The sequence below is a fragment of the Taudactylus pleione genome, unplaced genomic scaffold (assembly GCF_031769625.1).
Source record: "Taudactylus pleione unplaced genomic scaffold, aTauple2 ptg000247l, whole genome shotgun sequence".
Lineage (NCBI taxonomy): Eukaryota > Metazoa > Chordata > Amphibia > Anura > Myobatrachidae > Taudactylus > Taudactylus pleione.
In genome coordinates, this window is record NW_028284649.1 from 643724 (window position 1) to 715642 (window position 71919).

The following is a 71919-nucleotide window of genomic DNA, read 5'->3' on the forward strand; positions in this document are numbered from 1 at the left end:
ATGCCGACGGGGATACCGACACAGTTCTAATGCTACATAAAGAATTTTAACCATACTTGTCTTTTAACTTTAAACATGCTGGTGTCATGTCTAAAGTTAAAATACCCACATGGTTAAATGCTTTAAGTGCTGTGATATAGGGACAGAGCAATATACACATCTGTATGCACGAGCAGGAAACCTCTGCAAGTCACAAATGACATAACCAGCCGCTAGTAAAGCAATAATCACACTAAGAAACAACGGGCACATTTCTCATCCAACTTTAATAACTTTGTTATGTAACCCTTTGCCTGTATATTTGTGACTGTTACCGTATTGTCCTTTGTACAGAGAATAATATGTATAAATATGTTCCGGGTACACTGCTCACATAGGCGTAGTATGTGTATAAAAATAAAAATGTATGACCTACAGCCTAAGATAATTGGGATATACAAATTAAGACATGTAGGCATTTATATTAAAATGACGGTAACTCATACAGACAGATTTGACTATTTCAAGAGCATGAACACTAAAAAATGTGCATAGATTTTATTTATAAGTTGTAATAAATATAAGACAGGATTGTGTCTGAGCACAGCGTGTTTGTGCCTATGGAAAGCTCTGCCGGCCACATTTACCATTCACACAGGGAGACAAAGCCGGGGGAGGACCTGAGAGGCAGCTGTGACATGTACAGTGATTGCAGCTAATTTATTATCTTTCATCTCCGAAAAAAAGTTACTAATGAAAATTATCTGTGAAATTCCGCAACCAGACAGCGGGTAACTAGGGGGCAGTAGACTAACGTTTCTGGCATTGCTGGTATTACATGTGAGGGAGGGGACATTGCTGGTATTACATGTGAGGGAGGGGACACTGCTGGTATAATGTGTGGGAGGGGACATTGCTGGTATTACATGTGAGGGAGGGGACATTGCTGGTATTATGTGTGTCAGGGCTATGCTGGTATTACATGTGAGGGAGGAGTCATTGCTGGTATTACATGTGAGGGAGGAGTCATTGCTGGTATTACATGTGAGGGAGGGGACCGTGCTGGTATAATGTGTGTCAGGGCTATGCTGGTATTACAAGTGAGGGAGGGGACATTGCTGGTATTACATGTGAGGGAGAGGACAGTGCTGGTATTACATGTGAGGGAGGGGACATTGCTGGTATAATGGGTGTCAGGGCTATGCTGGTATTACATGTGAGGGAGGGGACAGTGCTGGTATTACATGTGAGGGAGGGGAAAGTGCTGGTATAATGTGTGTCAGGGCTATGCTGGTATTACATGTGAGGGAGGGGACATTGCTGGTATAATGTGTGTCAGGGCTATGCTGGTATTACATATGAGGGAGGGGACATTGCTGGTATTACATGTGAGGGAGGGGACATTCCTGGTATTACATGTGAGAGAGGGGACAGTGCTGGTATTACATGTGAGGGAGGGGACATTGCTGGTAATGTCAATAGACTGACAGCGCAATTCCAATGCCTTCAACGGTAAGTACTGTTCCCCTGCCCTATTCACCTCCTAACCGTCCTTTCCTGCACCCTAATACTAACCCTCCCAACCCCGCACCCTAAACCTCCCGGTAAGTGCCTAAACCTAACCCTCCTCCCTTAGTGCATTTCCCAAACCCCTCCTTCTCTGGAGGCTAACCCTAACCTTCCCCCTCCCGCTGTCTAACTCTAAGTCCCCCCGGGGTGCCTAAACCTAACCCTCCTCCCCCGTCGCTAAGACCTACCCGGACCTGGCATACTTAGGATCGCGATGCCGGCTGTCGACATCTACAGCCATGTTGGGATTCAGGCGCCGGTCTTCTCGCGCTGAACTAGATTCCGGCGCCGGGATTTTGGCAGCTGGTATCCTGTCTGACAGTAAATTAACCGCATCCCTAAGGCACAATGATCCCTATGGCTAAAGGCATTTTCTGAAAAGTATCAGTGTGTTTTTATCAACAAATAGATCTTACTAACTGCTTTGGGGCTTGTTTACATTGGATGTAAATCATGTTCATGACACGCCTCTCAGATGTAGCAGTACACGCCCATCACATGTATGACACGCCTCTCAGATGTAGCAGTACACGCCCATCACATGTATGACACGCCTCTCAGATGTAGCAGTACATGCCCATCACATGTATGACACGCCTCTCAGATGTAGCAGTACACACCCATCACATGTATGACACGCCTCTCAGATGTAGCAGTGCATGCCCATCACATGTATGACACGCCTCTCAGATGTAGCAGTACACGCCCATCACATGTATGACACGCCTCTCAGATGTAGCAGTACACGCCCATCACATGTATGACACGCCTCTCAGATGTAGCAGTACACGCCCATCACATGTATGACACGCCTCTCAGATGTAGCAGTACACGCCCATCACATGTATGACACGCCTCTCAGATGTAGCAGTACACGCCCATCACATGTATGACACACCTCTCAGATGTAGCAGGAGACGCCTCTCAGATGTAGCAGTACACACCCATCACATGTATGACACGCCTCAGATGTAGCAGGACACGCCCATCACATGTATGACACATCTCTCAGATGTAGCAGGACACGCCCATCACATGTATGACACATCTCTCAGATGTAGCAGGACACGCCCACTGAGATGTAGCAGGACACGCCCACTGAGATGTAGCAGTATACGCCCACATGCTGCTTTCACAATCTCCCTGAAGTGCTTTTTCAAAAGTAGGCAATTATGATACATAATGATTTGAACATGTCTGATTGGTGTTATTGGTCGTTAGCTCTATGTCTCCTTGTATTTAGGTACTTCTTGTCTGCATAATGCGGAGTAAATGTATCACTAACGCTAAGTTCTTGGGAAAAGTCTTCGTCACTAAGAGTTCAGTATCCTCGTTTTCATCTCGACTTTCTTGAATGAGTATTTCTGGTTTGTCCTCTTGTCCGTTAGAATGTACCAAGTGCCCCAGTAAATGCCGCTAGTCACCCCGCTGTATCGTCCTCTGTAATACTTTCCGTTTAAATTGGCTGCCAGACAGGTGTCGAACCACCAGCCGGAACCATAGTACGAGCCGCAGTTTCCGGACGAATAATTGTCATTATCGCCGTCGTGAGTTGTGAAATATTTGTGATCGTGATTGTAATTGCGACTGTAGCTAAGGGCATTCCCGGCATTGCCATGGTACTCCCGGGCAGTCAGTCTGTACTTGTTTTGTTCGCTGGCGACCTTGAACTTCCGGTAGTTGGCATGTCGCTTGACGCTGTACCAGTCCTCTAGTTCGATGCGTAAGGTGTGTTGCCCCAGCCTGGTCAGGCTGTGCAGGTTTTCGTTGCCCAACCAGTGTTCCCCTTGAAAGCTGCCAAACCCCTGTTTATATTCTTGCCACGTACGGTTGAAGTCTACAGCTCCGTCCTGCCTCCTCTGGAATACCGTCCACCCGCCTCCGTCAGTCACCATGTCACAGTAAGCCTAAAACCAACCAGAAATATCTTTCACCAGAATATTCCGACCTTTGCTTCCCAACAATGTACGTACGGCACTGGGTTTACCGGAATCGTATGACAATAAAGTACAATAAAAATGTAACAAAGATAAGTGAGGTCATTGTATGAGACACTTAAAGGGCGCCTGGCACGTACACAGTGGAGGCAGCCATCTTGTGAGCAGGTGCAATATACAAGGAAATGCAGGATATCAATTCAGTAAGTGACCGAAGTGATTTCATTGGTTCCTTGTAAATGTTGTGATTTTCAATAATATGTAAATAACATGGTCTCAGTGATGTCGTAATTATTACTGACTCCCCAAATTACTGTCCTACCAAATCAGCACAGTTGTTAGATATGTATTTATATTGGCATATTATTATTTCAGTGACATCACTGGCACCATGTATGCTGATTGGCTGTATTCTCTTTGATATTTCCATATTATTATTTTAGTGACATCACTGGTTTCATGTTAGCTGATTGGCTTTGTTCTCATTGATATTTGCATATTATTTCAGTGACATCACTGGTTTCATGTTAGCTGATTGGCTTTGTTCTCATTGATATTTGCATATTATTTTAGTGACATCATTGGTTTCATGTTAGCTGATTGGCTTTGTTCTCATTGATATTTGCATATTATTTCAGTGACATCACTGGTTTCATGTTAACTGATTGGCTTTGTTCTCATTGATATTTGCATATTATTTTAGTGACATCATTGGTTTCATGTTAGCTGATTGGCTTTGTTCTCATTGATATTTGCATATTATTTCAGTGACATCACTGGTTTCATGTTAGCTGATTAACTTTGTTCTCATTGATATTTGCATATTATTATTTTTAGTAACATCACGGTTCCATCTTTCAGTTACATCACTGGTTTCATAATGTCAGTGACATCAGTGGTTCCATGTAAGATATTTTCATATGGTTTCTGTGACATCATTAGTTTCATATTATCTGATTGACTGTATTCTTATTGATATTTGCATATTATGATTTCATTGACATCACAGGTTCCATGTTATCTAATTTGCTGTATTCTCATTGATATTTGCATATTATTATTTCAGTAACATCACTGGTCCATCTGTCAGTGACATCACTGGTTTCATTAAAGTGACTTTACAGGTTGCATATTAGCTGTATTCTAATTGATATTTGCATATTATGATTTGAGTAACATCAATGGATCCATGTTATCTGATTGGCTGTATTCTCATTGATATTTGCATATTATGATTTCAGTGATATCACTTGGTTCCATGTTAGCTTATTGGCTCTCAATTATATTTGAATATTATGATTTCAATGACCTCCTTGGTTTATTGTAAGCTAATTGGCTCTGTTTTTATTGATATTTGCATATTATTATTTCAGTAACATCACTGGTTCCATTTGATCTGATTGGCTGTATTCTCATGATATTTGCATATTATGATTTCAGTAACATAATTGGTTCCATGTTATCTGATTGACAGACAGGGGTGACACAGATGAGATAGACAAAGCATGAGACAGACTGTTAGGATGAGAGATGGTTGGAGATTTACACCACTGACGTTCTACTTTACGTGAGAGTTTTGTAGGTATTTTGTTACTGTGGAAGCCCCGGCTGTCATTTCAGTTTACGTGGAGTTTGATGGGTAGCTGGAGCCACTTCATCAAGGGCTATTTAAAGAGTTTGGTGTGATACAGCAGCTCAGGAGCAGTGAATGTAGAAATTGGTGACAGCAGTTGTTGTGGAGAGGTGGACAGTTATTGAAAAAATTGATAGACGTTGTGACATTGAGTGTGGATTCCATAAGGCACATTTAGTGATTTGGAGGGTGATGGGAGACACGTGATGTGTATGAGGTTTGCAGGATTTTTTATTCCATAGTAAATCAGCTATATGTGTGTGTGGGGCCTGGATTTGGTGATATGTCACCAGCTAGTAATAGCAGAAGGAGAGAGAAGTAAATATAGTTATAGGAGGTGTGTAAAAGTTATTTATGGTGACACGATGAGGCTGTAATAGTCAATGTATGATGAAAAGAAAGCTCATGAGTTTTTAGAGGAGGGGAGTGAATCAATATGGCTGCAATGAGCACAGAGAGGTGAGATGCAGGGAGAGGTGAGATGCAGGGACAGGTGAGATGCAGGGAGAGGTGAGATGAAGGGAGAGGGGAGATGCAGGGACAGGTGAGATGCAGGGAGAGGTGAGATGCAGGGAGAGGAGAGATGCAGGGAGAGGCGAGATGCAGGGAGAGGCGAGATGCAGGGAGAGGCGAGATGCAGGGAGAGGCGAGATGCAGGGACAGGTGAGATGCAGGGACAGGTGAGATGCAGGGAGAGGTGAGATGAAGGGAGAGGGGAGATGCAGGGACAGGTGAGATGCAGGGAGAGCTGAGATGCAGGGAGAGCTGAGATGCAGGGAGAGGAGAGATGCAGGGAGAGGAGAGATGCAGGGAGAAGTGAGATGCAGGGAGAAGTGAGATGCAGGGACAGGGGAGATGCAGGGAGAGGAGAGATGCAGGGAGAGGTGAGATGCAGGGAGAGGTGAGAGGCAGGGACAGGTGAGAGGCAGGGACAGGTGAGAGGCAGGGAGAGGTGAGAGGCAGGGAGAGGAGAGAGGCAGGGAGAGGTGAGAGGCAGGGACAGGTGAGATGCAGGGAGAGGTGAGATGCAGGGAGAGGTTAGATGTAGGGAGAGGTGAGATGCAGGGACAGGTGAGATGCAGGGAGAGGTGAGATGCAGGGAGAGGAGATGCAGGGACAGGTGAGATGCAGGGAGAGGTTAGATGCAGGGACAGGAGAGATGCAGGGAGAGGTGAGATGCAGGGAGAGGTGAGATGCAGGGACAGGTGAGATGCGGGGACAGGGGAGATGCGGGGAGAGGTGAGATGCGGGGACAGGGGAGATGCAGGGAGAGGTGAAATGCAGGGAGAGGTGAGATGCAGGGACAGGTGAGATGCAGGGAGAGGTGAGATGCAGGGAGAGGTGAAATGCAGGGAGAGGTGAGATGCAGGGAGAGGTGAAATGCAGGGAGAGGTTAGATGCAGGGAGAGGAGAGATGCAGGGAGAGGTGAGATGCAGGGAGAGGGGAGATGCGGGGACAGGTGAGATGCGGGGAGAGGTGAGATGCAAGGAGAGCTGAGATGCAGGGACAGGGGAGATGCAGGGAGAGGTGAGATGCAGGGACAGGGGAGATGCAGGGAGAGGTGAGATGCAGGGAGAGGAGAGATGCAGGGAGAGGTGAGATGCAGGGAGAGGTGAGATGCAGGGAGAGGTGAGATGCAGGGAGAGGAGAGATGCAGGGAGAGGTGAGATGCAGGGAGAGGTGAGATGCAGGGAGAGGTGAGATGCAGGGGCAGGGGAGATGCAGGGACAGGTTAGATGTAGGGAGAGGAGAGATGCAGGGAGAGGTGAGATGCAGGAGAGGAGAGATGCAGGGAGAGGTGAGATGCAGGGACAGGTGAGATGCAGGGAGAGGTGAGATGCAGGGAGAGGTGAGATGCAGGGAGAGGAGAGATGCAGGGACAAGTGAGAAGCAGGGAGAGGTGAGATGCAGGGAGAGGTTAGATGTAGGGAGAGGTGAGATGCAGGGACAGGTGAGATGCAGGGAGAGGTGAGATGCAGGGAGAGGTGAGAGGTGAGATGCAGGGAGAGGGGAGATGGTGGGAGAGGTTAGATGCAGGGAGAGGAGAGATGCAGGGAGAGGTTAGATGCAGGGAGAGGAGAGATGCAGGGACAGGTGAGATGCAGGGAGAGGTTAGATGCAGGGCCAGGAGAGATGCAGGGAGAGGTGAGATGCAGGGAGAGGTGAGATGCAGGGACAGGTGAGATGCGGGGACAGGGGAGATGCGGGGACAGGGGAGATGCGGGGAGAGGTCAGATGCGGGGAGAGGTGAAATGCAGGGACAGGTGAGATGCAGGGAGAGGTGAGATGCAGGGACAGGTGAGATGCAGGGAGAGGTTAGATGCAGGGCCAGGAGAGATGCAGGGAGAGGTGAGATGCAGGGAGAGGGGAGATGCAGGGACAGGTGAGATGCGGGGACAGGGGAGATGCGGGGACAGGGGAGATGCGGGGAGAGGTCAGATGCGGGGAGAGGTGAAATGCAGGGACAGGTGAGATGCAGGGACAGGTGAGATGCAGGGAGAGGTGAGATGCAGGGAGAGGTGAGATGCAGGGAGAGGTGAGATGCAGGGGCAGGTGAGATGCAAGGAGAGGTGAGATGCAGGGAGAGGGGAGATGCAGGGACAGGTGAGATGCAGGGAGAGGTGAGATGCAGGGGCAGGTGAGATGCAGGGAGAGGTGAGATGCAGGGAGAGGAGAGATGTAGGGACAGGTGAGATGCAGGGAGAGGTGAGATGCAGGGACAGGTGAGATGAAGGGAGAGGTGAGATGCAGGGAGAGGTGAGATGCAGGGAGAGGAGAGATGCAGGGACAGGTGAGATGCAGGGACAGGAGAGATGCAGGGAGAGGTGAGATGCAGGGGCAGGTGAGATGCAGGGACAGGTGAGATGTAGGGAGAGGTGAGATGCAGGGAGAGGAGAGATGCAGGGAGAGGTGAGATGCAGGGAGAGGAGAGATGCAGGGACAGGTGAGATGCAGGGACAGGTGAGATGCAGGGAGAGGTGAGATGCAGGGGCAGGTGAGATGCAGGGACAGGTGAGATGCAGGGAGAGGAGAGATGCAGGGAGAGGTGAGATGCAGGGAGAGGAGAGATGCAGGGACAGGTGAGATGCAGGGAGAGGTTAGATGCAGGGCCAGGAGAGATGCAGGGAGAGGTGAGATGCAGGGAGAGGTGAGATGCAGGGACAGGTGAGATGCGGGGACAGGGGAGATGCGGGGACAGGGGAGATGCGGGGAGAGGTCAGATGCGGGGAGAGGTGAAATGCAGGGACAGGTGAGATGCAGGGAGAGGTGAGATGCAGGGACAGGTGAGATGCAGGGAGAGGTTAGATGCAGGGCCAGGAGAGATGCAGGGAGAGGTGAGATGCAGGGAGAGGGGAGATGCAGGGACAGGTGAGATGCGGGGACAGGGGAGATGCGGGGACAGGGGAGATGCGGGGAGAGGTCAGATGCGGGGAGAGGTGAAATGCAGGGACAGGTGAGATGCAGGGACAGGTGAGATGCAGGGAGAGGTGAGATGCAGGGAGAGGTGAGATGCAGGGGCAGGTGAGATGCAAGGAGAGGTGAGATGCAGGGAGAGGGGAGATGCAGGGACAGGTGAGATGCAGGGAGAGGTGAGATGCAGGGGCAGGTGAGATGCAGGGAGAGGTGAGATGCAGGGAGAGGAGAGATGTAGGGACAGGTGAGATGCAGGGAGAGGTGAGATGCAGGGAGAGGAGAGATGCAGGGAGAGGAGAGATGCAGGGACAGGAGAGATGCAGGGAGAGGTGAGATGCAGGGAGAGGTGAGATGCAGGGAGTGGTGAGATGCAGGGAGAGGTGAGATGCAGGGAGAGGTGAGATGCAGGGAGTGGTGAGATGCAGGGACAGGTGAGATGCAGGGAGAGGTGAGATGCAGAGAGAGGTGAGATGCAGGGAGAGGAGAGATGCAGGGACAGGTGAGATGCAGGGAGAGGGGAGATGCAGGGAGAGGGGAGATGCAGGGGCAGGGGAGATGCAGGGAGAGGGGAGATGCAGGGAGAGGAGAGATGCAGGGAGAGGAGAGATGCAGGGACAGGTGAGATGCAGGGAGAGGTGAGATGCAGGGAGAGGAGAGATGCAGGGAGAGGTGAGATGCAGGGAGAGGTGAGATGCAGGGAGAGGGGAGATGCAGGGAGAGGTGAGATGCAGGGACAGGTGAGATGGAGGGAGAGGTGAGATGCAAGGAGAGGTGAGATGCAGGGAGAGGTGAGATGCAGGGAGAGGTGAGATGCAGGGACAGGAGAGATGCAGGGACAGGTGAGATGCAGGGAGAGGTGAGATGCAGGGAGAGGTGAGATGCAGGGACAGGAGAGATGCAGGGAGAGGTGAGATGCAGGGAGAGGTGAGATGCAGGGAGTGGTGAGATGCAGGGAGAGGTGAAATGCAGGGAGAGGTGAGATGCAGGGAGTGGTGAGATGCAGGGAGAGGTGAGATGCAGGGACAGGTGAGATGCAGGGAGAGGTGAGATGCAGGGACAGGTGAGATGAAGGGAGAGGTGAGATGCAGGGAGAGGTGAGATGCAGGGAGAGGAGAGATGCAGGGACAGGTGAGATGCAGGGACAGGAGAGATGCAGGGAGAGGTGAGATGCAGGGGCAGGTGAGATGCAGGGACAGGTGAGATGTAGGGAGAGGTGAGATGCAGGGAGAGGAGAGATGCAGGGAGAGGTCAGATGCAGGGAGAGGAGAGATGCAGGGACAGGTGAGATGCAGGGACAGGTGAGATGCAGGGAGAGGTGAGATGCAGGGGCAGGTGAGATGCATGGACAGGTGAGATGTAGGGACAGGTGAGATGCAGGGAGAGGAGAGATGCAGGGAGAGGTGAGATGCAGGGAGAGGAGAGATGCAGGGAGAGGTGAGATGCAGGGGCAGGTGAGATGCAGGGAGAGGTGAGATGCAGGGAGAGGAGAGATGTAGGGACAGGTGAGATGCAGGGAGAGGTGAGATGCAGGGAGAGGAGAGATGCAGGGAGAGGAGAGATGCAGGGACAGGTGAGATGCAGGGACAGGTGAGATGCAGGGAGAGGTGAGATGCAGGGGCAGGTGAGATGCATGGACAGGTGAGATGTAGGGACAGGTGAGATGTAGGGAGAGGAGAGATGCAGGGAGAGGTGAGATGCAGGAGAGGAGAGATGCAGGGAGAGGTGAGATGCAGGGACAGGTGAGATGCAGGGAGAGGTGAGATGCAGGGAGAGGAGAGATGCAGGGAGAGGTGAGATGCAGGGACAAGTGAGAAGCAGGGAGAGGTGAGATGCAGGGAGAGGTTAGATGTAGGGAGAGGTGAGATGCAGGGACAGGTGAGATGCAGGGAGAGGTGAGATGCAGGGAGAGGTGAGAGGTGAGATGCAGGGAGAGGGGAGATGGTGGGAGAGGTTAGATGCAGGGAGAGGAGAGATGCAGGGAGAGGTTAGATGCAGGGAGAGGAGAGATGCAGGGACAGGTGAGATGCAGGGAGAGGTTAGATGCAGGGCCAGGAGAGATGCAGGGAGAGGTGAGATGCAGGGAGAGGTGAGATGCAGGGACAGGTGAGATGCGGGGACAGGGGAGATGCGGGGACAGGGGAGATGCGGGGAGAGGTCAGATGCGGGGAGAGGTGAAATGCAGGGACAGGTGAGATGCAGGGAGAGGTGAGATGCAGGGACAGGTGAGATGCAGGGAGAGGTTAGATGCAGGGCCAGGAGAGATGCAGGGAGAGGTGAGATGCAGGGAGAGGGGAGATGCAGGGACAGGTGAGATGCGGGGACAGGGGAGATGCGGGGACAGGGGAGATGCGGGGAGAGGTCAGATGCGGGGAGAGGTGAAATGCAGGGACAGGTGAGATGCAGGGACAGGTGAGATGCAGGGAGAGGTGAGATGCAGGGAGAGGTGAGATGCAGGGAGAGGTGAGATGCAGGGGCAGGTGAGATGCAAGGAGAGGTGAGATGCAGGGAGAGGGGAGATGCAGGGACAGGTGAGATGCAGGGAGAGGTGAGATGCAGGGGCAGGTGAGATGCAGGGAGAGGTGAGATGCAGGGAGAGGAGAGATGTAGGGACAGGTGAGATGCAGGGAGAGGTGAGATGCAGGGACAGGTGAGATGAAGGGAGAGGTGAGATGCAGGGAGAGGTGAGATGCAGGGAGAGGAGAGATGCAGGGACAGGTGAGATGCAGGGACAGGAGAGATGCAGGGAGAGGTGAGATGCAGGGGCAGGTGAGATGCAGGGACAGGTGAGATGTAGGGAGAGGTGAGATGCAGGGAGAGGAGAGATGCAGGGAGAGGTGAGATGCAGGGAGAGGAGAGATGCAGGGACAGGTGAGATGCAGGGACAGGTGAGATGCAGGGAGAGGTGAGATGCAGGGGCAGGTGAGATGCAGGGACAGGTGAGATGCAGGGAGAGGAGAGATGCAGGGAGAGGTGAGATGCAGGGAGAGGAGAGATGCAGGGACAGGTGAGATGCAGGGAGAGGTTAGATGCAGGGCCAGGAGAGATGCAGGGAGAGGTGAGATGCAGGGAGAGGTGAGATGCAGGGACAGGTGAGATGCGGGGACAGGGGAGATGCGGGGACAGGGGAGATGCGGGGAGAGGTCAGATGCGGGGAGAGGTGAAATGCAGGGACAGGTGAGATGCAGGGAGAGGTGAGATGCAGGGACAGGTGAGATGCAGGGAGAGGTTAGATGCAGGGCCAGGAGAGATGCAGGGAGAGGTGAGATGCAGGGAGAGGGGAGATGCAGGGACAGGTGAGATGCGGGGACAGGGGAGATGCGGGGACAGGGGAGATGCGGGGAGAGGTCAGATGCGGGGAGAGGTGAAATGCAGGGACAGGTGAGATGCAGGGACAGGTGAGATGCAGGGAGAGGTGAGATGCAGGGAGAGGTGAGATGCAGGGGCAGGTGAGATGCAAGGAGAGGTGAGATGCAGGGAGAGGGGAGATGCAGGGACAGGTGAGATGCAGGGAGAGGTGAGATGCAGGGGCAGGTGAGATGCAGGGAGAGGTGAGATGCAGGGAGAGGAGAGATGTAGGGACAGGTGAGATGCAGGGAGAGGTGAGATGCAGGGAGAGGAGAGATGCAGGGAGAGGAGAGATGCAGGGACAGGAGAGATGCAGGGAGAGGTGAGATGCAGGGAGAGGTGAGATGCAGGGAGTGGTGAGATGCAGGGAGAGGTGAGATGCAGGGAGAGGTGAGATGCAGGGAGTGGTGAGATGCAGGGACAGGTGAGATGCAGGGAGAGGTGAGATGCAGAGAGAGGTGAGATGCAGGGAGAGGAGAGATGCAGGGACAGGTGAGATGCAGGGAGAGGGGAGATGCAGGGAGAGGGGAGATGCAGGGGCAGGGGAGATGCAGGGAGAGGGGAGATGCAGGGAGAGGAGAGATGCAGGGAGAGGAGAGATGCAGGGACAGGTGAGATGCAGGGAGAGGTGAGATGCAGGGAGAGGAGAGATGCAGGGAGAGGTGAGATGCAGGGAGAGGTGAGATGCAGGGAGAGGGGAGATGCAGGGAGAGGTGAGATGCAGGGACAGGTGAGATGGAGGGAGAGGTGAGATGCAAGGAGAGGTGAGATGCAGGGAGAGGTGAGATGCAGGGAGAGGTGAGATGCAGGGACAGGAGAGATGCAGGGACAGGTGAGATGCAGGGAGAGGTGAGATGCAGGGAGAGGTGAGATGCAGGGACAGGAGAGATGCAGGGAGAGGTGAGATGCAGGGAGAGGTGAGATGCAGGGAGTGGTGAGATGCAGGGAGAGGTGAAATGCAGGGAGAGGTGAGATGCAGGGAGTGGTGAGATGCAGGGAGAGGTGAGATGCAGGGACAGGTGAGATGCAGGGAGAGGTGAGATGCAGGGACAGGTGAGATGAAGGGAGAGGTGAGATGCAGGGAGAGGTGAGATGCAGGGAGAGGAGAGATGCAGGGACAGGTGAGATGCAGGGACAGGAGAGATGCAGGGAGAGGTGAGATGCAGGGGCAGGTGAGATGCAGGGACAGGTGAGATGTAGGGAGAGGTGAGATGCAGGGAGAGGAGAGATGCAGGGAGAGGTCAGATGCAGGGAGAGGAGAGATGCAGGGACAGGTGAGATGCAGGGACAGGTGAGATGCAGGGAGAGGTGAGATGCAGGGGCAGGTGAGATGCATGGACAGGTGAGATGTAGGGACAGGTGAGATGCAGGGAGAGGAGAGATGCAGGGAGAGGTGAGATGCAGGGAGAGGAGAGATGCAGGGAGAGGTGAGATGCAGGGGCAGGTGAGATGCAGGGAGAGGTGAGATGCAGGGAGAGGAGAGATGTAGGGACAGGTGAGATGCAGGGAGAGGTGAGATGCAGGGAGAGGAGAGATGCAGGGAGAGGAGAGATGCAGGGACAGGTGAGATGCAGGGACAGGTGAGATGCAGGGAGAGGTGAGATGCAGGGGCAGGTGAGATGCATGGACAGGTGAGATGTAGGGACAGGTGAGATGCAGGGAGAGGAGAGATGCAGGGAGAGGTGAGATGCAGGGAGAGGAGAGATGCAGGGAGAGGTGAGATGCAGGGGCAGGTGAGATGCAGGGAGAGGTGAGATGCAGGGAGAGGAGAGATGTAGGGACAGGTGAGATGCAGGGAGAGGTGAGATGCAGGGAGAGGAGAGATGCAGGGAGAGGAGAGATGCAGGGACAGGTGAGATGGAGGGACAGGTGAGATGGAGGGACAGGTGAGATGCAGGGAGAGGTGAGATGTAGGGAGAGGCGAGATGCAGGGAGAGGAGAGATGCAGGGAGAGGTGAGATGCAGGGAGAGGTGAGATGCAGGGGCAGGTGAGATGCAGGGAGAGGAGAGATGCAGGGACAGGTGAGATGGAGTGAGAGGTGAGATGCAGGGACAGGTGAGATGTAGGGAGAGGTGAGATGCAGGGAGAGGGGAGATGCAGGGAGAGGGGAGATGCAGGGAGGGGGGAGATGCAGGGAGAGGTGAGATGGAGGGACAGGTGAGATGCAGGGAGAAGTTAGATGTAGGGAGAGGTGAGATGCAGGGAGAGGAGAGATGCAGGGACAGGTGAGATGCAGGGAGAGGTTAGATGTAGGGAGAGGTGAGATGCAGGGACAGGTGAGATGCAGGGAGAAGTTAGATGTAGGGAGAGGTGAGATGCAGGGAGAGGAGAGATGCAGGGACAGGTGAGATGCAGGGAGAGGTTAGATGTAGGGAGAGGTGAGATGCAGGGACAGGTGAGATGCAGGGAGAGGTGAGATGGAGGGAGAGGTGAGATGCAGGGAGAGGTGAGATTCAGGGACAGGTGAGATGCAGGGAGAGGTGAGATGCAGGGACAGGTGAGATGCAGGGACAGGTGAGATGCAGGGAGAGGGGAGATGCAGGGAGAGGTGAGATGCAGGGACAGGTGAGATGCAGGGAGAGGTGAGATGCAGGGAGAGGTGAGATGCAGGGACAGGAGAGATGCAGGGAGAGGTGAGATGCAGGGAGAGGTGAGATACAGGGGCAGGTGAGATGTAGGGAGAGGCGAGATGCAGGGAGAGGAGAGATGCAGGGAGAGGTGAGATGCAGGGAGAGGTGAGATGCAGGGGCAGGTGAGATGCAGGGAGAGGAGAGATGCAGGGACAGGTGAGATGGAGTGAGAGGTGAGATGCAGGGACAGGTGAGATGTAGGGAGAGGTGAGATGCAGGGAGAGGGGAGATGCAGGGAGAGGGGAGATGCAGGGAGGGGGGAGATGCAGGGAGAGGTGAGATGGAGGGACAGGTGAGATGCAGGGAGAAGTTAGATGTAGGGAGAGGTGAGATGCAGGGAGAGGAGAGATGCAGGGACAGGTGAGATGCAGGGAGAGGTTAGATGTAGGGAGAGGTGAGATGCAGGGACAGGTGAGATGCAGGGAGAAGTTAGATGTAGGGAGAGGTGAGATGCAGGGAGAGGAGAGATGCAGGGACAGGTGAGATGCAGGGAGAGGTTAGATGTAGGGAGAGGTGAGATGCAGGGACAGGTGAGATGCAGGGAGAGGTGAGATGGAGGGAGAGGTGAGATGCAGGGAGAGGTGAGATTCAGGGACAGGTGAGATGCAGGGAGAGGTGAGATGCAGGGACAGGTGAGATGCAGGGACAGGTGAGATGCAGGGAGAGGGGAGATGCAGGGAGAGGGGAGATGCAGGGAGAGGTGAGATGCAGGGACAGGTGAGATGCAGGGAGAGGGGAGATGCAGGGAGAGGTGAGATGTAGGGAGAGGTGAGATGCAGGGAGAGGTGAGATGCAGGGACAGGTGAGATGCAGGGAGAGGTGAGATGCAGGGAGAGGTGAGGATGTTGTATCCTTAGAGAAAATACAATGGAGTGTTTTGATGAAAAGAATTGTGTAGTACATGTACATGGTGAGTTATTTGTGGAAAGAATTTAAATAAATCATTTTTTTAATCTGGAATTACCTTAGATGTTGGTCACTGGGCCTGATTCAGAGCCGTTCGCTATTTGTGGTCGCTCGTTTAAAAACAAGGGGTGGCTATTCAAATGATCCGTACGCACATTGCAGTCTGTTCACACCTCTAAGTCTGAACGAGCGAGCAAAACATACGCTCGTTTATTTGTTAAAAACGCCCCCTGGCCGCTCGCATCCTACGTCATGTCCGCTATTTATTAGATTAATCGAGTACATCGACCAGCGTATGAACTGCTCGCTATTCTTGTGGTTGGTGTTTGCTACCACAAATTTGCGAGCAGTTCTGGCTATAAAATAACCCAGTGACGTGGTCAATGACGCTGCTGTTTTAAATATGCACACCCATAAAACGCCCGTTTTGACCTTTAAGCACGCCTGCGTTCGGATCTCCACTCCCCATTTTCAAGCACCTTCCCCTGTTACCACCCACATACGCCTCATTCTGTCACTCAAAATAGCAGGCCCTCGCTATATTGCGTACCAACGATTTTCGGCCGCACTGACCGTACGCATGCGCAGATGTGCAAACATCGCTCGGAACGAGCGTACTGCCGCTAACGAGCGGCTCTGAATGAGGGCCACTGTTTGTTCAACTATTTCATTAACTGTTATGTTAACATACTTTGTGATTTTTTAACACTTCATCCATTTAACCACAGCTGCCCCTATACTGAATCTAAAGGAATGGTATCCTTGATTAAGAGAGACAGTTCTACATCTGAGTCAATTGGTCCACTGATCAAAGGAGATAACTTGCTCTGGGTTGAAGCAAAAACCAGGCCAGTTATCTACCATACACTATGCTTCACTGAACACTATGGCCCTGATTCAGACCCGCTCGCTGCCGGAGGCACCTCGCAGGTCTGAAGGGCGTTTTTTTTTTTTTTTTGTGACCGGCCTCCTGGCCACTCACTAAGCTGTGGGTGACCACCCACAACTTTAGCGAGCGACCAGGTGATGGTCGCGACCATCAAGGCTTGCGACGAGACCCTTGTGGTAGGGAACGCCTCCGTTTGTCCAGCCACCCCCCCCCCCCGACCTGCCTGCCAAACGGGTCGAGCTGTCGATCAAAATCGACAGCCGCCCCTTTTGGATGGGAGCGCCGGTGCGAGTGATTTCTCGCTCGCTCCGGGGCTCACGCACGCGCAGGGCGCACTGCCCGGCCATCTCGACACGCTTGCGAGCACTAAGCGTTCGCGAGCGGGTCTGAATCAGGCACGATATCCTATACGTGTAATAACAAATATTTGCAAAAGATGGAATCACGTACATTTAATATCGCACATGATTGCATGAGGTTCTGTGCAGAGGGCCTGATTCAGAGCCGTTCGCTATTTGCGGTCGTTCGTTCAAAAACAAGGGGTGGCTATTCAAATGATCCGTTCGCAAATTGCAGTCTGTTCACACCTCTAAGTCTGAACGAGCGAGCAAAACATACGCTTGTTTTTTTGTTAAAAACGCCCCCTGGCCGCTCGCACCATACGTCATGTCCGCTATTTATTAGATTAATCGAGTACATCGACCAGCGTATGAACTGCTCGCTATTCTTGTGGTTGGTTTTTGCTACCACAATCTTGCGAGCAGTTCTGGCTATAAAATAACCCAGTGACATGGTCAATGACGCTGCTGTATTAATTATGCACACCCATAAAACGCCCGTTTTGACCTTTAAGCACGCCTGCGTTCGGATCTCCACTCCCCATTTTCAAGCACCTTCCCCTGTTACCACCCACATACGCCTCATTCTGTCACTCAAAATAGCAGGCATTCGCTATATTGCGAGCACATGAATTTCGGCCGCACTGACTGGTTCGCGCATGCGTATAACGATCCGTACGCATGCGCAGATGTGCGAACATCGCTCGGAACGAGCGTACTGCCGCTAGCGAGTGGCTCTGAATGAGGGCCAGAGTGTAGATGAGATGAAATCACATATATTTAAAACCGCACATGATAATATGAGATATGGTAAGAACTTACCCTTGTTATCTCTATTTCTACGAAGTCCATAGGGTTCCACAGGATACCTTGGGGTATAGGTGTGACGTCAGTCGCAGGGCACCAAAGAGTTAAGCTTTCAGCCTCCCAGGATGCACTAGGTCCCCCTCCTATACCCCGCCCCCGAGCCAAGGCACCTCAGTTAGTTACCAAGCCATAGGCCGGAGGAGGAGAAGGAAGAGAGAGAACAAAGATCTGGACACATACAAGAATCACATTCTCACCAGAGGGAGACGGAAAACCGGTGACCAGAGCAAAGCCCATCTGCAGCACAGGTGCGACAGGGCGGGAGTCCTGTGGAACCCTATGGACTTCGTAGAAATAGAGATAACAAGGGTAAGTTCTTACCATATCTCATATTTTCTACTTCAGGGTCCATAGGGTATCCACAGGATACCTTGGGGATGTCCCAAAGCAGTATCCTTTAAGGGTGGGGACGCTCCTGTGCAGAAAGGAGAATCCGCCGCCCGAAGGAAGCATCCTGAGAGGCGAAGGTGTCAAACCTGTAATACCTCACGAAGGTATGGACAGAAGACCACGTAGCAGCCTTGCAGATCTGAACTGCCGAGGCACCACGTCGAGCTGCCCACGAAGGACCCACAGACCTAGTGGAATGAGCCTTCAGAGAAGGAGGGACCGGTAGGCCTTCATGAAGATAAGCTTCAGAAATAGCCATACGGATCCAGGCTGCCAAAGTTTGCTTTGAAGCAGGCCAACCCTTTTTACGGAAGCCAAAGAGGACAAACAAAGCGTCCGACTTCCTAAACGAAGAAGTGCGGTCAACATAAGTCCTTAAGGCCCGCACAACATCCAAAGAGGCCTCACCCACGGAAAGACCCGGTGAGTTAAAGGCCGGAACCACTATTTCCTCGTTAATATGAAACTGGGAAACAACTTTGGGAAGAAACTCGGGCCGAGTGCGGAGCACTGCCCTGTTCCCATAAAAAACCAAGAAAGGGGGTCTACAAGAAAGAGCCCCTAACTCAGAAACACGTCTGGCCGAAGCAATGGCCAGAAGGAAAACAGTCTTAGCTGTTAGCCATTTAAGATCCACTGAGCCCAGTGGTTCAAACGGCGGTCCTTGGAGAGCCCTCAGGACCACAGCCAAATCCCAAGGCGCCACAGGTGGAACAAAGGGCGGCTGAATGCGGAGAACACCCTGCATAAAGGTGCGCACATCCAGGATTGTAGCAATCCTACGGTGAAACCAGACAGATAGGGCCGAAACCTGTACCTTCAAAGAAGCAAGGCGAAGCCCATGATCTAGTCCCGCTTGCAGGAAGGCGAGAATCCGAGACAGACGAAACTCCCGCGGTGCATAACCTCTCGGTCGACACCACTGGAAGAACGTATGCCACACGCGATGGTATATCCTCGCGGAAGACGGTTTCCGAGCTCGTAACATGGTCCGCACCACAGAGCTGGAAAACCCCCGGGACCTCAGCATGGCCGTCTCAACAGCCACGCCGTCAAAGACAGCCGAGTCAGGTCCGGGTGAAGGCAAGGACCCTGAGACAGAAGGTCCGGTCGTATCGGCAACCGCAGAGGAATGTCCACGGACAGACCCTGAAGGTCTGAGAACCAGTGCCGTCTGGGCCACGCGGGAGCTATCAACAGGAGCGTCCCTCCTTCCTGTTTGAATTTCCGGATTACCCGTGGAAGAAGGGAGACCGGAGGGAACAGGTATGCGAACCGGAACGTCCACCTGACGGACAGAGCATCCACCAGAGACGCCCCTTCGTCTCTTGTGCGAGACCCGTACACCGGCAACTTGTTGTTGTGCCGGGACGCCATGAGGTCGATTTCTGGAAGACCCCACCTGTCCACCAGTAGTTGAAAAACGTCCGGGTGCAGGGACCATTCCCCCGGATGAACGTCCTGGCGACTTAGAAAGTCCGCCTCCCAATTGAGCACTCCCGGGATGAAGACCGCTGATATGGCCGGAAGATTGCGCTCCGCCCAAACCAGGATCCGAGAGACCTCTACGAGAGCCGCCCGACTGCGAGTTCCTCCTTGCCTGTTTATGTAGGCCACGGTGGTAGCGTTGTCCGACTGGACCTGCACCGGGCGACCCTGGAGAAACCGCTGTGCCTGCTGGAGAGCATTGAAGACCGCACGGAGTTCCAAGATATTTATTGGAAGCTCCGCTTCTGTCGGCGTCCACCTGCCCTGGAACAAGTGTGGACCCGAAACTGCTCCCCAGCCCCGAAGACTGGCGTCCGTTGTCAACAGGACCCAATTTGGAACCCAGAACGGACGTCCCTTGTTGAGGTGGGTCGTCTGTAACCACCACGTAAGGGACAGGCGAACCTCCTGGGTGAGCACAATCGTCTGGGACTTCAGAGACTGAGTCAGCCCGTTCCACTTGGACAGGATCAGGTGCTGCAGAGGTCTGGAGTGAAACTGGGCGTATTCCACCATGTCGAACACCGACACCATGGAGCCCAGTAACCTCATCGCCGAGTGTAAGGACACCCGGCGGCTGTGCAGACAACTGCGCACCCTTGACTGTAAAGCAGAGATCTTGTCCTCCGTCACGAAGATCCTTTGCTGTCCCGAGTCCAATAAGGCTCCAAGATGCAAAATCCTCCGAGACGGGATTAGAGTGGACTTCTGCCAGTTGATTAGCCAGCCGTGCCGTTGCAGCAGTGCAATGGTCAGGTCCAAGTGGCGTAACAGGAGCTCTGGAGATCCTGCCACCAATAACAGGTCGTCCAAATACGGCAACATGCGGACTCCCTGCAGCCGCAGAGAAGCCGCCATGACCGCCATCACCTTGGTGAAAACACGTGGTGCTGTTGCCAGGCCAAAAGGTAACGCCCGAAACTGGAAGTGGTCGCTGCTGATTGCAAACCTGAGGAACTGTTGATGGCGCCAAAGAATAGGGACATGCAGGTAAGCGTCCTGTATGTCCAATGACACCAAGTAGTCCCCAGGTTCCAGCGCCAGAATGATGGACCGTAGGGTCTCCATCCGAAACTTCGGGACCCGCAAAGACTTGTTGAGTGCTTTGAGGTTGAGAATCGGACGATATGACCCATTGGGTTTCTGTACCAAAAATAGATTTGAATAGAAACCCTGGCCCCTCTGGGAGAATGGAACCGCCACTATAACTCCAGCCTGGAGCATAGTGTGCAATACCTTCCGCAGCTCCGTAGCCTTGTTCCGGTCTGATGGGAGACCCGTGGTGAAGAAGCGAGCCGGGGGTCTGTGCCGGAAGGAGAGGGCGTATCCGTGGGAAACCACCTCCAGAACCCAAGTGTCTGTCGTAGTGGTCGACCAACACTGGGCGAACTGTAGCAGGCGGCCTCCCACCCTGGGATCCCCCAAAGGGATGCCCGGACCGTCAGGCCGCAGGCTTGTCATCTGGCTTGGGGGCCGGACGTCTGGTACTCCATGCCTGCTTCCGGGGCTTGACCGATTTCTTAGGGCCAGCCTGTCGAGGAAACGACTGTGGTTTGGGCCTGCCCTGGGCCCTAGATGACCGAAAGGACGATGGTCCCGAACCAGAAGGAGCAGCGGCCGACGGGAGACAGGCAGATTTGGCTGCCGCCAGCGTGGCCACAATCTTATCCAGATCCGGACCGAAGAGAACTTCTCCGGTAAACGGCAACGCTTCCAGACCTTTCTTGGAATCTGCGTCCGCCTTCCAGGATCGCAGCCACAAGGTGCGACGAGCAGCTACCGCTGCTGAAGAAATTCTAGACACCAGAGTACTAATGTCTAGAGCCGCCTCGTTGATGTAGGTGGCCGAATCACGGAGATTGCCAATCAACTCCGCCTGATCGGCCGGACAGTCGGATTCAAAAGAAGCCTCTAATGAATCCGCCCAGCGCTCCATCGCTCTGGCAACCCAGCAAATGGCCATAGCCGACCGTGCTTCCCCCCCTGCAAGGGAATAAGCGGACTTCAGGCAGATTTCTACCTTGCGGTCCGTAGCATCCTTAAGGGAGGACATGGATGGCATCGGCAATGTGGCACTACGGACAAGACGGGTCACGTGAGAATCCACCTGTGGAGGGGATTCCCACTTCGCAAAATAATTATCCGCGAACGGATAAGCCACCGCCAGGCGTCTCTGCGGCTGGTATCTTTTGCCAGGTTGTTTCCACGCCTCCTCTAAATGGTCCACCAACTGACCCGAAAGAGGAAAGACTGTGGCATCGCCCTTCACATCTTTGAAAAAGGCATACTTAGATTTAGCCGCTGGGGGAACTTCGTCCTCAATCACCAAGGCTGTGCGGACCGCCCGAATAAGTCCAGGAATATATACTTTGGACTTAGCATCAGCGTCCTTAGTATGGAGAGGTTCCTGATCGTAAGGATCTAGAATCTCCCCATCATCAGACGTCCCTTCGTCATCCTCATAAGGAGCGGACAGAGACGCCACCGGCCTTTTATGAGACCGCATCACAGACTCCCCTTGCAACACATCCGACAAGTGCTGTACAGAACTCGTCAGGGAGTTAACCCACGCTGGCTCCTGAGAACCCGGGAGCGGGGAAATAGGGAGACTGTGGGGTACCACCAACTGTCGTGGGAACCCCTGCATGGGTGACGACACCACAGACTGCTGGGACAAACCCATCGGAGTAAACGCGGGCTGCGGAGCTAACTGGCCCACTAAAGCTGTTAACGCCTGAGCGAAACAAGCCCAGGGTGGCTCCTGTACCGGTGCTGTAACCGTAATAGGCCGCGCCATGGACAAACACTGCCGGCAAAGGCCCTCCGCGCTACCCTCCCCCTCCGCTAACGGTACTTTGCACGTGGTACACTGTAGCCGGAGGGGAAAATCACTTTCAGACATGATGGCACCACGTATGTGACCTCTCTCACCAATTAAGTATTAAATAGGCGAGAGACCACCCTGCAGCACCGCACCGCAAGGGCTTTAGCAGAAAGAACAGGGACAGTAATAAAGCTGACAGTTTAGAGAAGAAAAGATTACAGGCAGCAGCGCTAGCACAGTCACATACAATGCAGAAAAATAACAATTCCTGCACTAACAGCGCTGATCACTCAACTACACAGACACAGGGCCTGGTAGGACACAGCGCTGCATACACAGACCTGACCACAGCGGAGGAGAGGTATGCGGGGGGACCCAGACCACGATGCTTCCTTCCAGCGCTTCCAGCAGCGTTCACCATGCGTTCTGGAGAAGATGGCCGCCGAGGAGCAGAGAGGAGGCTGGCCTGGGGGAGGAGCGCTGCCACAGGACCAGTCGGCAGCATGCAGAGAGGGCTGTGTGCAGCCGGGGAGGCGCCGGCTGTGAGACAGGGAAGGCGCGCTCCCCTGGCATGCATTTAACCCCTGGGACGCCGCAGCGCTACCGCTCTGCTGCGGTCCGCTGTCCCAGGGGGTAGTGGAAGCGCAGGTTGGTCGCCTGGCTCCACGCTGCAGCCAGTCCCCAGGGAGCCCCCTGCCTGGGGACTTAGGACCATGTGATCAGCGGGGACCCACCGCGGGACCCCGCTGCTTACCTCTGTCCCCCTTGAATCCGGCCATGGTCCGGAGCATCTGGGGTCACCGCTAGCTGTGACCCCAGACGCCCACCAGCATCCCCGGATCAGTACCGGCGTTCTGGTACCGGCGGGGTGTAGGGAAGACAGCATGGACGTCAGGACTGACTGTCCATGCTGTTCATCCAGTTGTGCAGCCACAGCTGCATGAAGAATAAGCTTCAGGGGCTCTTCTAGCCCCCACTCCAACAGGTGCACCCGACTCCGGACGGGCACCAAACTAAACTGAGGTGCCTTGGCTCGGGGGCGGGGTATAGGAGGGGGACCTAGTGCATCCTGGGAGGCTGAAAGCTTAACTCTTTGGTGCCCTGCGACTGACGTCACACCTATACCCCAAGGTATCCTGTGGATACCCTATGGACCCTGAAGTAGAAATTTATATTTGCATATTATGATTCAGTAACATCATTGGTTCCATGTTGTATGATTGGCTGTATTCTTATTGATATTTGCATATTATGATTGCAGTGAGTTCCATGTACTCTGATTGGCTATGTTCTTATTAGGGCTGGATTTATTTCATTAGAGCCTGTTGGCATCGGCATAACTCCGGGGCCCGTCTTACATTAGCTTTCTCCCCGAGTCTCCTTCTTGAAGGGCCCCCTGCGTTGCCCACCACCGATTGAATCACTGGTGTGATCCACAGCAGCAGCTGTCTCTAGTGTCTAATGTTGCTGTGGGGTCCACAAAGTTCTAGTTATTGTACAGAACATGCTGTAGCTGTGATGATTCACAGGACAGAATGTATTGAAGCAACTCAATTTCTTACCTCCGCAATTCATCCCCTTTTTAGGTAGAAGATCGGCTCCCTCACTTGGCTAATTTTATACATTTCCACAAACTTGCAACAAAGTCATCTAGGACAGTAGTTCAGGAAAATGAAAGACACATGAACAAATGAGGACAACACAGGTTACTGGCAACAAGTCCTTCCGTGCCTGGGTTAGTGCAGCAATTAACATCCTATCATGTTAGGATCCTGTGTAAAATGTTGGGTAGTTGTCCAATAATTATCTATTTAGGTACCTCAAAAGGCTGCCTCATGGCGATGGGCTGTATGGTGTAGATGCCGTTGTCTCGGATTCCCTGTTTGTAGATGTCTGCGCAATCTCGGGGAAACAGCCGCTCTGTTTTTTCTGAAGAGTCAACTAATAATAAAGACACAACAAAGTGCAGTTATTTACCCTACACCAATGGAATCTGGAGCCTAACATCACATTAATAAGCTGAGAGGCAGTGGGGTAACAACAGCCTTGGGGGCGTGATGCGGTAAGCAACGTATGCAGTGTAGGAGGGCGTCGGGCTTCTTCCCCACTCTGCTAGCAGCCAACTATCCACTCTAATACCGCTTTTACACCTAAATTCCAGGTCTGACCCGGAGGTTGGAACAGGGTTCCAAACCGGATTAGACCAGGAATTTAGCCGGCACCGACCCAGAAAATTCCCGAGTCGGCGCCGATCACAACGGAGCCGGGTCTGCAGTGACCCGGCTCATTCGATGTGGATGTGGACACTTGGAGATAACGTCATCGTGACCCGGATCGCGCTGTTTACACTGCAGGGTTTCACGAGTCATTCCCGTGTTAAACGCTGCAAGTTACCTGGGTTGGATTGCCGGGTCACTCGACCTGGAAATCCAACCCTGTCCCTTTTTACACGAAGGAGCTACCCGGGTTAACCCTGCAATAACCCGGGTTTTAGCTCTGGTGTAAAAGAGGTATTACATGCATTGTCACTCCTGTCATACAGTATGGCAGGCATCATGGATCTACCCTGAGTCTATTGCCTCTGTTGCTCTGTACCAGCCTTTCCTCCTCTATTATTGCCAGTTCCGCGTCCTCCGGCACACCTCAGCCGACGCCGCAGGGAGGATCTAATTGCCGAGCGCCCGCTGAGATTTTGTAACCAGCGGGTACCCGGCTCCCTCCCAGCAACAGCAGCTGGAGGCTGGAGCGCACTCGTGAGCTCCCGCAATGCACTATGGGAGAGACATCAAGACGTATCTCCCATAGTGCAGAGGGGCAGCCGAGCGGACCGGACCGGACGGCAGACGCGGGAGCGGGGCTTAAGGTAAGTATTAGGTTGTTGTTTTTTGTTCATGCAAAGCAGTTTTACTACTGGGGGCACAACTACAGAGGGAGCATTACTATTGGGGGCACTAATACAGGGACATTACTACTGGGGGCATTTATACAGAGGGCACTACTACAGGGGGCATTACTATTGAGGGCACTACCACAGGGGACACTACCACTGGAGGCATTACTACTGGGGGGCATTACTCAGGGGGCATTACTATTGGGGGCTCTACTACTCGGGACATTACTACTGGGGCACTACTACAGGGAGGATTACTATTGGGGGCACTACTACAGGGAGCATTACTATTGGGTCACTACTACAGGGAGCATTACTATTGAGGGCACTACTACAGGGGCATTAGTACTGTGGGCACTACAACAGGGGGCATTATTACTGGGGACATGACTACAGGGAGCATTACTATTGGGGGCACTAATACAGGGACATTACTACTGGGGGCATTTATACAGAGGGCACTACTACAGGGGGCATTACTATTGAGGGCACTACCACAGGGGACACTACCACTGGGGGCATTACTATTGGGGGCTCTACTACTCGGGACATTACTACTGGGGCAACTACAGGGAGCATTACTATTGGGGGCACTACTACAGGGAGCATTACTATTGAGGGCACTACTACAGGGGCATTAGTACTGTGGGCACTACAACAGGGGGCATTATTACTGGGGACATGACTACAGGGGCATTACTAATGGGGGTATTGCATAGGGGCACTGCATAAGGGGCACTACTACTGGCTGCATTGCATAAAGGGCACCACTGCTGTGGGCTCTGCATACGGGGTACTACCACTGTGGGCACTGACACTACTGGGGGCACTGCATAAGGTCATATTTCATAGGGCCCCCACGTGTTTCTTGCCCAGGGGCCCCCACAGACCTTAATCCTGACCTGTTTATGACCCCCAGGAAGAAATTCCTGTTCATAGAGACACAACAAAGGAAAGGTGATGGCTTCCACTATTGGGTTCCTGAGAAGCTGTAAAATGGTTCTAATTTGTAGCTCTCACAGCAGGGCCCTCCGCCCTCATGTTCAGCCACTGGCACCACCCGTTCCACCTGTGCGCCTTGTCTCCATGCCAACAAAGTTTCCATTTCTGATACTGTGCGCTCGCCCTTAAGTTGGGTACAAGCTCAGTGAGTGCGAAACTGCCTCTCCCTACCTGCCTCTCACCTCCGCCTGCCTGCCAAGATACAGTGAGTTGCCCCTACCCTGACCTCCTATCCTCATCCTACCTAGTTGTAGCCCAAAGATAACATTTACTGTACTGTATCTGCCAAGTTGCACCATTACTATGTATATTCCCTGTGCAGCACTCGGGACGCAATGTGGCACCTTACAAATAAATAAAAATGAGAATTGGGTGGAGGTAAAACGAAAACCCACTTTCCTTAGACCCTCACCTGGAGATCCCACGTTTACCACGTTCTTCACAGTCAGCGGTAGCTCTTCCTTCATCTCAAGGGTCTTGAGTCGTCGACTTTCTACAACAAAGACTTGTTGAGTGAAGGCAAAAGAAGGACAGAGTATAATTGGGTAAGTAAGACACAAGTCATCACACTACATCCATAGCAAGTAACTGCCTGCAGAGCAGGAAAGCTTTGTCCTACCAGGTCTACGCATTTCAGTTTAGAAAAATAATAGCACATAACTGATTGGTTGCTTGTGGAAATTATATAATATAATTTTACAGCCCTGGTATTGGCGGTATTGCAGTAGCCCCTCTGCGGTCCATCTGTAAGTCAGCAATTAGGGCTTCATTCAGAGCCGCTCGTAAGCGGCCGCTCGTTCGTTCCGAGCGATGTTCACACATCTGCGCATGCGTACAGATAGTAATACGCATGCACGAACCAGTCAGTGCGGCCGAAAATCGTGTGCTCGCTAAATAGTGAATGCCTGCTATTTTGAGTGACAGGAGGCGTATGTGGGTGGTAACAGGGGAAGATGCTTGAAAACGAGGAGTGGAGATCAGAACGCAGGCGTGCTTAAAGGTAAAAACGGGCGTTTTAAGGGTGTGCATAATTAATACAGCAGCGTCATCGACCACGTCACTTGGTCAGAACTGCTCGCAAGATTGCGGTAGGAAAAACCAACCACAGGAATAGCAAACAGTTCATACGCTGTTCGATGTACTCGATTAATCTATTAAATAGCGGACATGACGTATGGTGCGAGCGGCCAGGGGGGCGTATTTTTAAAAAAAACGACCGCATGTTTTGTTCGCTCGTTCAGACATAGAGGCGGCAACAGACCGCAAAGAGCGAACGGTTCATTTAAATAGCCACCCCCTTTATCAGAACGACCGTCCGCAAATAGCGTCCGGCTCTGAGACCCTTAGTGTGGCTATCTCTCTGCAAGTTAAGGAAGAGGCAATGTTGTGTAGTCAATGGCTGGTACTTTTCCTATACATCTGTCCCTCTTCTCAGTAATACTGTACTGGCAAAGGCTCAGCACCAAGCTGCAGACAGAGTGCGGATTGTCTCCGGGGAGCAGAGAACGTGGCCTTGTCTTTGTTCAGTAGGGAGGCTGGCAGCAGGACCGGTCACATCAGAAAGCCCATGTCAAAACGCTTCCAAATTTGGAGGACGTCAGGGGGCTTGTCGGAAGCATCAAAGATGAGACAACTTTAACCGAGCCCGCACAATGCGCTTTTTTTTTTCCCGTCTGCTTGTTTTTCTCTTCCACCTCAGTAACTCGCGCATAATTAAAATGTTCTTTTGAGCTAGCCATGGCAATGAAAGAGTTACAAAAAGGTTACTCTTTACATCAATCATTCCTTTATATATATATATTATATATACCATAATTGTTTGGCGACACTCACAACGCCTTGGTCCGATCATTTTGGACCAAGTCGCCGCCTAACAATATTGACATGTACTGTATTTCCCTCCTGATTGAAAGCTCCGGACGCATTTAAATTATTCTCAGCAAGGGAGTGCCGGCCATATCTACAAACATTTTTTTACAACATGAAATCTGGTGAAATCATTGCAGGACTTTTTCACATCTAAAGTTTTATTAATTTAAAACAAAAACTGAATAAATGGTAAATATAGTATAATAAATGTAAATTTGAATTCATTTATTAATTTGTTGTCTATAGAACACTTTTCAAGGCTCGGTTACAATAAAAAAAAAGAAAACAGACAAACTTTACTATTTGCAGTATCAACAAACAAAGGGGGCGATTCAGACCTGGACGCTAAGCCGCCATCGCGCGCATCCAATAGGGGCCGGGTATGCAAATTCCGCGATCGCACTGTCTGATGTAAGGACGCCCTGTATGTCTTAGAGAGCGACGGCAGTGAGTGCACACCGGTCTCAAGACGCCCACGCACACGTCATGTCCAGGAAGTGTGTGATTAATCGGTAACATCGAGAGCCATCGGAGCAGCACGCAGCGCTTGAGGTAGACCCTACCCCACCACAAGCACTGCGATCACTGCAGGCTGAAATACAACCTGGTGATGTGCACAATGACGCTTCCATGTTAATTATGCATGCTCAAAGAACACCGTTTTGGTGCTCAGACACGCCTGCGTTCGCACAACCACTCCCCCGTTTGAAAGGACCTTCCCCTGTTACCACCCACAAACGGCACTCAAAGGAGCGGCCTGCCTGCGGGCTTCGAGCGAGCACTTCCCCATCGCACAGACCGGTTCGCGCACGCACACTGCGATGCATACGCAGACAGGTGACAATCGCCCATAGCGAGAGATCGCGGCTTAGCGTCTGGGTCTGAATCGGGCACAAAGTTCCAAAATGTGGTTTCCAGTCCCACAAAATGACTGTGCCCATTCTAACTTATATTTAATTTTCGTTTGTCCTGACGATGACGTCTGATCTGGGACCGGCCCCACTGCTACTCAGGACTCCCCACCAACCGGTGATTAGTGCCGGAGCTGAGAAGGTCATTTTGTGGGGCCACTATGCTGTGGATGACAAGTGGGGCTTGTCACCTGCAATTATAAGGTACATGTGGGTGATAAGCTCCATTCGTCCTCTGCAGCAAAAGGGGAAAGACTACAAGTGCTTAATTTGTAGATAAAAAGACGTTGAACGCAGATCACAAAGACGTTGACCTCAAAAACTTTTGCTGCATCCTGAGAGCATATTGAAAACGACCTTTTAATAGTAAAGAGGAAGAGCCAGAACTGCGCTCCTGTGCTTCCCAGCACCAGTGGGCCAGAACTGCGCTCCTGTGCATCGGTTCCAGCACCAGTGGTCCAGAACTGCGCTCCTGTGCGTCCCAGCACCAGTGGGCCAGAACTGCGCTCCTGTGCATTGGTCCCAGCACCAGTGGACCAGAACTGCGCTCCTGTGCATCGGTCCCAGCACCAGTGGTCCAGAACTGCGCTCCTGTGCATCGATCCCAGCACCAGTCGGCAAGAACTGCGCTCCTGTGCATCGGTCCCAGCACCAGTGGGCCAGAACTGCGCTCCTGTGCATCGGTTCCAGCACCAGTGGTCCAGAACTGCGCTCCTGTGCGTCCCAGCACCAGTGGGCCAGAACTGCGCTCCTGTGCATTGGTCCCAGCACCAGTGGGCCAGAACTGCGCTCCTGTGCATTGGTCCCAGCACCAGTGGACCAGAACTGCGCTCCTGTGCATCGGTCCCAGCACCAGTGGTCCAGAACTGCGCTCCTGTGCATCGATCCCAGCACCAGTCGGCAAGAACTGCGCTCCTGTGCATCGGTCCCAGCACCAGTGGGCCAGAACTGCGCTCCTGTGCATCGGTTCCAGCACCAGTGGGCCAGAACTGCGCTACTGTGCGTCCCAGCACCAGTGGGCCAGAACTGCGCTCCTGTGCATTGGTCCCAGCACCAGTGGACCAGAACTGCGCTCCTGTGCATCGGTCCCAGCACCAGTGGGCCAGAACTGCGCTCCTGTGCATCGGTCCCAGCACCAGTGGGCCAAACTGCGCTCCTGTGCATCGGTCCCAGCACCAGTGGGCCAGAACTGCGTTCCTGTGCATCGGTTCCAGCACCAGTGGTCCAGAACTGCGCTCCTGTGCGTCCCAGCACCAGTGGGCCAGAACTGCGCTCCTGTGCATTGGTCCCAGCACCAGTGGACCAGAACTGCGGTCCTGTGCATCGGTCCCAGCACCAGTGGGCCAGAACTGCGCTCCTGTGCATCGGTCCCAGCACCAGTGGGCCAGAACTGCGCTCCTCTGCATCGGTCCCAGCACCAGTGATCCAGAACTGCGCTCCTGTGCATCGGTCCCAGCACCAGTGGGCCAGAACTGCGCTCCTGTGCGTCGGTCCCAGCACCAGTGGGCCAGAACTGCGCTCCTGTGCGTCGGTCCCAGCACCAGTGGGCCAGAACTGCGCTCCTGTGCATCGGTCCCAGCACCAGTCGGCAAGAACTGCGCTCCTGTGCATCGGTCTCAACACCAGTGGGCCAGAACTGCGCTCCTGTGCATCGGTTCCAGCACCAGTGTTCCAGAACTGCGCTCCTGTGCGTCCCAGCACCAGTGGGCCAGAACTGCGCTCCTCTGCATCGGTCCCAGCACCAGTGGACCAGAACTGCGCTCCTGTGCATTGGTCCCAGCACCAGTGATCCAGAACTGTGCTCCTGTGCATCGGTCCCAGCACCAGTGGCCCAGAACTGCGCTCCTGTGCGTCGGTCCCAGCACCAGTGGTCCAGAACTGCGCTCCTGTGCGTCGGTCCCAGCACCAGTCGGCAAGAACTGCGCTCCTGTGCATCGGTCCCAGCACCAGTGGGCCAGAACTGCGCTCCTGTGCATCGGTTCCAGCACCAGTGGTCCAGAGCTGCGCTCCTGTGCGTCCCAGCACCAGTGGGCCAGAACTGCGCTCCTGTGCATCGGTCCCAGCACCAGTGGACCAGAACTGCACCCCTGTGCATCGGTCCCAGCACCAGTGGGCCAGAACTGTGCTCCTGTGCATCGGTCCCAGCACCAGTGGGCCAAACTGCGCTCCTGTGCATTGGTCCCAGCACCAGTGGACCAGAACTGCGCTCCTGTGCATCGGGCCCAGCACCAGTGGGCCAGAACTGCGCTCCTCTGCATCAGTCCCAGCACCAGTGGGCCAGAACTGCGCTCCTGTGCATCGGTCCCAGTACCAGTGGGCCAGAACTGCGCTCATGTGCATCGGTCCCAGCACCAGTGGGCCAGAACTTTGCTCCTGTGCGTCCCAGCACCAGTGGGCCAGAACTGCGCTCCTGTGCGTCCCAGTACCAGTGGGCCAGAACTGCGCTCCTGTGCGTCCCAGTACCAGTGGGCCAGAACTGCACTCCTGTGCGTCGGTCCCAGTACCAGTGGGCCAGAATTGCGCTCCTGAGCGTCCCAGCACCAGTGGGCCAGAACTGCGCTCCTTTGCGTCCCAGTACCAGTGGGCCAGAACAGCGCTCCTGTGCATTGGTCCCAGCACCAGTGGGCCAGAACTGCGCTCATGTGCGTCGGTCCCAGCACCAGTGGGACAGAACTGCGCTCCTGTGCGTCCCAGCACCAGTGGGCCAGAACTGCGCTCCTGTGCATCGGTCCCAGTACCAGTGGGCCAGAACTGCGCTCATGTGCATCGGTCCCAGCACCAGTGGGCCAGAACTTTGCTCCTGTGCGTCCCAGCACCAGTGGGCTAGAACTGCGCTCCTGTGCATCCCAGTACCAGTGGGCCAGAACTGCGCTCCTGTGCGTCCCAGTACCAGTGGGCCAGAACTGCACTCCTGTGCGTCGGTCCCAGCACCAGTGGGCCAGAATTGCGCTCCTGAGCGTCCCAGCACCAGTGGGCCAGAACTGCGCTCCTCTGCATCGGTCCCAGCACCAGTGATCCAGAACTGCGCTCCTGTGCATCGGTCCCAGCACCAGTGGGCCAGAACTGCGCTCCTGTGCGTCGGTCCCAGCACCAGTGGGCCAGAACTGCGCTCCTGTGCGTCGGTCCCAGCACCAGTGGGCCAGAACTGCGCTCCTGTGCATCGGTCCCAGCACCAGTCGGCAAGAACTGCGCTCCTGTGCATCGGTCTCAACACCAGTGGGCCAGAACTGCGCTCCTGTGCATCGGTTCTAGCACCAGTGTTCCAGAACTGCGCTCCTGTGCGTCCCAGCACCAGTGGGCCAGAACTGCGCTCCTCTGCATCGGTCCCAGCACCAGTGGACCAGAACTGCGCTCCTGTGCATTGGTCCCAGCACCAGTGATCCAGAACTGTGCTCCTGTGCATCGGTCCCAGCACCAGTGGCCCAGAACTGCGCTCCTGTGCGTCGGTCCCAGCACCAGTGGTCCAGAACTGCGCTCCTGTGCGTCGGTCCCAGCACCAGTCGGCAAGAACTGCGCTCCTGTGCATCGGTCCCAGCACCAGTGGGCCAGAACTGCGCTCCTGTGCATCGGTTCCAGCACCAGTGGTCCAGAGCTGCGCTCCTGTGCGTCCCAGCACCAGTGGGCCAGAACTGCGCTCCTGTGCATCGGTCCCAGCACCAGAACTGCACCCCTGTGCATCGGTCCCAGCACCAGTGGGCCAGAACTGTGCTCCTGTGCATCGGTCCCAGCACCAGTGGGCCAAACTGCGCTCCTGTGCATTGGTCCCAGCACCAGTGGACCAGAACTGCGCTCCTGTGCATCGGGCCCAGCACCAGTGGGCCAGAACTGCGCTCCTCTGCATCAGTCCCAGCACCAGTGGGCCAGAACTGCGCTCCTGTGCATCGGTCCCAGTACCAGTGGGCCAGAACTGCGCTCATGTGCATCGGTCCCAGCACCAGTGGGCCAGAACTTTGCTCCTGTGCGTCCCAGCACCAGTGGGCCAGAACTGCGCTCCTGTGCGTCCCAGTACCAGTGGGCCAGAACTGCGCTCCTGTGCGTCCCAGTACCAGTGGGCCAGAACTGCACTCCTGTGCGTCGGTCCCAGTACCAGTGGGCCAGAATTGCGCTCCTGAGCGTCCCAGCACCAGTGGGCCAGAACTGCGCTCCTTTGCGTCCCAGTACCAGTGGGCCAGAACAGCGCTCCTGTGCATTGGTCCCAGCACCAGTGGGCCAGAACTGCGCTCATGTGCGTCGGTCCCAGCATCCGTGGGACAGAACTGCGCTCCTGTGCGTCCCAGCACCAGTGGGCCAGAACTGCGCTCCTGTGCATCGGTCCCAGTACCAGTGGGCCAGAACTGCGCTCATGTGCATCGGTCCCAGCACCAGTGGGCCAGAACTTTGCTCCTGTGCGTCCCAGCACCAGTGGGCCAGAATTGCGCTCCTGTGCGTCGGTCCCAGCACCAGTGGGCTAGAACTGCGCTCCTGTGCATCCCAGTACCAGTGGGCCAGAACTGCGCTCCTGTGCGTCCCAGTACCAGTGGGCCAGAACTGCACTCCTGTGCGTCGGTCCCAGCACCAGTGGGCCAGAATTGCGCTCCTGAGCGTCCCAGCACCAGTGGGCCAGAACTGCGCTCCTGTGCATCCCAGTACCAGTGGGCCAGAACAGCGCTCCTGTGTGTCCCAGTACCAGTGGGCCAGAACTGCGCTCCTCTGCATCGGTCCCAGCACCAGTGGACCAGAACTGCGCTCCTGTGCATCGGTCCCAGCACCAGTGGTCCAGAACTGCGCTCCTGTGCATCGGGCCCAGCACCAGTGGGCCAGAACTGCGCTCCTCTGCATCAGTCCCAGCACCAGTGGTCCAGAACTGCGCTCCTGTGCATCGGGCCCAGCACCAGTGGGCCAGAACTGCGCTCCTCTGCATCAGTCCCAGCACCAGTGGACCAGAACTGCGCTCCTGTGCATTGGTCCCAGCACCAGTGATCCAGAACTGCGCTCCTGTGCATCGTTACCCAGCACCAGTGGGCCAGAACTGCGCTCCTGTGCGTCGGTCCCAGCACCAGTGGGCCAGAACTGCGCTCCTGTGCATCGGTCCCAGTACCAGTGGGCCAGAACTGCGCTCATGTGCATCGGTCCCAGCACCAGTGGGCCAGAACTTTGCTCCTGTGCGTCCCAGCACCAGTGGGCCAGAACTGCGCTCCTGTGCATCCCAGTACCAGTGGGCCAGAACTGCGCTCCTGTGCGTCCCAGTACCAGTGGGCCAGAACTGCACTCCTGTGCGTCAGTCCCAGTACCAGTGGGCCAGAATTGCGCTCCTGAGCGTCCCAGCACCAGTGGGCCAGAACTGCTCTCCTTTGCATCCCAGTACCAGTGGGCCAGAACTGCGCTCATGTGCATCGGTCCCAGCACCAGTGGGCCAGAACTTTGCTCCTGTGCGTCCCAGCACCAGTGGGCCAGAATTGCGCTCCTGTGCGTCGGTCCCAGCACCAGTGGGCTAGAACTGCGCTCCTGTGCATCCCAGTACCAGTGGGCCAGAACTGCGCTCCTGTGCGTCCCAGTACCAGTGGGCCAGAACTGCACTCCTGTGCGTCGGTCCCAGCACCAGTGGGCCAGAATTGCGCTCCTGAGCGTCCCAGCACCAGTGGGCCAGAACTGCGCTCCTGTGCATCCCAGTACCAGTGGGCCAGAACAGCGCTCCTGTGTGTCCCAGTACCAGTGGGCCAGAACTGCGCTCCTCTGCATCGGTCCCAGCACCAGTGGACCAGAACTGCGCTCCTGTGCGTCGGTCCCAGCACCCGTGGGACAGAACTGCGCTCCTGTGCGTCGGTCCCAGCACCAGTGGGCCAGAACTGCGCTCCTGTGCATCGGTCCCAGTACCAGTGGGCCAGAACTGCGCTCATGTGCATCGGTCCCAGCACCAGTGGGCCAGAACTTTGCTCCTGTGCGTCCCAGCACCAGTGGGCCAGAACTGCGCTCCTGTGCGTCCCAGTACCAGTGGGCCAGAACTGCGCTCCTGTGTGTCCCAGTACCAGTGGGCCAGAACTGCACTCCTGTGCGTCGGTCCCAGTACCAGTGGGCCAGAATTGCGCTCCTGAGCGTCCCAGCACCAGTGGGCCAGAACTGCGCTCCTTTGCGTCCCAGTACCAGTGGGCCAGAACAGCGCTACTGTGCATTGGTCCCAGCACCAGTGGGCCAGAACTGCGCTCATGTGCGTCGGTCCCAGCACCCGTGGGACAGAACTGCGCTCCTGTGCGTCCCAGCACCAGTGGGCCAGAACTGCGCTCCTGTGCATCGGTCCCAGTACCAGTGGGCCAGAACTGCGCTCATGTGCATCGGTCCCAGCACCAGTGGGCCAGAACTTTGCTCCTGTGCGTCCCAGCACCAGTGGGCCAGAACTGCGCTCCTGTGCGTCCCAGTACCAGTGGGCCAGAACTGCGCTCCTGTGCGTCCCAGTACCAGTGGGCCAGAACTGCGCTCCTGTGCGTCGGTCCCAGTACCAGTGGGCCAGAATTGCGCTCCTGAGCGTCCCAGCACCAGTGGGCCAGAACTGCGCTCCTTTGCGTCCCAGTACCAGTGGGCCAGAACAGCGCTCCTGTGCATTGGTCCCAGCACCAGTGGGCCAGAACTGCGCTCATGTGCGTCGGTCCCAGCACCCGTGGGACAGAACTGCGCTCCTGTGCGTCCCAGCACCAGTGGGCCAGAACTGCGCTCCTGTGCATCGGTCCCAGTACCAGTGGGCCAGAACTGCGCTCATGTGCATCGGTCCCAGCACCAGTGGGCCAGAACTTTGCTCCTGTGCGTCCCAGCACCAGTGGGCCAGAATTGCGCTCCTGTGCGTCGGTCCCAGCACCAGTGGGCTAGAACTGCGCTCCTGTGCATCCCAGTACCAGTGGGCCAGAACTGCGCTCCTGTGCGTCCCAGTACCAGTGGGCCAGAACTGCACTCCTGTGCGTCGGTCCCAGCACCAGTGGGCCAGAATTGCGCTCCTGAGCGTCCCAGCACCAGTGGGCCAGAACTGCGCTCCTGTGCATCCCAGTACCAGTGGGCCAGAACAGCGCTCCTGTGTGTCCCAGTACCAGTGGGCCAGAACTGCGCTCCTCTGCATCGGTCCCAGCACCAGTGGACCAGAACTGCGCTCCTGTGCATCGGTCCCAGCACCAGTGGTCCAGAACTGCGCTCCTGTGCATCGGGCCCAGCACCAGTGGGCCAGAACTGCGCTCCTCTGCATCAGTCCCAGCACCAGTGGTCCAGAACTGCGCTCCTGTGCATCGGGCCCAGCACCAGTGGGCCAGAACTGCGCTCCTCTGCATCAGTCCCAGCACCAGTGGACCAGAACTGCGCTCCTGTGCATTGGTCCCAGCACCAGTGATCCAGAACTGCGCTCCTGTGCATCGTTACCCAGCACCAGTGGGCCAGAACTGCGCTCCTGTGCGTCGGTCCCAGCACCAGTGGGCCAGAACTGCGCTCCTGTGCATCGGTCCCAGTACCAGTGGGCCAGAACTGCGCTCATGTGCATCGGTCCCAGCACCAGTGGGCCAGAACTTTGCTCCTGTGCGTCCCAGCACCAGTGGGCCAGAACTGCGCTCCTGTGCATCCCAGTACCAGTGGGCCAGAACTGCGCTCCTGTGCGTCCCAGTACCAGTGGGCCAGAACTGCACTCCTGTGCGTCAGTCCCAGTACCAGTGGGCCAGAATTGCGCTCCTGAGCGTCCCAGCACCAGTGGGCCAGAACTGCTCTCCTTTGCATCCCAGTACCAGTGGGCCAGAACTGCGCTCATGTGCATCGGTCCCAGCACCAGTGGGCCAGAACTTTGCTCCTGTGCGTCCCAGCACCAGTGGGCCAGAATTGCGCTCCTGTGCGTCGGTCCCAGCACCAGTGGGCTAGAACTGCGCTCCTGTGCATCCCAGTACCAGTGGGCCAGAACTGCGCTCCTGTGCGTCCCAGTACCAGTGGGCCAGAACTGCACTCCTGTGCGTCGGTCCCAGCACCAGTGGGCCAGAATTGCGCTCCTGAGCGTCCCAGCACCAGTGGGCCAGAACTGCGCTCCTGTGCATCCCAGTACCAGTGGGCCAGAACAGCGCTCCTGTGTGTCCCAGTACCAGTGGGCCAGAACTGCGCTCCTCTGCATCGGTCCCAGCACCAGTGGACCAGAACTGCGCTCCTGTGCGTCGGTCCCAGCACCCGTGGGACAGAACTGCGCTCCTGTGCGTCGGTCCCAGCACCAGTGGGCCAGAACTGCGCTCCTGTGCATCGGTCCCAGTACCAGTGGGCCAGAACTGCGCTCATGTGCATCGGTCCCAGCACCAGTGGGCCAGAACTTTGCTCCTGTGCGTCCCAGCACCAGTGGGCCAGAACTGCGCTCCTGTGCGTCCCAGTACCAGTGGGCCAGAACTGCGCTCCTGTGTGTCCCAGTACCAGTGGGCCAGAACTGCACTCCTGTGCGTCGGTCCCAGTACCAGTGGGCCAGAATTGCGCTCCTGAGCGTCCCAGCACCAGTGGGCCAGAACTGCGCTCCTTTGCGTCCCAGTACCAGTGGGCCAGAACAGCGCTACTGTGCATTGGTCCCAGCACCAGTGGGCCAGAACTGCGCTCATGTGCGTCGGTCCCAGCACCCGTGGGACAGAACTGCGCTCCTGTGCGTCCCAGCACCAGTGGGCCAGAACTGCGCTCCTGTGCATCGGTCCCAGTACCAGTGGGCCAGAACTGCGCTCATGTGCATCGGTCCCAGCACCAGTGGGCCAGAACTTTGCTCCTGTGCGTCCCAGCACCAGTGGGCCAGAACTGCGCTCCTGTGCGTCCCAGTACCAGTGGGCCAGAACTGCGCTCCTGTGCGTCCCAGTACCAGTGGGCCAGAACTGCGCTCCTGTGCGTCGGTCCCAGTACCAGTGGGCCAGAATTGCGCTCCTGAGCGTCCCAGCACCAGTGGGCCAGAACTGCGCTCCTTTGCGTCCCAGTACCAGTGGGCCAGAACAGCGCTCCTGTGCATTGGTCCCAGCACCAGTGGGCCAGAACTGCGCTCATGTGCGTCGGTCCCAGCACCCGTGGGACAGAACTGCGCTCCTGTGCATCCCAGCACCAGTGGGCCAGAACTGCGCTCCTGTGCATCGGTCCCAGTACCAGTGGGCCAGAACTGCGCTCATGTGCATCGGTCCCAGCACCAGTGGGCCAGAACTTTGCTCCTGTGCGTCCCAGCACCAGTGGGCCAGAATTGCGCTCCTGTGCGTCGGTCCCAGCACCAGTGGGCTAGAACTGCGCTCCTGTGCATCCCAGTACCAGTGGGCCAGAACTGCGCTCCTGTGCGTCCCAGTACCAGTGGGCCAGAACTGCACTCCTGTGCGTCGGTCCCAGCACCAGTGGGCCAGAATTGCGCTCCTGAGCGTCCCAGCACCAGTGGGCCAGAACTGCGCTCCTGTGCATCCCAGTACCAGTGGGCCAGAACAGCGCTCCTGTGTGTCCCAGTACCAGTGGGCCAGAACTGCGCTCCTGTGCATCGGTCCCAGCACCAGTGGACCAGAACTGCGCTCCTGTGTATCGGTCCCAGCACCAGTGGTCCAGAACTGCGCTCCTGTGCATCGGTCCCAGCACCAGTGGGCCAGAACAGCGCTCCTCTGCATCGGTCCCAGCACCAGTGGACCAGAACTGCGCTCCTGTGCATTGGTCCCAGCACCAGTGATCCAGAACTGCGCTCCTGTGCATCGGTCCCAGCACCAGTGGGCCAGAACTGCGCTCCTGTGCGTCGGTCCCAGCACCAGTGGGCCAGAACTGCGCTCCTGTGCGTCCCAGTACCAGTGGGCCAGAACTGCGCTCCTGAGCGTCGGTCCCAGCACCCGTGGGACAGAACTGCGCTCCTGTGCGTCCCAGTGCCAGTGGGCCAGAACTGCGCTCCTGTGCGTCGGTCCCAGCACCCGTGGGACAGAACTGCGCTCATGTGCATCGGTCCCAGCACCAGTGGGCCAGAACTGCGCTCCTGTACATCCTAGCACCAGTGGGCCAGAACTGCGCTCATGTGCGTCGGTCCCAGCACCCGTGGGACAGAACTGCGCTCCTGAGCGTCCCAGCACCAGTGGGCCAGAACTGCGCTCCTGTGCATCCCAGCACCAGTGGGCCAGAACTGCGCTCATGTGCGTCGGTCCCAGCACCCGTGGGACAGAACTGCGCTCCTGTGCGTCCCAGCACCAGTGGGCCAGAACTGCGCTCCTGTGCATCGGTCCCAGTACCAGTGGGCCAGAACTGCGCTCATGTGCATCGGTCCCAGCACCAGTGGGCCAGAACTTTGCTCCTGTGCGTCCCAGCACCAGTGGGACAGAATTGCGCTCCTGTGCGTCGGTCCCAGCACCAGTGGGCCAGAACTGCGCTCCAGTGCGTCGGTCCCAGCACCAGTGGGCCAGAACTGCGCTCCTGTGCATCGGTCCCAGCACCAGTGGGCCAGAATTGCGCTCATGTGCGTTGGTCCGAGCACCCGTGGGACAGAACTGCGCTCCTGTGCATCGGTCCCAGCACCAGTGGGCCAGAATGCGCTCCTGTGCATCGGTCCCAGTGCCAGTGGGCCAGAATTGCGCTCCTGTGCGTCCCAGCACCAGTGGGCCAGAATTGCGCTCCTGTGCATCGGTCCCAGTAGGCCAGAACTGCGCTCATGTGCATCGGTCCCAGCACCAGTGGGCCAGAACTTTGCTCCTGTGCGTCCCAGCACCAGTGGGCCAGAATTGCGCTCCTGTGCATCGGTCCCAGCACCAGTGGGCCAGAACTGCGCTCCAGTGCGTCGGTCCCAGCACCAGTGGGCCAGAACTGCGCTCCTGTGCATCGGTCCCAGCACCAGTGGGCCAGAATTGCGCTCATGTGCGTTGGTCCGAGCACCCGTGGGCCAGAACTGCGCTCCTGTGCATCGGTCCCAGCACCAGTGGGCCAGAATGCGCTCCTGTGCATCGGTCCCAGTGCCAGTGGGCCAGAATTGCGCTCCTGTGCGTCCCAGCACCAGTGGGCCAGAATTGCGCTCCTGTGCGTCCCAGGACCAGTGGGCCAGAATTGCGCTCCTGTGCATTGGTCCCAGCACCAGTGGACCAGAACTGCGCTCCTGTGCATCGGTCCCAGCACCAGTGGACCAGAACTGCGCTCCTGTGCATCGGTCCCAGCACCAGTGGACCAGAACTGCGCTCCTGTGCATCGGTCCCAGCACCAGTGGGCCAGAATTGCGCTCCTGTGCATCGGTCCCAGCACCAGTGGACCAGAACTGCGCTTCTGTGCATCGGTCCCAGCACCAGTGGACCAGAACTGCGCTCCTGTGCGTCGGTCCCACCACCAGTGGGCCAGAACTGCGCTCCTGTGCGTCGGTCCCAGCACCAGTGGACCAGAACTGCGCTCCTGTGCATCGGTCCCAGCACCAGTGGGCCAGAACTGCGCTCCTGTGCATCGGTCCCAGCACCAGTGGGCCAGAACTGCGCTCCTGTGCGTCCCAGCACCAGTGGGCCAGAACTGCGCTCCTGTGCGTCCCAGCACCAGTGGGCCAGAACTGCGCTCCTGTGCGTCCCAGCACCAGTGGGCCAGAACTGCGCTCCTGTGCGTCCAAGCACCAGTGGGCCAGAACTGCGCTCCTGTGCGTCGGTCCCAGCACCAGTGGGCCAGAACTGCACTCCTGTGCATCGGTCCCAGCACCAGTGGGCCAGAATTGCGCTCCTGTGCGTCAGTCCCAGCACCAGTGAAGATCTGGCTGTTGTAATAACTGTGTTGGGAATCTGCTGCGGAAATGAGAATCGGTATTAGTCAGTGCTTAGTGTCTCCTGATAAATGGCTCTTGGGTCCTGTATCTTTTAGCCCCAGCTGTTTTCTATTTCACTTTGAAGAGCCATAAGCATCCTGGGAATTGTAGTTCAGCTCCATTATGTTACTTTTTGTTCCCAGCGTCTGCCACAGCCATCACTATACTTCTATAGATACAACACAATGGGCTTCAATGCCTGGGGAGGGGGCTGCCATCAATGAGCCAAAGCGGACGGCCTCTGTGAGATTCTGTTTCTGTGATTAATTATCATGAAAATCATTAGAGAGAAACATGAAAGGCTCAAACTCCCCCCCCCCCCCTTCCTATTCCTCAAACCTGGGGTGAGCGTCATGACCCTGTACTCAGGGGCTCTCTTATTTACTCCTCCCCAAATATCTTCTTGACACTTCACTATTACTTTCATCAACTTTAAGCCTTTAATCAAGAAGGTAAATAGTTAATGGAGTTAAAAGTTTTATGTCAATTATTAATCGATTACAAAATTTATTTCTAACATTGTAATTTGTCTCTGTTCTAGAAAACAACCGACACCAGCAGCATTATCTGCGGCACGAAGAGATTGCCGCAGAGCTGCACCTATACACAGTAGTTTCAGGACTTTCAAGTTGTTGGCTAGTCCATGACAGGACCTTCAAACTGGGGGCAGATGTGTGGCAGAACCCTCTATGCGGTGGCAACGCATATCAGGAACTCCAATCTGGTAATTGCCGTATCAGGACCTACAGTCTGGTGACTAGTATGGCAAAACCTTCTATCTGTGTACGGCTAGTGTAGGACATGGTTTCCTATATTTTGGCTAGTCTATTCTATTCTATTGCAGAACCACTAATCTGGTGACAGTTGTACCTAGAGACCTAAAATCTGGTGGCTAGTGTATGACAGGAACTATAGTCTGGAGGCGGTCTATGGAAGGACCTTCAGTATTGGGGCCAATCTATAACAGGACCCAATGGCAAGTCATGCATGGCACAACTTCCAAATGGAATGTGGCCACCGGTCTCAATAGCTATATCAGCATCCAGACAATGGATCTAAGATAGGCAGCGAAATACCGACACCTATCTTAATCCCGATGCCGGTCCGAGTAAGGGTTAGGGGGGGGGAGAGGGGTTGGAATAGAGTACTTACCTGTCCTGTCAGGATATTTTCCCTTCAGGCTGCTGGTGTCGGGATATGAACCGGCGACTACCCGTTCCCTTCCAAACTAGTAGCTAGTATAGTATTTGGTGGCTGGTGCATGGCAGGATGCACTGTCTGGTGGCTGGTGAGTGACAGGATGTACAGTCTGGTGGCTGGTGAGTGACAGGATGTACAGTCTGGTGGCTGGTGACAGGATGTACTGTCTGGTGGCTGGTGAGTGACAGGATGTACTGTCTGGTGGCTGGTGAGTGACAGGATGTACAGTCTGGTGGCTGGTGCATGGCAGGATGCACTGTCTGGTGGCTGGTGAGTGACAGGATGTACAGTCTGGTGGCTGGTGAGTGACAGGATGTACAGTCTGGTGGCTGGTGAGTGACAGAATGCACTATTTGGTGGCAGGTGCATGACAGGATGCACTGTCTGGTGGCTGGTGCGTGACAGGATGCACTGTCTGGTGGCTGGTGAGTGACAGGATGTACAGTCTGGTGGCTGGTGAGTGACAGGATGTACTGGCTGGTGAGTGACAGGATGCACTGTCTGGTGGCTGGTGAGTGACAGGATGCACTGTCTGGTGGCTGGTGCGTGACAGGATGCACTGTCTGGTGCGTGACAGGACGCACTGTCTGGTGGCTGGTAGATAGTGCGTGACAGGATGTACTGTCTGGTGGCTGGTGAGTGACAGGATGTACTGTCTGGTGGCTGGTGAGTGACAGGATGTACAGTCTGGTGGCTGGTTCGTGACAGGATGCACTGTCTGGTGGCTGGTGAGTGACAGGACACACTGTCTGGTGGCTGGTAGATAGTGCGTGACAGGATGTACTGTCTGGTGGCTGGTGAGTGACAGGATGTACTGTCTGGTGGCTGGTGAGTGACAGGATGTACAGTCTGGTGGCTGGTGAGTGACAGGATGTACTGTCTGGTGGCTGGTGAGTGACAGGATGTACTGTCTGGTGGCTGGTGAGTGACAGGATGTACTGTCTGGTGGCTGGTGAGTGACAGGATGTACTGTCTGGTGGCTGGTGAGTGACAGGATGCACTGTCTGGTGGCTGGTGCATGGCAGGATGCACTGTCTGGTGGCTGGTGAGTGACAGGATGTACTGTCTGGTGGCTGGTGAGTGACAGGATGTACAGTCTGGTGGCTGGTGAGTGACAGGATGTACTGTCTGGTGGCTGGTGAGTGACAGGATGCACTATTTGGTGGCAGGTGCGTGACAGGATGCACTGTCTGGTGGCTGGTGCGTGACAGGATGCACTGTCTGGTGGCTGGTGAGTGACAGGATGTACAGTCTGGTGGCTGGTGAGTGACAGGATGTACTGTCTGGTGGCTGGTGAGTGACAGGATGCACTATTTGGTGGCAGGTGCGTGACAGGATGCACTGTCTGGTGGCTGGTGCGTGACAGGATGCACTGTCTGGTGGCTGGTGAGTGACAGGATGTACAGTCTGGTGGCTGGTGAGTGACAGGATGTACAGTCTGGTGGCTGGTGAGTGACAGGATGTACAGTCTGGTGGCTGGTGAGTGACAGGATGCACTGTCTGGTGGCTGGTGAGTGACAGGATGCACTGTCTGGTGGCTGGTGAGTGACAGGATGCACTGTCTGGTGGCTGGTGCGTGACAGGATGCACTGTCTGGTGGCTGGTGCATGGCAGGATGCACTGTCTGGTGGCTGGTGAGTGACAGGATGTACTGTCTGGTGGCTGGTGAGTGACAGGATGTACAGTCTGGTGGCTGGTGAGTGACAGGATGTACTGTCTGGTGGCTGGTAGATAGTGCGTGACAGGATGTACTGTCTGGTGGCTGGTGAGTGACAGGATGTACTGTCTGGTGGCTGGTGAGTGACAGGATGTACAGTCTGGTGGCTGGTGAGTGACAGGATGTACTGTCTGGTGGCTGGTGAGTGACAGGATGTACTGTCTGGTGGCTGGTGAGTGACAGGATGTACAGTCTGGTGGCTGGTGAGTGACAGGATGTACTGTCTGGTGGCTGGTGAGTGACAGGATGCACTGTCTGGTGGCTGGTGCATGGCAGGATGCACTGTCTGGTGGCTGGTGAGTGACAGGATGTACTGTCTGGTGGCTGGTGAGTGACAGGATGTACAGTCTGGTGGCTGGTGAGTGACAGGATGTACTGTCTGGTGGCTGGTGAGTGACAGGATGCACTATTTGGTGGCAGGTGCGTGACAGGATGCACTGTCTGGTGGCTGGTGCGTGACAGGATGCACTGTCTGGTGGCTGGTGAGTGACAGGATGTACAGTCTGGTGGCTGGTGAGTGACAGGATGCACTGTCTGGTGGCTGGTGAGTGACAGGATGCACTGTCTGGTGGCTGGTGAGTGACAGGATGCACTGTCTGGTGGCTGGTGCGTGACAGGATGCACTGTCTGGTGGCTGGTGCGTGACAGGATGCACTGTCTGGTGGCTGGTGCATGACAGGATATACTGTCTGGTGCGTGACAGTGTGCACTGTATGGTGGCTAGTGTAGGACAGGATGCACTGTCTGGTGGCTGGTGCATGGCAGGATGCACTGTCTGGTGGCTGGTGAGTGACAGGATGTACTGTCTGGTGGCTGGTGAGTGACAGGATGTACAGTCTGGTGGCTGGTGAGTGACAGGATGCACTGTCTGGTGGCTGGTGAGTGACAGGATGCACTGTCTGGTGGCTGGTGAGTGACAGGATGCACTGTCTGGTGGCTGGTGCATGACAGGATGCACTGTCTGGTGGCTGGTAGATAGTGCGTGACAGGATGCACTGTCTGGTGGCTGGTGAGTGACAGGATGTACAGTCTGGTGGCTGGTGAGTGACAGGATGCACTGTCTGGTGGCTGGTGCGTGACAGGATGCACTGTCTGGTGCGTGACAGGACGCACTGTCTGGTGGCTGGTAGATAGTGCGTGACAGGATGTACTGTCTGGTGGCTGGTGAGTGACAGGATGTACTGTCTGGTGGCTGGTGAGTGACAGAATGTACAGTCTGGTGGCTGGTTCGTGACAGGATGCACTGTCTGGTGGCTGGTGAGTGACAGGTTGCACTGTCTGGTGGCTGGTGCGTGACAGGATGCTCTGTCTGGTGCGTGACAGGACGCACTGTCTGGTGGCTGGTAGATAGTGCGTGACAGGATGTACTGTCTGGTGGCTGGTGAGTGACAGGATGTACTGTCTGGTGGCTGGTGAGTGACAGGATGTACAGTGTGATGGCTGGTGAGTGACAGGATGTACTGTCTGGTGGCTGGTGAGTGACAGGATGTACAGTCTGGTGGCTGGTGAGTGACAGGATGTACAGTCTGGTGGCTGGTGAGTGACAGGATGTACTGTCTGGTGGCTGGTGAGTGACAGGATGTACTGTCTGGTGGCTGGTGCATGGCAGGATGCACTGTCTGGTGGCTGGTGAGTGACAGGATGTACAGTCTGGTGGCTGGTGAGTGACAGGATGTACTGTCTGGTGGCTGGTGAGTGACAGGATGTACTGTCTGGTGGCTGGTGCGTGACAGGATGCACTATTTGGTGGCAGGTGCGTGACAGGATGCACTGTCTGGTGGCTGGTGCGTGACAGGATGCACTGTCTGGTGGCTGGTGAGTGACAGGATGTACTGTCTGGTGGCTGGTGAGTGACAGGATGTACAGTCTGGTGGCTGGTGAGTGACAGGATGTACAGTCTGGTGGCTGGTGAGTGACAGGATGCACTGTCTGGTGGCTGGTGAGTGACAGGATGCACTGTCTGGTGGCTGGTGCGTGACAGGATGCACTGTCTGGTGGCTGGTGCGTGACAGGATGCACTGTCTGGTGGCTGGTGCGTGACAGGATATACTGTCTGGTGCGTGACAGTGTGCACTGTATGGTGGCTAGTGTAGGACAGGATGCACTGTCTGGTGAGTGACAGGATGTACTGTCTAGTGGCTGGTGAGTGACAGGATGTACAGTCTGGTGGCTGGTGAGTGACAGGATGTACTGTCTGGTGGCTGGTGAGTGACAGGATGTACTGTCTGGTGGCTGGTGAGTGACAGGATGTACTGTCTGGTGGCTGGTGCATGGCAGGATGCACTGTCTGGTGGCTGGTGAGTGACAGGATGTACTGTCTGGTGGCTGGTGAGTGACAGGATGTACAGTCTGGTGGCTGGTGAGTGACAGGATGCACTGTCTGGTGGCTGGTGAGTGACAGGATGCACTGTCTGGTGGCTGGTGAGTGACAGGATGCACTGTCTGGTGGCTGGTGAGTGACAGGATGCACTGTCTGGTGGCTGGTGCGTGACAGGATGCACTGTCTGGTGGCTGGTGCATGACAGGATATACTGTCTGGTGCGTGACAGTGTGCACTGTATGGTGGCTAGTGTAGGACAGGATGCACTGTCTGGTGAGTGACAGGATGTACTGTCTAGTGGCTGGTGAGTGACAGGATGTACAGTCTGGTGGCTGGTGAGTGACAGGATGTACTGGCTGGTGAGTGACAGGATGTACTGTCTGGTGGCTGGTGAGTGACAGGATGTACTGTCTGGTGGCTGGTGCATGGCAGGATGCACTGTCTGGTGGCTGGTGAGTGACAGGATGTACTGTCTGGTGGCTGGTGAGTGACAGGATGTACAGTCTGGTGGCTGGTGAGTGACAGGATGTACTGTCTGGTGGCTGGTGAGTGACAGGATGCACTGTCTGGTGGCTGGTGAGTGACAGGATGCACTGTCTGGTGGCTGGTGCATGACAGGATGCACTGTCTGGTGGCTGGTAGATAGTGCGTGACAGGATGCACTGTCTGGTGGCTGGTGCATGACAGGATATACTGTCTGGTGCGTGACAGTGTGCACTGTATGGTGGCTAGTGTAGGACAGGATGCACTGTACGGTGGCTGGTGAGTGACAGGATGCACTGTCTGGTGGCTGGTCCGTGACAGGATGCTCTGTCTGGTGCGTGACAGGATGCACTGTCTGGTGGCTGGTAGATAGTGCGTAACAGGATGTACTGTCTGGTGGCTGGTGAGTGACAGGATGTACTGTCTGGTGACTGGTGAGTGACAGGATGTACTGTCTAGTGGCTGGTGAGTGACAGGATGTACAGTCTGGTGGCTGGTGAGTGACAGGATGTACTGTCTGGTGGCTGGTGAGTGACAGGATGCACTGTCTGGTGGCTGGTGCATGGCAGGATGCACTGTCTGGTGGCTGGTGAGTGACAGGATGTACTGTCTGGTGAGAGACAGGATGTACAGTCTGGTGGCTGGTGAGTGACAGGATGTACTGTCTGGTGGCTGGTGAGTGACAGGATGCACTGTCTGGTGGCTGGTAAGTGACAGGATGCACTGTCTGGTGGCTGGTGAGTGACAGGATGCACTGTCTGGTGGCTGGTGCATGACAGGATGCACTGTCTGGTGGCTGGTAGATAGTGCGTGACAGGATGCACTGTCTGGTGGCTGGTAGATAGTGCGTGACAGGATGCACTGTCTGGTGGCTGGTGCATGACAGGATATACTGTCTGGTGCGTGACAGTGTGCACTGTATGGTGGCTAGTGTAGGACAGGATGCACTGTACGGTGGCTGGTGAGTGACAGGATGCACTGTCTGGTGGCTGGTCCGTGACAGGATGCTCTGTCTGGTGCGTGACAGGATGCACTGTCTGGTGGCTGGTAGATAGTGCGTAACAGGATGTACTGTCTGGTGGCTGGTGAGTGACAGGATGTACTGTCTGGTGGCTGGTGAGTGACAGGATGTACTGTCTGGTGACTGGTGAGTGACAGGATGTAGTCTGGTGGCTGGTGAGTGACAGGATGTACTGTCTGGTGGCTGGTGAGTGACAGGATGTACAGTCTGGTGGCTGGTGAGTGACAGGATGTACTGTCTGGTGGCTGGTGAGTGACAGGATGTACTGTCTGGTGGCTGGTGCATGGCAGGATGCACTGTCTGGTGGCTGGTGAGTGACAGGATGTACAGTCTGGTGGCTGATGAGTGACAGGATGCACTGTCTGGTGGCTGGTGAGTGACAGGATGCACTGTCTGGTGGCTGGTGCATGACAGGATGCACTGTCTGGTGGCTGGTAGATAGTGCGTGACAGGATGCACTGTCTGGTGGCTGGTGCATGACAGGATATACTGTCTGGTGCGTGACAGGGTGCACTGTATGGTGGCTAGTGTAGGACAGGATGCACTGTCTGGTGGCTGGTGAGTGACAGGATGCACTGTCTGGTGGCTGGTGCGTGACAGGATGCTCTGTCTGGTGCATGACAGGATGCACTGTCTGGTGGCTGGTAGATAGTGCATGACAGGATGTACTGTCTGGTGGCTGGTGAGTGACAGGATGTACTGTCTGGTGGCTGGTGAGTGACAGGATGTACAGTCTGGTGGCTGGTGAGTGACAGGATGTACTGTCTGGTGGCTGGTGAGTGACAGGATGTACTGTCTGGTGGCTGGTGCATGGCAGGATGCACTGTCTGGTGGCTGGTGAGTGACAGGATGTACAGTCTGGTGACTGATGAGTGACAGGATGTACAGTCTGTTGGCTGGTGAGTGACAGGATGTACAGTCTGGTGGCTGGTGAGTGACAGGATGCACTGTCTGGTGGCTGGTGCGTGACAGGATGCACTGTCTGGTGGCTGGTGAGTAACAGGATGTACTGTCTGGTGGCTGGTGAGTGACAGGATGTACAGTCTGGTGGCCGGTGAGTGACAGGATGTACAGTCTGGTGGCCGGTGAGTGACAGGATGTACTGTCTGGTGGCTGGTGCGTGACAGGATGCACTGTCTGGTGGCTGGTGCGTGACAGGATGCACTGTCTGGTGGCTGGTGCGTTACAGGATGCACTGTCTGGTGGCTGGTGAGTAACAGGATGTACTGTCTGGTGGCTGGTGAGTGACAGGATGTACAGTCTGGTGGCCGGTGAGTGACAGGATGTACAGTCTGGTGGCCGGTGAGTGACAGGATGTACTGTCTGGTGGCTGGTGAGTGACAGGATGCACTGTCTGGTGGCTGGTGAGTGACAGGATGCACTGTCTGGTGGCTGGTGCGTGACAGGATGCACTGTCTGGTGGCTGGTAGATAGTGCGTGACAGGATGCACTGTTTGGTGGCTGGTGCATGACAGGATATACTGGCTGGTGCGTGACAGGGTGCACTGTATGGTGGCTAGTGTAGGACAGGATGCACTGTCTGGTGGCTGGTAGATAGTGCGAGACAGGATGTACTATATGGTGGCCAGTACGTGACAGGATGTACTTTCCAGTGGCCAGCACGTGACAGGATACTGGTGAATGGCAGAACCTCCAATGTGTGGGCACTGTTGTGGTGCTCTCTTCCCTTTTCCCCTCCATGTATTATATAAAATAGCCGCTCTGTAATATCTGTATGTTTTTGGGGATGAGTAACCCGGCTAAACAGGGACTTATGCCTTGATATTCACATAACCCGGAGTATAGATTTGATTTCTTTCAGTAGAAAGGAGGATGGGAAATAAATAGGGTGACACCCGGCTATTGGTCACTATTATGTCCGGCTCTTCTCTTCTTCTGATGTCTTGCTTCAATACACTTTTTCTTTCACACCAGGCAGTGTAATGTGACTGGGCCTCTGTGCAGTCACTAATACCGACCTTACTCGGAATATGGGTTGCTATAGGCCACAGGCAAACATATTTTTAACAGTTAGGTTTAAGAAACCCTGGACAACCCATGAGCTTGTTGCACTTTGGATCCGTCTTTTGCGTCATATAAATGCCATGCATCCTGTATCATGTCACACGGATTACTGAGAACCATATGGAGGCATTCAGGTGATGCACATTAGGATACATATTCAAATAGAGATGTAGTCAAAAGTGTCCCATGCGTCCTTATGCTGTTACCGGTTTGTTACTCTGCATGCTAGGCTACTGGTTATCCCACTTAGTTTGGCTGCAGTATAACAGGAGGAGACAGAAAATATCACTTATTAATGAAATAAGCATTTCTGTAACAAACCAATAGTGATAAGATGTTGCTGGTGATATTAAATCTGGAAATGCTTATTAATAGTGGCACTTATTACCACTTATTAATAATTCCCCTTAGAATGACAGTAACAGTAATATGAAGAGCCAGTGATGGCCCCATTAGCAGTGGGACCAGTAGAGAAGGCTTAGACTTTCAGGGGCTTCTTATGTAGCGGAGGCAGCACACATATTGCCCCCACCCACCCCCATACACATACACTTCAGAGTCACCAGCAGCACTCTGTAATTACTGATTACAGGAAACCGGCCAGGGAGATGGCAACCAGCTTAGCAGCGAATTGACGCAGCGTGTGCGGAGTAGGGGGCAATAGAGGAAGAATTCGCCATCTCCTGCCCCAGCCCTACAAGCTACGTACATCCCCACAGTCCTAATACAGTCACTACAGGAACGAATACAGTTGACTCATCCAAGCATTATTCTCATTTGAGCTCATGGAGCCAAATATCTTCATAATATCTTGTACAGTGTCTACCCAGACCATGATAGTGCAGAATGGAGGCGTACGATGATACTGTGTACGTGCTATGAACATAAGTGCGCACCTGTATTTTAGAACGGTTCAGAAATGAGCCCCATGCACATAAGAATAGTGTCACTAGAAGCTGCACATTTTATTTGTACATGAATGAATGTAACATGACGTAATAGATTTCACTCTAGCACCCTGCACCTGTCACACCCCCTGCAGTTCCTCTTTCCTGCCTGTGGTGTCGCTCTCTGCCCTGGTGCTTCTAGCATACTCTGAGACTGTATCTCAGCAGTTTGTTACATCAGCAGAAATGTGCTAGAAGCACCAGAGCAGAGAGTGACACCCCATGTTGGAAAGAGAAACTGCAAGCGTTGTGATAGGGTGCTAGAATGAACACTATAACATTCACATTTATATACCTGTAATAATTAGCATCGCACTACGATATGAACTCCTGCCCCGGAGAGGTAAGGATGTAACATAACGTCTTCCTCTGATAACCAGGAACACGTTTAGCTTTAACTCTAAATTTTGCTTTCACCTCTGTTTCACCTTATTATCTCTCCGAGATGATAAATGAAGAGGGTACCCAGGCAGATGTGTAGAGCCGATGGATTGAGCGGAATAGCAATGTATCCAGCTTGGCTCTTGTAGCACTAAGGTCCATCCATCTTGTACATCCTCTGCCTGCTAGGCGCCGAGCCCTTGATTTATATGAATTCGCACTTAAAAGGAAATAGCAACAGGTTTCCCTAGTGGGATAATACATAATAGAGTTGTGGGGGGAAAGTAATACATATTTGTGTAATAACTTTGGGGATTTGTTTGGCCCTCGTTAAGAACTGGGCTTGAACTGAAAAAAAAAAAACTAAAACCTATACATCATATGTAAAGGAAATCCATTGTCTATAAGGTAGTCTGCATTGTAGACACTATGTATAGAATAGAGGGCCTGATTCAGACCTGGACGCTATTTGCGGACGGTCGTTCCAAAACAGGGGCCAGCTATTTAAATTGAGCGCTCGCTCTTTGCGGTTTGTTGACGCCTCTATGTCTGAGCGAGCGAACAAAAAATGCGCTCGCTATTTTGTAGACGCCCCTTTGCCGTTCGCAACACACGTCATCTCCGGTATTTATTAGATTAATCGGGTACATCGAAAGGCATCTGAACTGCTCGCAGTACTTGTGGTAGGTTTTTCTTACAGCTATCACTGCGAGCAGTTCAGGCTAAAAGACAACCAAGTGACGAGGTCGATGACGCTCCTTTACTAATTATGCACTCCCATTAAACGCCCTTTTGACTGTTAGGCACGCCTGCGTTCGGATCTCCACTCCCCCGTTTTCAAGCACCTTCCCCTGTTACCACCCACAAACGGTACATACTGTCAATCACATTAGCAGCCCCTCGCTGTTTTGCGAGCGCACGATTTCCGACCGCAATGACTGGTTTGCGCATGCGCATTATGACCCATACGCATGCGCAGTTGTGCGAACATCGCTCAGAGCGAACGAGCGGCCGCTTACGAGCGGCTCTGAATCAGGCCCAGAGCTTGTTAGCGGATAACCCATTGACCTTTCTGGATCACCTGGGAAAGTGAGTGATTACATTGTGATGTCAATATTAGTTAGAGATACTGTTAAGAAAAAGAACTGTAAAAATACAAACAACTTTGGAACAGGGTAACTTCACTCTATAATCCCTATATATCATACTGAAATAACTCCTGATACTTGATACAGAGACTCTGACTAAAATGATCTATTGAAAACTCAGAAACACACTGTTGCCGCCATTTGACAGATTTGATGGATCAGCTGTGAATAACCGATATTCCTGAGCAACATCTCTAACTCTAACCATGAAAAATAACCTGCGGACTGTACTGATTGCTTCCATACTAATAGATATTACTAAGGGTATCCGGATAGAAGATCGACAATGTAAAGGTCGAAAGTCAATGGGTCGACAGTGCAGAAGGTCGACAGTGCAGAAGGTCTACAGGGTTAAAAGAAACGACAGGTTCAAATGGTCAAAACACAACCAGAGACAGCACACTCAACCAAAAACTGTTAACTCATGATGCACGATGCAAGATCTATAAATTAATAATAGTGTTTACCTGTCCCATAAATCAGGTAGGAAGGATCAGCACATGTAATTGTAGTTTAAAAGTGAAAAAAAAAAAAATCACATTTATTTAAAAAAATTTGCAAAAAATACAGCAAGCCCAATGAACATACCATTCATGTAGAGTTTCCTCAGGGGCATGCAGACAATTGAGTACACAGGGTTAACGGGATCTAGTTAAGATGCCGGACGTCAGGATACCAACGCCAGAATCCCAAAGGGATCAAGATACCGATGTCGGCATCTCGACCACCGGCATCTCGAAAGGAAGTATGCAGGTTAGGGTTAGGCCAGGGATTGGGGGGGGGTTAGGTTTAGGGACCTGCCTGGGTGGGTTAGGGTTACGCACCGACCAGGGAGTATAGGGGTTAGGCACCACTGGGGGAAGGTTAGGCATCACCAGGGGAGGGTTAGGTTTAGGGTGCGGGAAGGGGGGGTTAGTTATAGACAACACTAGGGGAAGGTTAGGGTTAGGCACCAGCGGGGGGAGGTTAGGGTTAGACACCACTGGGGGAGGTTTAGGGTTAGGGGGGGAGAGGGGGAGGGTTAGGCTACTTATCTGCCCCTGTCGGGATGTTCACCATCGTGATGCCAGTGTCGGTCTTCTGACCGTCGGTAAATCATACCAATTCCGGGTTAACATAGGTGGGAAAACCACCCCATCCAATTGGTTCAAACAGACGAACCATACTTTTGAAATCATTAGTTAACAAGAGTATTGCATCATACCCACAAATTAACACATTAAATAATCCCATAACACTATGGGCCTGATTCAGACCTGCTCGCTAGATGCGTACGCTCGCTCTCAGCGTATGCAAATTCAGAACACATCCAGCAAGGCTGGCGATCGCACGGCAAGGCATAAGCACGCCCACTATGTCTTGCGATCACTTTGTGTATGCAGACGCCCACCAGCCTGTCTTAAGACGCCCACTTGCGCACGTCATCTATAGGAAGTGTATGTAACCATCGGTACATCGGATGTGATCGCAGCGCTTGAGGTTACCTTTACCCTACCGCAAGCACTGCAAGCACTTCAGTGTAAAAACCAGCCAGGTGACGTGTAATGACGCTGCCTGTTAATTATGCACACCTCTGAAACGGCGTGGAAACACTCAGGCACGCCTGCGTTCGCACCTCCACTCCCCCGTTTCTACTGGCCTGCCCCTGTTACCACCCACAAACGGCCTCTCCTGCCACTTATTACACTGGGCTGTCTTGGCTGGGCGAGCAGGCGCTTCCCGATCGCTCAGACTAGTTCACACGAGCGCACTACGAAGCATGCGCACATTAGCGAACATCGCCAGCAACAAGCGATCGCTGATCTGAATCAGGCCCTATGTACATAAATGTCTGTGCAACAAATACACAAGACTTGGCAAAAAACATTGAAAATGACAATTACAAATAAATGCCGCAATGAACATAAAAAAGTGAGACAAATCATTTCTCAGCTAATGAATGCTATATATCATAATTCAGTGTCCGCCATATATAATGCACCAACTCGTAGCACCACCGGACTGTCAGGGGAGGTGTGTAACTCTCAGGGGTAAATTTACTACAGTGAGAGTTTTTAGAAGTGGTGATGTTGCCCATAGCAACCAATCAGATTCTAGCTATTATATTCTAGAAGGTGCTAGTGTAGAATCTGATTGGTTGCTATGGGCAACATCTCCATGTCTAAAATCTCTCATTTTTGTAAATATACCACTGAATGTCCATCAGACAACTTAAGACTGATGAATAGAGGGCCAGACATGTACTTACCAGAGGGAGGATGCCAGTAACCACCGTAGCCATTGCAATGAGTCAGGGATCCATACCTCCCAACATGACCCTCTCCAAGAGGGACACAATACTCTGGTCCTGGACTTCCCTGGTAATTTATGATTAGTGGTGGCTCCAGGGGTGGGGCTGCGGTACAGTCCAAAATTCAAATAGGGGAGTCACACCAACTGCCAGTGAGTCCCAGCCAGTGATGTTTGGCAGTGTGTGAAATGACAGTTGGTGTGACTCCCCTATTTGAATTTTGAACTGCGCTGCAGCCCCACCTCTTACCAGGGAAGTCCAGGACCAGAGCATTGTGTCCCTCCTGGACAGGGTCATCGTCATATAATCGCATCATTGGGCTCCGCCACCTCTACTTCCGGACCACCAATCCCCAGAAAAATTCTACCCGTCGCAATAGGAAGTTCGTGTAATGCATGAGAAGTGCCTACTCTTCCGGGGGTGCAGGGGGTTACCCGAAAAACATTTACTTGCACCTGTTGTGCCTCCCCAGGCAAAGGGAGATGCATGCCTGCGATCTGCCCCCAAAAATTATATACTGTACCTACGCCTGCGTACAAAGTACGGAAATGCACGAATCATGTGACATGTATCACAACGCGCCCCATACGGTGTAGAACTTTTCACTATCCTAAAATGCTTTCTCTGCCTGGCACCTTCTCTCTGCACCACAGGAGATGTGTATGTTCTGCTGCAGCTTCATTCATTCATTTACAGTATATGAACTCTTGGCTAAGCAGCGGCCCCGATGAGGCATCATTTTCCAGACTTTACTTCCTCCTTTCGCCTCGTCCTGTTCCCAAACCCTTAGTGCTAAATCCTGCCATTCACAGTGGTGCAGAATTCAAAGTTCACAAGAGCTGATGTCATAGAAACTCCTAAGAAAGTCTGAGGGGATTCGAGGTAACAGTCCTGACTGCCGCACCAACAATAAAATGATTCAGTCCCACAGATGGACTTACTGAAGATTCAGACAGTCGCACAAGTGACTACAACAGACCACTATTACTGTGCGTATGCCTTAATGTACAGCTTTGCGAATGGCCCAGCCCCAGATGTGGATCACATAATTCACTTCTGTACATGTTCAAGTAAATAAAATAGTGTCATCTGCACTTTAGCTCAGAGCGTGAACCTGTGATGCCTTATATTGTACAATATTACAGGATCCGACACCTCTCGATTTAGCTATATATATATATATATATATATATATATATACACACTGGAGGATATAAAAAATGTGAGCACTGGCGCATGCGCAGTCATTTCTTTGTAAGTATACATGCGTAGATGCATGTGTGTATAGATAAAGGTTGTTTGGGAAACTTGGCTTTCTACGTCCCAGAAGCAGTTGGTGTGCTCCCAATGTGCAATCCCTCTATGAGATGCATTGTGTACTCTCATGACATCATTCTTTTTGATGGGCATAATTACAGTCTTATCCTTTGTCACCGATTCACTTTACTAACGCCAACAGCCCCTTTAATGTAAGATTATGAAAGATGTTACAAGCAACATTACCACAAAGGAAACTGCAATCACAAAAGGGAATAATGACATTATATTAATTGCACATTAGGAGCCAACAAGCCGACATGAATGGTCACTTCAGCTGTGAAATATGGTTTGCACTTGACTTTTGAAAATAAAAGTTAGTGACAAAATAAAACAAAAAAAATAATTACTTATATATAGAGAGAGACACTAGCTATTATAGAGATAAATCAAACATTGCATTTTTTACGTTTATATGAGAGTATAACTGATTCTTGCAATACATGTTGTGTGTATCTATATATATGTTATATATACTTCTATTTCCAAATGTGGTACATTATATATGTGCAAAAAGAACATTTATGACCATAGAGTTGTGGCCCAAAAAAGTTTACAATCTTTGTTTAACATCATGACTTGATTGGCAAAGATCTATGAGTTTGCAAAACCATATATTACCCATATAGTTAGCATTCACCTTTATTTGTGTATCACCAACATATGCTGCAGCACCGTACAACCAGGTTTGCAATTCAAATGTGACAAGTCCACACCACTGGGCCACCTGTTCTCCCAGTACTCACCTAATGCGGAGAGTTTCTGAACCGACTCGTTGCATGGCAGTTCACAGCCAGACAAGATCCCCAAGAGAAGGACCACCAGAGAGTTGAGTTTGTCTTCTACCCTGCTCAGGTTCCCCTTGCTCTCATCTTGTAAGTTGTGGAGAACGGAGGTCACAGATTGGAGGTTTGACTCCAGCAAGTTCAATCTCTCCCCCACACTCTTGGACTTTGGGTTCTGGGGCTTGGTGTTCCCTTCTCCTCCAGATTGCTTTAAGGTCTGCTTGAACTCTTGGTTTGGTTCCTGGTGAAGCTCCTTCAGTTCCTCAGGAGGAGGTTGTTCCTCTGGATGGAGGAAATGCAGTTTGCATCCCTGAGGTCCATCACAGTTGGATTCTGGTGGTGGCATGGCCACAAGTTGCTCTAAGCAAGTCTGGTCCTCTCTCCTGTCACTGCAGTCAGGGTTTTCAGGCACAGCTGACTCCACATCTGGGAGAAATAAGAGCAGTGTAATCCACAGCATCTCTCTGTAGGACCATAACCCCATTGTCACTATCCTGCAACCTTCACTTCTCCTCACAGGGGACATACCATGCAGGCAACCTGTGCCTACCCTCCTCACTGTTACAGGTAGGGCAAAGTCCCTCTGTGCAAAATCCTTTAGAGTCTGGGAAATCCTTTGAGAGAGCTTAAAAGCAAAGGAAGATAGTGTGTGTGTGTGAGGCATGCACCAGGGAGGAGGGGGCTGGGGGGGGGCTGCATGACTGAGGAGAGGAGGGACTGAAATAGTCTCCTGTAAAGAACACTTGAAACTCAGATTAGCATCTTGCAGCCCATTGAAGAACAGCCTTGGTTATGTCTAGGTACATGGCCTCTGTCTCATCATCATTATTGTGTGTGTGCTGTCAGCTTGCAAAGACTTGACTGGAAGGGTGGGTTCAGGAATAAAAAATTAACAAGGGAATAGCCCACACGGATGATGCATCGTTATTATAGATGTAAAGCACCAACAGGCCACCGCAGCCCTGCGCAGAGTAAGCGCAGCATAAAAACCGGGAATTACAACAATGAATAGTACATTGCTAATTTCTGCATCACTGTAGCACTCACACCTTTCTGAGATACGATGGGGATGAGAACACCAAAGCGCCGGGTACGGAGGTGCCCGCTATTGCACCCGCCACTGTGTCTTTTGTCGCAGGGCAACTGCATCTGTATGACTTCTTACAGAGATGCCCTCCAGCTGCAGCATTATTCTGCCACTGCGCTGATTAAGACGCAACGTAGGAGATTACACCAGCCTTACCGAGGCGCAGAATCTTCAGTGTGAACATGGCCGCCGGTGTCAGGGTAACTGCTGCAAAAGAAGCAGTCGCTAACTGCGACACACTGCTGCGGCTGCTTAGCCACCCCCATAACCACCCAGAAATGGACGCATGCGCAGACTTAAAACATTGTCAGCTCGTGTGCGGCATCGACACTGCGTCTACCTGAATATTTGCCCTAGTCGTACATAAATCACCCTTTCCATAGGGGTGTAACATGCAATCGCTGAGCCCCACTGCAAGCTGAGTGGGGGATGCATTTTCACACACCCCCCCCCCTGTAGGCACATACCCTGCCCTTATGAGCATGTGTGTGGAACGGCACGTGAGCGGTGAAGTTTAGACAAAGCTTTATTAGGTACCAGTTCCCGCACACAAGCTCAGTAGAGCAGTGGCTGGTGGTTGAATGTGCATCAACGGGCCCATCTCACCTTCGGGCCCTGTAATCTTTGCACCCCCTGGGATAGGCATTGTATCCATAGTGTTAGAGCTTGCTTTTCCATGCTTGAATATAGGCTTAGTTGTCAGGAAAGATTATGTTATAGCATGCAAACACATGTAATAGTAATTAAAAATAAATATTATAATAGGAAGAAATCAATGGTATATTTTATATGTGGCATTAGTCTTTCTCAAATGCGCATGCCCTTACATTTTCCGCTTACAACCTTTTGCGCTACTGGGACTGAAGTTGAAGGGGGGCGAGTAAATGCGGCCAAGTTCGGCAGGGGCATTATCATGCAAAATATGCCCATGCTGACAACCAAGCAGGCGCGTACACCTGTGTTAGGAGGCGCAGAGGAGTATCTATAATGGGTGCAGGGTGTGCAACTGCACACGGGCCTCTTGGTTCAAGGGGGCTCCTCACAACGCACAACCTGCACCCATGTTTAATAATCACTTCTCTAGAGACCTGCATCGGCAGCGTTGCGTAAATAACTGGGAAAATTATGTGGCAGCCATTTTCCCGGCGATCTGCACACGCGCAGTAGGCTCCGGCGCAGAGGGCGCCCACATGAAGACTGCAAACGGGCCCCCTCCTCTCTTAATATGCCCCTGAGGAAGCTAGATCACTTGAGAGTGCTCAACCCCTGGTGCTGCTAAATATCAACTAATGGTGATGATTGTCAGCCGCATCTGATTGGCTGACTGCATGTGACCCCACCCCACACACTCATGCTATTACCATATAATATTGCTGCCCCGCTCGGTTCGCGATACCATTTATTTCATTAATACATTGATTTGAACTGAAAAAAACACCAGCTCAGACCTCTGAAGGTAATGGGTGCAATCAGGGGTACAGATACGTATCCTGCAGAGTTTCAATTTCAGTCAAATTGCTGCAAATAAAATGCTACTTCTTAGTTTTTAGCCACCAGTAATAAACAATAGACGTCATCAAACATCCTTTCTAATGCAAACAGCAGATGCCATACTAAGGGTTTAGCATAATGCACAACCGGTGCCCAGCCCTGGAGCCCAGTATTCCTGTATATATTGTTTTCTTTTGGGGTAAAAAAAATGATGTACCATAATACTGTGGGGCCTATTCATCATCAGAGGCCATTTGGCCTCCGTTGATGAAGTATCCAACTCGCAGCTTTGTATCCAACTTTGCATCGGAGCAATTAATCATTGCTCTGGTGCGGGGATAGCTGCTCCGAAAAGCAGCTGTCCCCTCGGTTAGTTACCTCCTCCCCATCGTCCCGGCTACGCATGCATGACCTTGGGTCACGAATGCGCACAGCCACCAGGGAGGTAGTGAGGAGGCAGTGGAGGGATCTGCTCGGTTCCCTCTTCGCATCCCCAGAACTCCTTCCCATAGGAAGGAGTGGGGTTCCGAGAACAAGCGCCGGCTGAAGATGGCGCTTGTTCTCGGCAGCTAACTCCGAAAACGTTCAGTTTTCAGAGTTTGCCGAATATCAGGGGTCCTTTTCGGACCCCTGATGATGAATGGCCCGGTAACTTAAATATGCGTTTCCGCATGGTTACTGGGCCATTTAGTGTTGATGAGTCATTAAGTCATGTCATCTGTCAGTTTCTATTAAAATGCTATTATATCATTTAAAAGTGTCTCAGAGACTGATCTGATGGACTTATTAGAGCCCATGAAAGACTCCGGGCCTTGTGTCTGAGATACCATCTCTTGTGAGGTCTCTTCAGTCAGCGGAGCTCGGTCTGTCCCTGGTACCTGTGATCTTCCTGCTTCCTCTCACACCTGAGGAAGACATACCCGGCCATTGTCTGATGTTTTCTTTCATCCTCATGGGAATATCTTTGTGTTGAGATATCAAGGGCTAAATAACAGCGCTCGCTATGTAACTCACCACTTGCCCACCCACTTGGATAATTAATTCAGGTTCATTAAATGTAGGCTGGCCATGTCTTTCCTTTAATTTGGGACTCATGAGAATTCCACAAGATCTGATTAAAACCAGGTGAAATGGAGACCTGGGGGTATATTTACTAAAGTGAGAGTTTTTAGAAGTGGACATGTTGCCCATAGCAACCAATCAGATTCTAGCTATTATCTTCTAGAAGGTGCTAGTTAAATGTTAAGTAGAATCTGATTGGTTGCTATGGGCAACATCTCCATTTCTAATAACTCTCACTTTAGTAAATATACACCCCTTGAAGTCAGCCAGTATCTGTTTAATTCATGTGTCCTGAATTAAAGGGTTAATATGGCAAGTCTGAGTAATAGACTAAAGGTGCGTACAATGCGATGTCGTAAACGATTTCCCTTGAACTCCTCCTGCACTCCCAGAAAACGGTATCTTGCATAAACTGTACAATCTGACAAACGATCTGAATCTTGTTAACGAGATTGTCAGATCTTGCCTGCTGTAGGCCAGATCTGAAGATGCGATGTACGACCAGCGGGTACACGTGTCGGCATCGTGATTGTGAGTGGACACTCACGATTTGGACATATTTTACACTATTTGTCATTCCGGGCGAATCGTGCAAAATATCGTCTAGTGTGTACGCACCTTATAGGCCCCCATACATCAGCAATCCATTGGGGCAATTCTGCGTTTTGCAGGTGATTGTGTGTAAAAATATCTGCAATGTATGGGGGTCACAGATCGCAGATTCCAACCAAAAAGAGAAGGGAAATGGTAAAACACATTGTACAACATGTTGGATTTCCCCGACCAATCTGGGCTGTAGATTGCTAGTGTATGGTGACAATCAGCCGATTTGCTGACCGTTACTAGTAACATGAGGAGCCTTTCACGATTGGCAGATCTATTATTTGCTGAAAATGATCTGCAGATCACTGAAAACTATCTGTAATGTTCGGGCGCAGGTTGGTGGGTTGGGGAAGAAAATAACAGTAACTGTGAATCGTTCGTTTGTGATGGCTGATGTACTCTGAGTCCCTTTACATATGAAGTTGTGGCAACTTTACCACTTGTAACCTTGCCGTTTCATACTGTACACACTCCATCGCTCATTTAGATTGTAAGCTCTTCAGGACAGGGACCTCATTTGCAATTAGTTTTGTCATTTATTGCAATTTTTATCAATATTTTTATTTGTCTTTCCTTTGTAATTCTGATATATATATATATATATATATATATATATAAATAAATATATATACTGTATATCATACTTACCTACCTTTTATCATCTCTTCCCGGGAGAAGCCCGGGTAAGAGAAGCAGCAGGGGGCCGATGGGGGCGGGGCCTAACGATTCGCGTCATTAAGCCCCGCCCCCTCACGGCAAAACTGCCGCGATTGGGTACAATTTACATAGGGGGCGGGGCCAAATGCTGTGATTCATGCAGAATCACATCTTAAGCCCCGCCCCCTTCACGGAGACCCGCGATCGCCGCAGGTATTCTCCTCATTCTGCCCACTTCACTAGGAAGTGGGCAGAATGCGGGAGAAATGCCTACCCTTCCGGGGGTGCGGGGGGTTACCCGAAAAATCGGGAGCCTCCCGCGAAAACCGGGAGGGTAGGCATGTATGCTGTATATACACACACACACAAACAAACACAGGGTAGTATGTGTACTATATAATTTTTACCACCCCATCGCAATCCCCACACGCCAGCAGTATGTTGGTTTTGGGGCACTGAGACCGACGTTGCAGAAACAGTTCTGCACATGCTCAGTGCGGCTCCTGCGTTCATCGAATTTCCGTACATCTATAAATTCTGGCCAAATTATGGAAGAGAGTAAAAGTCTCACATTTATTACAGGCACCATGCAGCAGCTGCGGATGGGGTGTAGATGAGGGTGGGACCAGGCAGTAAAGATTTATTTGCAAAGTGATTGACAGGCAGGGACCATTTGTGGATGGCAATGGGGGGTGGTGGCGATCAAATGCAGGCGTGTCACGACCGTTTTCAGACATGTCTCTGCCTACGATCCCATTATGAAGTAAAAATGGCTCTGGTGTCTCAGTTCCTGCGCCCATTCTGCACGACCACCAGGTTACTGAGTATCGATTGATCTGAGACCAAGGCTGTCTTTGTACTCAGGGCCTGATCCAGACCCGCTCGCGAGCGCATAGTGCTCGCAAGTGGGTCGATGTTTGGCCCCTGTGCATGTGCCGCCTCCGGCGTACGCATGCCCGAGCCCCAGCGAGCCATGGCAGCTCCGTCTCTCTGGGGCTCACTACAAGACAGGGTGTCTGTCGATGTTGATTGACAGCTCGCCCAGTTTTGTAGGCGGGGTGGGGAGGTGGCCGTACAAACGCAGGCGTTACCTTAGGAACGCCTGCCGTTTGTGGGCGGCCCTACTGACATCACTCGTGATGTCAGTAGTGGACTTCCTGCTCTATTAGAGCAGGAAGCCCACTCGGGCTTGCGGGAGCCGAGACCCTCCTGCAGGGTCTCGCCGCAAGCCCGATGGTCGCGATAATCGCGACCCTCTCCAGGCCGATTATTTTTCTACTGCGCATGCATCTAAGTCGCCGAAAAGTGGTACTGCGCATGCGTCCCGTGGTGCCGATTGAGATGTACGGTCTCAGATGTGTATTAGAAATGTATTGTGCAGTGACTGGGAAGATCTTATGGGCATGTTATGGCACTGCCGTGGGCGTGTTATAGCACTGCCGTGGGCGTGTCTCTCAGCTTGTCGCACACCATACTTGCCTGCTCACCCAGGAAAAGCAGTTAAGTCCTGTCACCTCTCCACACACCCCCACAGTTGGGGGGGGGATGACGCGTTTCGTGCTGAATCACGTCATCATGGCACCGCCCCCTGCTAAGCAATGGCAGTAATCTCGGTATTGTGTAGCAGGGTGAGGCCGCAATGACACGAACGCGCAGTCATGCCCCTCCCCCCCCTCTCACTGCCCCCTAATATTAGGTAATGTCCCTGGCCACGCCCCCCATGCTGCGCCGCCCCCCCCTGCTAAGCAGGCTGGCTGGCCCCGCCAGACTCCATGTCATCAACCGTGTCGCACACTCAGACGCTTTGGAGGCCATACTAACTGCGCTTAAAGTAGGCGTCTCAGTCCGTGCACATACAGACACACAGATGTTCACCAGGGAAGAGCTTGTACCGGTATTATCACAAAGTCGCGCACACTACATCGGCAGGAGACGCATATACCAACCTTTGCACTGCTGTAGATGCCATCTTGGCCCGCATATGCATGTGTTTCCTGCTAACACGCGTGATATCCCAGAATAATATTTATGACTGCTCAGGGGGCGTTTTAAGAGAGGAGGGGGCCCATGTGCAGACAGTTCGGGCCTCCTCTTATCTCTAGCGGAGCCACGGCGGCTTGCCAGAATCTACTGTGCATGCATGAGTCTCTGAGAAAATGGCGCCCCGTGCCGGTTTCCTGGGTACAGCAGTACTGCACATGTGCGAGACACCGGGAAAATGTCCGCCCCCATGTTCCCACTAATTTTTGCAGAGCAGCACTCTGGAGACAATGGACAGGTAAGTATAAAGGTTATATGGGTGCAGGGTGTGCGGCGTGGGCCCCTCTGGACCCAGGGGCCCGTGTGCATCACACACTCTGCACCCATTATAGATACCCCCCTGCCACTGCTGTATTATACTAAGCTTTACATAAATGACTCGCGACTCTGCTGGCTGCCTCCATTGCCAGTTAGTGACAGGCGCATTGTACTTTTTAGTTTCGTTCTGTAACGTTTGTACAAATTTTGCACCATAGTTGTTAACGCAGAGGCTCATTCCTCTTACGAGTTTCTGTCTGCGCTCCTGACATGCTGCCCTGACCTGTCAGCACACTCGTTCGCCTTTTAATCACGGAACAAATAGAAAAATAACTGGAGCTCAAGCTGATAGGGGACGCAGGAGAGGGCAGCTGGAAAGATCTGCCAGTTCTCAGGAAGTTCCAGTGAGATGAAAGGCGATGTCCACGAGGTGACTGACGGAGGAGTTCAGAGGCACGTGCGCTTCAAAGGCTCGTCCCTGGGGACCAGCAGCTCCGTCCCAAAGTCCTGGACTGACGGACAAAGCTATCAGTTGGACTTTGAACTATTGAAAAGGGGCGCGATTCATATCTTCCAACATCAGCGTAGCCCTTCAGTGATAATGATTCCTCTGGTAATCCTTGGAGAACGTAAATAACTAGAGACAGCATAATGAAATAATATAGTTGCATTTATAGTGAATACAGGTTTATCCGCCAGTGGGCAACGCTCTCCTCTGCTGAGCGAGGACGTGCCATATCATAGATGCCAAAAGTTACTCTAAGTGTAATTATGCAGATGGCCAATCCAGGCAGCGATTCCGATTGGCCATTTGGCTGTTTTGCACCTAACTGGTTACAAATTCCTGCGTGTAGGAACCTAAAATTACCTCTGATTACAACCAATGGGCCTGATTCACTACGGAGCGCAATTCTGCAATTTGAATATTTGCATTCACATTGCGATCGCCGGCAGACATAAGGACGCCCACTTCCCCTTACTCACATCCGTATACTAGGGCAACATAGCGAAACCATCGGTAACATCGAATAACATCGGACCCGTATGCACCACCCACAAACGGCGCTTCCTGTCAATCAATCTGCTCTGGGTCTGCGCAGCCTCTGCAATCGCAGTTCCGAACGCCAATTGCTAGATCGCGCTCTTCGATGCACACGAATGACCTAGAAGAACTGACCGTGTGTGCTCAGTAATTATTCCCATAGGATCCAGCCACACGTGTGGCCAAACTTGTCATGGGTCCGGTTTCTCAGGTCTAGTGGCTGGATCCATCGGCACGTCAAGTAAGGCCGGGTACACATGAGAAGGACGTGTATCTCGGCCGACCCAATGCCCGATGGAAGGATATATTGGATGGTCCCACACACTGCACGATTCGGTGTACGACAGCACTATGGACCTCATTCAGAGTTGGTCGTAAGCGGCCGCTTGGTCGTACGCATCCGATGTTTCCAAACCACGCATGCGCACGGTTAGTTGTGCGCATGTGCGTACGAGGCTTTGCGATTCCAAATGCTGTAGATCGTACGGCTTACGAGCAGGAAGTAGCTTCCTGGAGTTGATTGACATGAAAGGACGTTTGTGGGTGTTGACGGGGGTGGTGGTCTGAAAACGCAGAAGTTCCTCACCGTTTTAGGGACATTCATAAATTACCTGCTACGACCGACATAGAAGGCCGGAAGTAGTAAAACGTCACTCTGCGAGCAGGTTCGAGGCCTGGCTGATCGTACAGCTTGAGATTGGGTACGTGCTCTCGCAAGCCCCAGAGTACAATCGATACTATCGAATGTTATTGATGTTAGGATTGATGCTTCTATTTTGAGCCACACAATGCAAGCAGCTAATAATCGATTGTTGAAGCTAATATCACTGCTAATTGGCATGTAATTGATTCAGCTGCGTTTGCATTAGCGAATAATAAGAATAAATTAATTTCATGGGGATGGCTTATTCTATGCGGTTTTTATTTTTGTGGGCATCAACACAACACAAGTGGGCGCAACCATCAGAAGAAAATTAACATACAGCGACTGACAACGATTGACTCGATCGCTAGCTGCTATTACTCGCTAGTTAGAGGAGGTGCATTGTTCACGTATGGGCGTCACTTTGGTTGCGACCGACTGGCCGTGCGATTGCTTCCTTTTACAGTTTCTCGGTCGTTTGGCGTACGACCGAGCGGCCGCTTACAACCGACTCTGAATGAGGTCCTATATACCCTTCCATCCTGCATTCACCTGGATGCCATTGACCAAGTCGTCGCTGGGTATTGACTGTTATTTTGGGCACTCTGGGCCTAATTCATCATGGATCGCAATTGCACCCTCGTACGCGGATCGGCCGATGTTGCGTACTGCGCATGCACCGATGTGCGTTTGCGTGAGTTAGCATTACAATCGATCACGCAGATACAAAGCCATCGCAGACAGAGGGACGGGACGTCAGCGTTTGGGGGTGGTGACGAGGGAGTGGTGGGAGAAACGCAGGCGTGCCTGTCCCTTTGAACGCCGCAACATGGGTGTGCATGAATCAGCCACTGCTACGGCATACGCAGCCTGAGTACTCACTGCCTGCGACGAGATTACCAATCTCTGGGTAAGGTCAGACCTGCTGTAATTGAGTGTGAGGGGCCGATGTTACTCGATGTTACTCGATGTTCCCGATATTTGCAAAGTATCACAGATGTGCGAAAGCGGTAGTGGGCGTCTCTATGCTGGCTTTGGGCGTCACTATAATAGCTTTGCGATTGCAGTCATTAGCATATTTTCGCAACAGACCTGCAGGCGTAATGGCAGCTGCGATCGGAATAGCGATCCGTAGTGAATCAGGCCCTCTGGTCACTGACTGGAGGGAATATGGACCCTGATGAGGATAACTGAGCAACAGGTAAAGAAATGAAGGCTATAACTCACTCTTTGTCACTATGAACAATGTTTTGGTGGCCCAGGTTGCGGCAATTAACATAACCGATTAGGTTGGCTCTGTTTGGCTCTCGTGTGTAGTGTTGATAGATTCATTGATGATATTATGATCAGGTTTTATGCAGTCATTAGTTCTGCAGGTCCTGCTGCCATATTCTGCCTCTGTTAGTGACCTTGGGGGAGTTGTGGACAAGTGGAGGTATTGCCCACAGCAACCAATCAGATTGTAGCTAACATTTGTCTAGTGCATTCTATAAAATGGTAGCTAGAATCTGATTGGTGGCTATGAGAAACAGCACCACTTGTCCTCATGAGGTTTGCCATGTCATCTCTCTGTGTACAGTTTGTTATACTGCTTCCCGAAGTTCTTCCGCTCAGAGGCTGGTTTATTATTGCGGCCTCGTGCTCCTCTCTGAGGCTCCCTGACGCCGTTGTGCATTTTCTGTCTGTCAAATGTTGGCCATTGGATTAACCCCCTCTAACCTGGCTTTGTGTTGTATGAACATTGAGATGTAGTGTAGGACATCACAATTTTTCTTTGTGAAATACACATTTTAAATTTTTTATACTGTGTGTGCGAACGAAAAAATATGGCGCTTCCATCCGTATGATGATCTGTTTGCATTACGCGCTTGTGGCTACTTACCCTAAGACAGGAAGAACGCAGGAGAGAAGGTTTTTGCAAGCCTAGGCCAAGTCCAGTAAGGCCGTACGCACACAGAAGACACCTACAAAGATACGCGTGCGCCTGCCAGGTGGCTCATTACTTAGAACCACTGTCTGTTGCTTTTTACAATCTTGCTCTCGGTTATCTTGTAGAAGTTGTTAGTTTGTTCCTTTGGTTAAGTGTTAATAAGTTCCTCAGAGTCCCTCAATCATGGTTCAGTCCTTTAGTATGTATTTGCACTGTGATAAATAATGATTGCCAGCTTTGGGCTGTAAGCCCCTGTGATATCTGCAAATATACGTATCTTAATAAAAATCTCTTATGTTGTTTTTGCCTTGTTCCTGGAGTCTTCTCCCACTGTCACAGATGTGAGACCCGTGGGGCCTGAGTCATGCATGCAATTTGCAGGCAACGACGACTATTAGTTAGTTGAGTGATGTTTTGCAACTAGGCATTGCACGGGCACTTGTAAAACCAATACGGCGCCTGCATTACCCAGACTGACCGCACCGAGGCGCTTTTGCCATCAAGACAGACGGTATCACAAATGTAGTGGAAGTGACGGGCGTTCCTGGGCGGCGACTCGTAGGTGGCTAGAAATGAACGCAGTAAAAGTCCCGCTCAGTGGGCGTATTTTGCTAGTGTCGCCGTCGTGTCAGTGTAGGCGGCTGCGTTCACAGACGCAGAGCCGCAAGCACAGGAGGCCGCGGTCAGACAGAGAAACCGCACCTGCCACAGGGCTGCGACCGATGGTCACGCCTAAGCACGTAGCAATCGGTATTACAGGGTGCACAGGCGCGCTCGGACCTTGCCCATTTGGCCGCACGGACGTGCGCTGAGTTTGTAGCCACATTTGCATAAAGTTGTTTATGGGCAACAGCAGATAGACGCTGCTGGGTCCTAATCAGCATCTGGCCCATGGTCGGTGCCGTGTGAGTGTGTAGCCCACGGGGAATCAGTATGGTTCAAATCCCAACAGTGGCAGCCCGGCAAGGGTGAAAATCCTGATCGTTATTAAGGTAAGTATCGCTAACCTTTCTAACCCCTCTAACCCTAACACTCCCTTAGGGGTGCCTAACCCTAACCTCCCCCCCAAGTGCCTAAACCTAACCCCCCCTTCCCCGCAGCCTAACCCTAAGTCTCCCGGGGGGGTGCCAACCCTAACCTCCCCCCGGGGGTGCCTAACCCTAACCCCCGCTTCCACTAGCCTAACCCTCCCGGAGGGGTGCCTAACCCTAATTCCCCCCTGGGAGCCCCTAACCTAACTCTTCCCCCCCCCGCGCGGTTGTACGCGCCCGGCTTACCTTCGATCGGTAAGCCGGGTGTCGGGCTCCCAGCGTAGGTAAAATTACGCCTGTCATTAGACCCTTGCCGGGATTAGACAGCCCGGAGGCCAACGGTCGGCATTCAGACCGTCGGCATCCCGACTGCATACCGCCCACAGAGCTAGCGGCTGTTTCCCAGGTGGATTCTGGGGACACTTGTTGTTTTGAGTGGTAGAAAGCGGGGTGTATATTTATGGATCTATATTACATTATATATTTATGGATGCGCTGTAATACCGCTGTATGTGAGCTTAGCAAATCATTTGCATACGTCTATTTGGATCATTGAAAAATAATAAAATGAATTTTGTATTTTACAGTCTTTTACCATAAACCACTTAACATAGTTTGGCTTATTTGTTTGCAAACATCAGCCTAATATTAGATGTCATTTTAGCTGTTTGTTACAGTTTCTAATGACTTTGTTACTCTTTAACAAATAATGTCATCAATATTATTACTGGCAAGTCATTAGCAAAGCACTGTAATCGTAAATTAATGCAGGTGAATTGTATACGGTTTAAATCATCTAATAATTTGATGAATTGTGTTTCTCTGGATTCAGTTAACACGGCCGTGTTCCTATAATAACTGTCCCTGCAGCTTATTGATCGCACTGCCCAATTATCTGTGGGAACACTGCGCTAATTATCATAGGCAGGATTTTTCATTGCAGGCTCCGATTTTAATACGCGGGGAAACCCATTCATTCCCCATTTTACGCAGAAACAATGGGTTAGCGCGCGTTAACCTAGCATTTGCCGCGCAGGGAAAAGGCTAATTACTTAAATAGCTATTCCCATGCTTCGCATGGCGCAATCAATCAGCTGCAGGGTATATCCCGTAGCTAAGTACATTTCCCCCCTATGTGTTTTAGAACACAGAACCTTGGTTTGTCTAGGAAAAGCCATATAGCGCCATCTACTGGACAAAATGAGGCCTACATTCAGATCAGCTTTCACCACCTCATTGCCTGTACATAAACATAAACTCTGTATTTGATGATTATTTCAACTGTAATTCAGATGTTGGGTAACAAATGAATGATGGATATATATCAGTGTATAATCACACTCATACCCCTTTCACATAGCAAACCCGGCTCCGACCCGGGATTTTGAACACGGGTCCAACCCAGTCAAACCCCTTTCACACTGCACCTTTGACCAGAGTTATTCCCGGGTTGGCTCCGTTCACACTGAACCCAGGTCAGCCCTGTAAAACCCTATGAATATCATTAAAAATTGACTTTCTCAGGCTCACAAAAATAAGATGAGAAAAGGGAACATAAAGGAGGGTTGGGGACTGCTCCCAGCATTGCAGGAATCATGGCTGATGGATTACCACTGCGTAGCCCTGAGTTCATGAGTGTTTGTGATTTATTGCTGTTTGATTCAGCCAGTGAGAGCATGATGCAGCTTCTGACAGAATAGTGGACAGGTCATTTCTTCTTCACTCCAATTAGCCATCACTGTAGTGACTGTAGTGGTATTAACCTCTGTCAGACTGCTGGAATGCTGCCTCTGCTGTTGTCTGCAGTGTCCTGCCTGTGTCTGGCTGCTGACATCATCAAGTGAGACCCAGGAACATCCAATCAGCTGTGTTTGCTGAGTCCCGGGTTGGATAACCCGGGTAGGGCCTGTTCACACTTCACTACGACCTGGGTCGGTCCAGTGTTCAACCCTGGTCGATTGCAGGGTTGAAATGCCGGGATGCTATATATATAATACCATATACATATACGAAAATGAGGTGCACTCACCAGACTTGTAATACAGTAAAACGAGTTTCTTTATTCACGTTAATTAACACAGCATCAACGTTTCAGTCCTCCCTGGGACTTTTGAAAAGTCCCAGGGAGGAGTGAAACGTCGATGCTATGTTAATTGCCATGTGAATAAAGAAAACTCGTTTTGCTGTATTACAAGTCTGGTGAGTGCACCTCATTTTCGTCTATGCACTTGGAGCTGCCATGCTCACGTTGTTACCTCAGCAAGAGTGGACCTGCAAACTTATATATATATATATATATATATATATATATATATATATAGATGTGAAAAGCTTAATGGATCGATATTGGGGTTCAATATTGATAGGGCGATGAATAACTTACATTTATACACTTGTTAGATTAATTTTCAGCTATCACAACACACAGTATTGCTCTGCAATGACCATACGATTGTGCAATTGTATGTTTGGATGCAGAAAAAAGTATACCAGCTATGCCAAGGGTGCCAAAGCGCTATGCCCACATTTAGGACCTCATTCAGACCCGCGCACAAGAGGGTCGATGTTTAGGCACTGCGCGTGCGCAAGCCCCGGAGCGAGAGAGAAATTCTCTCGCTCCGGAGCTCACTACAAATGGGGCGGCTGTCGATGTTGATCGACCGCTCGCCCCATTTAGTAGGCGGGGAGGGGGGGTGGTTTCACAAACGGAGGCGTCTCGTCGCAACCTTAGGGTCTCGTCGCAAGCCCCGATGGTCGCAATGGTCTTGACCATCACGACCATCAACCTGGTCGGTCGCTAAAGTTGTGGATGGTAACCCACAGCTTAGCTAGCGACCAGGAGGCCGCACTTCAAAACCCAAGCGGCCGCCCTCATTCAGAGCGAACGCTCGCTTCTTGCGACCGCCTCTGAATGAGGGCCTTAGTCTCTGCTTCAGCTACTTAGATCTGTGCAAATAAATCACGCATATTCATGGGAACAGACTTCAGGAAAGTGGCCTTCACATGCTCTACGAGGTAATGTTTTACCCATTCAGATATAAACCGCTGCCCACAATGGTGGGTGGTGGAGAACAGACAGCTGGAGAGTCAGCGGGATGTATATACATAGGCTGTAATGTGTCTGTATAGAAAAGGAGGACTTTGATGTTCCTATCTGTATAAACATGTAGGTGCACAGATGCCAGTGTGGCCATTACTTATGTGCCAGGTTGGGTGTAGGTGCCCACAAGTTGCTGGGCAGGTGCGCCTATTCAATGTTCTGTAACAAGACCTGTTTATGCTCTCTGATAGGTACACTCAGTCTATTGAATAGACGCTCTCCAGCTCATTATAGGTTTAAGTTGTTGTTACCTTGGTGATGATTCTCTCAAGTGACCTTGCCTTCACCCTAGACTTTGATTGATCTCTGCCAGCCCTGACCTTTGCATATCATGCCCTTGTCTTTCACAGCTGATGTGGTACTTTGATGTCTAATTCCTGACCCAGGATAGTCTGACCTTCCTCCTCCATTCGTTAATAATCCGTGCAAAAATCTTGAGGGCAACCGAGTACCGGTGAGTGTATCTAGTCCTATGGGAATAGGGGCAGGTATAGGCAAAAGAGTACGTATAGCCTAGTTATTGGCCTACATAGAAAAAGTATTGAGGAAAGTAAGATGACAATAAGATAAAAATGGGAATATTATAGAGAATCGATTTATAGTCGAAGACAATATATGATTTTTTGGGGGTGTATCGGGAAGATTATTCTATAGGCACCAGGTGTGGTTTACATATATAATACAGAGATTATTGTATAGTGTTTGCTTCTACATTAAGATTAGGGCTGCT

The 71919-nt window shown here is 52.7% G+C and overlaps 1 protein-coding gene across 1 annotated transcript; it reads right to left on the reverse strand.

Annotated features, from left to right (window-relative positions):
• Positions 1 to 2672: 2672 nt before the first annotated feature.
• Positions 2673 to 56771, reverse strand: LOC148516575 (fibroleukin-like). The gene is made up of 4 exons (XM_088479852.1): positions 56207 to 56771; positions 26516 to 26596; positions 24031 to 24152; positions 2673 to 3455 (listed from the first exon to the last, which is right to left on the reverse strand). Exons 1-4 carry the CDS (start codon positions 56769 to 56771, stop codon positions 2862 to 2864), a joined length of 1362 nt encoding a protein of 453 aa, XP_088335978.1. The 3' UTR covers positions 2673 to 2861.
• Between the last annotated feature and the right edge of the window lie 15148 nt (positions 56772 to 71919).

Excerpts from the sequence above, each read along its gene's own strand:
- LOC148516575 (XM_088479852.1), bottom strand. The coding sequence starts at position 56,771 with ATGTCCCCTGTGAGGAGAAGTGAAGGTTGCAGGATAGTGACAATGGGG. Across the intron at positions 26,597-56,206 it reads TCAGAAACTCTCCGCATTAG|AAAGTCGACGACTCAAGACC; the intron begins GTGAGTACTGGG and ends TCTTTGTTGTAG. Across the intron at positions 3,456-24,030 it reads CCATGAGGCAGCCTTTTGAG|GCTTACTGTGACATGGTGAC; the intron begins GTACCTAAATAG and ends GGTTGGTTTTAG.